The sequence below is a fragment of the Gymnoscopelus braueri genome (assembly GCF_963280865.1).
Source record: "Gymnoscopelus braueri genome assembly, chromosome: 10".
Taxonomy (NCBI): Eukaryota; Metazoa; Chordata; class Actinopteri; order Myctophiformes; family Myctophidae; genus Gymnoscopelus; species Gymnoscopelus braueri.
The window spans coordinates 24,282,104-24,349,576 of record NC_137611.1 but is presented as its reverse complement, the minus strand read 5'-3'; the positions used below and the strand labels follow the sequence as shown (position 1 = coordinate 24,349,576).

The 67,473-nt window shown below is 41.3% G+C and overlaps 3 protein-coding genes across 4 annotated transcripts in view; 1 reads left to right on the top strand and 2 right to left on the bottom strand.

Moving 5' to 3' along the window:
* The first annotated feature begins 7,888 nt into the window (after positions 1–7,888).
* cables1 (Cdk5 and Abl enzyme substrate 1) lies at positions 7,889–30,478 on the top strand. Of its 2 annotated transcripts, XM_080439381.1 has the most exons (10): positions 7,889–8,695; positions 17,646–17,717; positions 17,877–17,969; positions 19,214–19,291; positions 23,963–24,074; positions 25,114–25,276; positions 25,993–26,096; positions 28,165–28,271; positions 28,470–28,677; positions 29,088–30,478. In XM_080439381.1, the coding sequence occupies exons 1-10, from the start codon at positions 8,046–8,048 to the stop codon at positions 29,226–29,228; spliced, it is 1,728 nt and encodes a 575-aa protein (XP_080295507.1). In that variant the 5' UTR covers positions 7,889–8,045; the 3' UTR covers positions 29,229–30,478. The 2 variants fall into 2 exon arrangements, with proteins under 2 accessions (XP_080295507.1, XP_080295508.1); XM_080439382.1 differs by lacking the exon at positions 19,214–19,291.
* A 7,006-nt stretch (positions 30,479–37,484) lies between these two features.
* LOC308093149 (sarcoplasmic/endoplasmic reticulum calcium ATPase 2-like) lies at positions 37,485–40,586 on the bottom strand (the record flags this gene model as incomplete). Its single annotated transcript, XM_080439380.1, has 1 exon — positions 37,485–40,586. One exon carries the CDS (start codon positions 40,584–40,586, stop codon positions 37,485–37,487), a length of 3,102 nt encoding a protein of 1,033 aa, XP_080295506.1.
* Positions 40,587–44,644: 4,058 nt separating this feature from the next.
* Positions 44,645–67,473, bottom strand: part of npc1 (Niemann-Pick disease, type C1) — a 25,222-nt gene continuing 2,393 nt past the window's right edge. Inside the window, exons 2-25 of the mRNA XM_080439373.1 lie at positions 66,466–66,591; positions 66,228–66,334; positions 65,655–65,818; positions 63,980–64,147; positions 63,582–63,831; positions 63,254–63,336; positions 60,190–60,554; positions 59,786–60,015; positions 59,104–59,204; positions 57,643–57,745; positions 57,331–57,520; positions 56,603–56,785; positions 56,369–56,483; positions 56,131–56,258; positions 54,999–55,133; positions 54,736–54,825; positions 54,086–54,276; positions 53,707–53,822; positions 52,983–53,112; positions 52,301–52,486; positions 47,877–48,108; positions 47,651–47,764; positions 47,245–47,407; positions 44,645–46,603 (exon numbers count right to left, since the gene is read on the bottom strand). Of these exons, the coding sequence (XP_080295499.1) occupies positions 46,521–46,603; positions 47,245–47,407; positions 47,651–47,764; positions 47,877–48,108; positions 52,301–52,486; positions 52,983–53,112; positions 53,707–53,822; positions 54,086–54,276; positions 54,736–54,825; positions 54,999–55,133; positions 56,131–56,258; positions 56,369–56,483; positions 56,603–56,785; positions 57,331–57,520; positions 57,643–57,745; positions 59,104–59,204; positions 59,786–60,015; positions 60,190–60,554; positions 63,254–63,336; positions 63,582–63,831; positions 63,980–64,147; positions 65,655–65,818; positions 66,228–66,334; positions 66,466–66,591 (3,753 nt within the window). The 3' untranslated portion in view covers positions 44,645–46,520. The remainder of the gene's footprint in view (positions 46,604–47,244; positions 47,408–47,650; positions 47,765–47,876; positions 48,109–52,300; positions 52,487–52,982; positions 53,113–53,706; positions 53,823–54,085; positions 54,277–54,735; positions 54,826–54,998; positions 55,134–56,130; positions 56,259–56,368; positions 56,484–56,602; positions 56,786–57,330; positions 57,521–57,642; positions 57,746–59,103; positions 59,205–59,785; positions 60,016–60,189; positions 60,555–63,253; positions 63,337–63,581; positions 63,832–63,979; positions 64,148–65,654; positions 65,819–66,227; positions 66,335–66,465; positions 66,592–67,473) is intronic.

Sequence of the window (67,473 nt, the reverse complement as noted above, 5' to 3'; positions counted from 1 at the left end):
ACTCAAAATGAAAAGAAGGCTAATATGCATTTATTTACCCAAAAGTTATTAACAGATAAAACAACTAAACTTGTATGGAAATAAATAAGGCGTCAGGTTCTCCAAGGCCAAAATAATAAACAAATAACGAGGAATTTTATGGTAAATTTGTCTACCGAATCAAACAACACTAAGCTCCACCTCAACTAAAGAAAACAGGAGAAAAAGGGGAAGCAAAACTAGTCAGTACCGGTATCAAGGTGCAGTCAACACAGCATTTCAACAATAGCAGCCCCAACCCAACATCTTCTACCTAAGAAGACCAGACCAAAACACTGAATGTATGCCACTAGCAGCACCAGCGGGAAAAAAACAAAACAAAACAAAACAAATACTGAACATGGCCCTCTACTATTAAGAAGACCTAAGACCAAAACACTGAGGGATGATAGTTCAATCAATACCGCTACGGTAGTACCCGCCAAACACAGAGCCTAGCCTTAAATACTGTGCGATGATGGTTCCATGTATACCACTACAGCAGCTGTACAGTACATTTACTGGAGCCCATAAACGTAAAAATGTCGCACGGTAAGAAGCAGGGGCGAAGTTGCCATTTTCTTCCTGTTTACGAGCCTGGGATCTGGTGAGGACAATGACAGAAAGCACATAAGGATGACATTGACACTTCATCCTTATCTGGACTGCTATCAGGGATATCCACCACTTCAGGACTAGGCAGTCTAGCTTATCCCCAGCTATACCATTTCACACGATGAACTTAACCCCTTGTATAGGGAATTAGTATTGTGCAGCAACATTAATGTACCCGGATATTAACTTTGACTGGACTTCTGCACATGATGAAGTGGGGCAGGTACTGTACGTAACCCATTTCAATGTACCTACTATTGTACAATTGTTAAATTCTTCCAGTGATATCAACTCACCACCACAATGGAAACAAGCCCTCAGGGCTTTTTGTGTTATCCTTTTAGCATTATTGTATAACTGTACCTCTGTTAACTGTTAATAAAGTATTCAATCAATCACATTTGCTGTCTTGTCTGATCTCCACTCTACTGTCAATAAATGCAAAACAAGCTTGAAAAAACACTCAAGAGAGGGGTGTGGCAGACCTGCAAACCTGCAACACAGACAGATATGCTGTAGCTTCTTTTCCAAAAAGAAGCCAGAGAAAAGTCATTGTGAATGTTTAACTGCAGGGTTGTCTGCCTGGGGGTGGGTCTAACTTCATTTAATAGTTCCCTGTTCCTATGAAAAAGCCAATGTTGTCCATTTTAGCCTGTTACAGTGCCTGGTGATATCTCACCACCAGCCCACTCTGTCTGTCTTACCCACAACCCCCTCCAAATGAATACAAATGAGTGTTTTCATTCTGAGCTAGACGACAAAGTATGTTACCAAAAACACTGGTTTCTACTCTTAAAAGGAGCAATCTCATCTCCAAGAAGAATAAATATGGGAAACTCTTGAGGATGCAATCATATGGTGGCCAATTTGCTCTTAATGTCTGTAATTTACTATTTTGTTTATAAAGTGCTCTAGCAGGAGCCGTTATGATAACACTACAAGTAGGACAATTTTTGTTAGAAAACAAGTCATTGGTGCAGGACTGCCTGGTTAGTACACAGTGTATATGCACAGTATATATGTTGCAAGGACCCAAGTTTAAATCTGACTCCCATCATGTCTTACATGTCTCTCCTCTCTCTACCCGTGGTTTCCTGTCTCTCTATACTCATCTATCTAAATAAAGCATAAAATGCCAAATTATAATCTTGGGGAAAAGAACGTTGGTGATATCAAAGATTTTTTGATAATCATTTAAACTTAACTGAAAAAGTTAAATGAAAGTTAGGTGCACTGAAGGGATGCTCTTACAACAGAGGCTAATGCTACAACAATAAAGAGGCTTCAGTTTCTACGTCATCTACATTGACTGTAAGAACTACAAGGGTCACTAAAACATCTGTCCATGCAATTAGAATTGTATTTGTGCAGTTCCACTTTCCTTGATGGCCTATGCCTGATGAACTATAGATTCCAACTTGCTACTTAAAGTGAAGTATGAAAAAAAAAAGAAATAGATATATAAGCAGCCAAATGTTCCCAAACAGTGATTTCCTCATTACAGTGGAATTCTGAACAATGCCAAGAACATGTCAGAATTTAAAGGAGGGTTGAATAACTTACACCCTGCCTGCCCTACAGTCTGACTGAAAGTATTTGCTAATGTGTTTATGGTTGATATTGCTGGACACTTACCTCAGTGTCAATCTCTGACCTTAGGTTTACAGTACATGGTAATGGCGTATAGAGGTATTTTATTTTCAACTTTCTCTCGCTTTCAATCTTAAATAAAAGATGCCAAAAGTCACTGTTATCAAATCTGTGAGCCATTGTTTTATTATGTTGTTATCATCTTTGTTACATATGTTGATATCTTTGTTACTGTACAGTACAGTGCAGGGACATGAGAGTGTATCAGCATGATAACCGGGGACGGGTCTATTTAACATTATATATTTTTTCGAAGAGGCAGACATCACAGAGCCGGCGTTGTCTTGTGTGTCTGCCTATAATCTGAAGGCTGCTTCAGTATAAATCTCTCACACCAAGACCTGGGCTGACCCTCGGAGTTAGCCTTTGTTTGGCAGACGCCTTGCCCCCCTTTAATCTTGTGAAGAGATAAATCCTTTGATGGACCTGGCCTGACTCAGTTGAAAGTGCTGCCCAGCCATCTCCATAGATCACCATAATACGCCATGTTTGATGTTGGGGGGCTGTGGCATGCGGGTGGGCTCCCTTGCGACCTGTAACAGAGTCATCAATCCTCGGCCACAACCGCAGACCCCGCCTCTCCACCCCTCTTGTCCGCCCCCTCCGTACTTTAGCCATGTACCCGACCACAGCCCAGACCCTGCCCTCTTGACCACGAGAGCTATCACACACAACCTGGATAAGCAAGCATATCTGTCAGTCTCAGACACAGAGACGTCAGGCTTTTCACACACACACACACACACACACACACACACACACACACACACACACACACACACACACACACACACACACACACACACACACACACACACACACACACACACACACACACACACACACACACAAACACACACTATTCAATATGACTGTCAAATATTTTTTTTTTGCCATTCTTTCATTGCCGTTACATCATTTATTATCTATCAACTCCTTTTTCCTGTAAAGTCTATATTAACTGTACATGAAATTTACAATCCATGCATTTCCCATAGACCATCAGACATTTTGACAGGTGAACACAGTTTCATTTAGGTGTCACTGTGTGCCAGCATGGACAACTCCTGTACAGATAACTCCATGCTGGCACACACACCGAAATGAGACACACCCACAGTTAATGTTATTACCTTCATCTGCGTTTACCCTTTAAAATGGCTGCTCTGAAAAGGGTCCATTTATCACTGAAAGTAATGATCAGTCAAATCCAGTGAGCACATCGTTGGATTGTATCCAAGTGTCATCCAAATGAGCCTGATTGAACTGAGGTGAACTTCAGGCAGCTCTTTAGATTCCACTGATAAGAACCTTACCCCATTAAGGCAAGCGAGAGCAGAGCGAGAGCTCCACACGGGTCCCTCTCTCACTCTCACTCTTATCTAAATCCTTCATTAACACATGCCTAATCTGAACACAGCAGCTAATTTTGATAGATTTGGTTCTCCACTGGGGCATATGGGAGTACTCAGGGTCCAAAATCAAACAATAACAAATTAAGTCATTAATGCCTACTGAGATAGAAATAACTCATGTTACTTTGATGAATTCACTGCAGATTCTTCATAGGTTGTAAGTCGTTTCCCCCCCCCCCCGTCCATAGGAAATCTAGTTGATGGGGGTCCAACATGGTTCTATACTTGGTCCCCTTCTTTTTCCCCTCTACCAACTCTCTTCACTGAAAATAGCAGATCTACAAGTTCAGAACATGTCAATGCGGTGTTGTGAGTTTGTAGATCTGCTATTTTCACCAAATGTACACCCTAGGGACGCTAGAGTTCATGTGGTTAAAAGTGTTGTCATGTGTGTGTGTGTGTGTGTGTGTGTGTGTGTGTGCGTGTGCGTGTGCGTGTGGTGTCAAGCATGCATGCATAGTGTGTCCCAGCAAGACCAACTATGGCAAGTGACAATAACACCCCTGAAATAGCATAGAAGGCATTTTAATTGCTTTACCCTGCGATGACTCAAAATGTTATTGATACAGTACAAAAAAACTAAAGGGTGAACATTTTCCCAGTACTTCCCCGCTATTAACAAAAACATTACAATCATATCCTTAGTTGGGAGTGTCTGTCATTGACAACTACATGCCATGGAAGTAGTTTTAACACAACAATAGAATAACACCTGAATGCCTGAGCTAAACTTTACAGACTTATTTTATCTCTGGAACAGGCCAATAGCCATCCTTTTTTCCACATTCATCTCTTAAATCTCCTCCTCAGTCTTCTTTCAATCTTCTCCTTTTTTTATTATCAACACCACTTATTACTAGACCGTTGTACGGAACCTCGTCCATTACGCCTCTGCCTGCCATTGTTTCTACCTTACGGGTAATTTATGATGCACTTGACATGTTTTTCTTTAATCAATTTGAAGGTAATAGCAGAGTCATGTGCATCCAGACTCACAATGAGGTGCCGAAGCACTTCATGTGTAGGAAGCTTCACACAAACACAGGAAGCTCAGTGTTTCTCAGTGAGGGCATGAGTCTGAACCGCAGTGCTCCAGAGACTGATGGAGCACTCAGATTAACTGCAGTTAAAGGACCTGCAGTTCCAATACGTTATTGTTGTCCAGACTGAATACTGGAAGGCATCTGGCCTCTGAGTTGTAGGCTGCAATAAAGGGGTTCCCAAACTTTTTCAGCTCGACACCCAAAAGAGAAATGTGGTGTCTCCTCCGGAACCCAAACTTAAGGATTAACCACTTAAGCTCTATTTTTTAAAAATAGGGAAAATAGCCGATCTACAAGCTCAAATGTGAGCTTGTAGAATGGTCGTTTTAATGATTTCTTTAAAGGTGAATTTATTTAATATATTTATTTTTTATTTTTTACATTTATTGGACTTTTACATTTTTTGAAAACATCTGAAATTCTTATGAAATATCAATGAATATGGTTTTAGAAAACTTTAAAATATATATATTTTTTTTCTCTCAACCCATAAAAATGGTTCTGCAACCCAAAGATGGGTCCCAACCCATTGTTTGGGAAACACTTGCAGTGCAACACATCAGCATTAACAGCGTATTTTAGTCATGCACTGCATTCTGCAGTTGGAGGATTGCAGCAGTCTTCACTGCCCTTTGAGTTATTCAAAGAGCAGAAACTAAGTGTGACTCCTGATGATGTCAAGGGGAGCCAGTTCAGTGTAAAGATACAAGGAGGCAAAGTTGTCCTCAGTGCGCTTACATCACTGCACAACAGCTGTAGGTCTTGGAGGATGACTCATTAAACTCATTAGGGAGGCCGTGTCATCAACCATAGGGATTTGAACTTGTCTGAGTCAAAGTATTTTGAGAAGCAAATAGCTACCATAATAGTAACATTGGGGGAAAACACAGAACTGTTGGTCTGTAGGTTCAGCTGCAAACCACCCTAATTTAGCTGTTAAAGTTTATGATGGGTAGCAACTACATAGGCCTACTACTTTAGTTTTGCATATTGTAATGCAAAAATCACTTGTTCACACAATTACTACACCAATCCTTGTGCCTGTAGAAGTCACTATGACTCAACAACAAAGCTGAGTTCTTTGTCACCAGAAGAAAAGTTGAGAGGCAGATTTGTAGTACAGCAGAGACATCCAGTGGTGAAAAAGGGTTCCTCAAACAAGAAAATAAATAAGAGGGATTTACATTAAAGTCAGTGAATCAAGTCTTTGTAAGAACAGTATTTAGTTTGGAAATACAGACAGCAAATTAAGTTGCTCATTTATGTTCTAAGCCACAACGCCAAGTGAAACAAAGTTAATCTAGTCTATAATAAAAAATGCCCAGCATAAACCTACTACTGTTTCTAAATTATGAGGATGCTTTTGAATTAATTTCTGTTGTAGCAACAAAGCCACCTATTATGCTGGTGACAACAGCACTATGGGTTTGAAACTTGGAAGAGACTCGATTGCCTTGCGGCATTGAGAAAGGGATTATTGCTGACATGGATAATAATTTACCAATTTTGTTGTAATAAGATGGTAGATTGTGTTTATATTCATTATTATGTGCAAGAGAGGTATTAAACCCTATTGGCCTTATACGAAGACCTCCCCTTAAAAAAGAGAATACATTAAATCGCAGTTTGTTCTGAAATTAATGTGTGTGTATAATATAAGATCATTATCATTATTATGATATGACTATTATCATTATCATTATTATAAGATATGTCCTCATTTTGAGACCCAACAAAACAGTAGGCTAAGCAAAGGTTCTCAACCTTTTCAGGCCGTGACCCCCCAAAATAATCACATTTGAACTGGGGACAAGGAGCTGAGGCATTACATTTTGTTTGACTCAGTTCCACAGATAATGCCAATAAATATATTGTTTAAAAAATATATATATATATTGTGAAAATAGCTGATCTACAAGCACACAGCTCATTGTGAGCTTGTAGATCGATTTTTTTGGTCTTATATTATTTAACAATTTGGCCAATGTTTGACCAGTTTTTATAGTATAGTTTGTTGATTACTTTTGATGCAGTTATGGTCTTTTTCTTTCCTTTTTTTTTTAGGTATTAAAAGTCCTTCAATTTCACTGTCATCTGGGGACCCCCCAAAAATCACGTGGGGATCCCCCTGGGGGTCCCGACCCACAGGTTTGTAACCACTGGGCTACAGGACAGATGTGAAACATCTGGTGTAGCGTGTAGGAATTAACCGGAGCCACGAGATGGCATGTGTAATCAAATTATGGCGAAAGCGAAACAGAACACAACCCCCATCATGCCGACAGATGGCGCCGTTGTTTAAGACAGGCTGACTTGCATCGTTTATACGGGGGAAGAAAAAACATATATATATATATATATATTTTTTTTTTCAAAACAAACAGCCAGGCCCATTCTGTCAACATCCATTGATCATTGTGCAGCATCTAACAACAGCTGTAAATTATGCATGATGTGAATGTTGCTTTTTTTAATTTAATTTCTTACAAAGCTGAAGTTTCAGTTCCTAATTTTGTGTTCCTTTCCATACAGCAACAACAATGTCCAAAAAATGCTGCAAAAATATACAGCCAATTGCATTGCACAAATTGCACCACAAATACCTGATTTAGACTTAAATGAGTAAATGACATGCATTCAAAAGAACTACGTGTATGCAGGGCCGGATACAGGAATTTTTAATTGGGGGGGCGATAGGAAATAGTGAGGAAATAGTGAGAAAGCATTATTTTACACCTTTGCTATATAAAAATAGCAGATATACAAGCTCATAGCGCGGCACCGAGTGCCGCGCTACGAGCTTGTAGATCTGCTATTTTTGAAATGTTTTGAAAATATGTGCAAATCCTTGAATATATATTGATTTAAAGCAAACAAACTCAAATCTTTGGGGGGCAGTCAGGGCATTTGGGGGGGGCATTGCCTATGCCTATGCCTAGATCCGGCCCTGCGTGTATGTTTTTATGTAATTCTTTGGCATCCCCTGCCACAGAATCGAGGTTTGGGAGGCATGGCCAGGCAGGAAAAGAAAAAAACAACGTATCCCTCAGAGCCTATTGGTCCGATTCTTTTCCTTGCGCTGCCACAATACAGCGCAACCACGTGACCCCCCCTGTTTTTAGCCAGTTTAACGCATGTGCTTTAAAAAGACACAACAGGGCCAACTGACAGTCACACAACCAACACAATCACCATTAACGCATGATTTTTTTTAATGTCGCCACGGTGAAGACCCACACACACACACACACACACACCAGCTCGGGAGGACTAGTCTCTCAAATCAGTGGAAGACAGGCGGACCATGGCGGCGGCTGCCACGAGCAGCAGCAGCAGCACATCCACATCCACGATCCTCCAGATCAAGCAGCATTCCAGCCTCGAGACGCAGCAGACACAGCGGAAACAGCGCATCGACCCGAGGAGGAGACAAGCGGCGCTCTCGTTCCTCAGCAATATCTCCCTGGACGGCCGGCCGGTGCAGGATGATTCGGAGGACAATCAGCACGAGGAGGACGATTCAATTGAGGCCAACAACACCAGGACTAGTACCAGACAGAGCCTGGACAGAGCGGGTGCCGGCGGCGGCGGGGCGGCAGCGGCAGCGGCCGTTGCCACAACGAGTGCCGCCCAGGCGCTCAACCAGGCTCTCCTCGCTAACGCCCGGGCGGCTTTTGGGGCGTCGGGGGGTCCCGCCGCCGCCGCTGCTGCCACCGCCCACCACCTACCTGGTGCAGCAGAACCCCCGGAGGAGGGAGATCATGCGTTCGCCGGGCCTCCCCCCTCAATATTCAGCTCGCCTTTCTCTGCGGTGCCGCCGGCTACTAGAGGGAGGCTGCAGACCTACACTCAGGGAGTCGTACCTGTGCCCTACTCCTCCTCCAGACAGAACGTCTGCTGTCTGGAGGGAGGACAGATCATAGCCAACTCTGCCATTGAACTGCAGAGGTCAAGGTAACAAACTGCTGCTGGGACAAGTTCCCCCCTGCACAGGTCAAGTTTAAAGCCTCGGTTATACTTAGTTGCGTGCCGGTGTCGTGTTATCTAAATAGCAGATCTACAAGCTCACCACGCTCCACGAATGTGGCACGTGGTGAGCTTGTATGTCTTCTATTTACCTGTAGATCTGCTATTTACTGCACGCAGTAAGTGAGCTTGTAGATCTGCTATTTACTGCACGCTGTAAATGAGCTTGTAGACCTGCTATTTACTTGTAGATCTGCTATTACTGCACACAGTAAACAAGCTTGTAGATCTGGTATTTGCATGTAGATCTGCTAATAAATAGCAGATCTACAAGCTCACCACGTGCAACACCAGCATGCAACTAAGTATAACTCATGCTGCATAGTGCTGAATGTAATTAGCTTAAAAGCAATAATATAATGTGATTAATGTTGCAGCACAGTAAAATCCTCAGTGTTAAAGCTGCAATCCCTAAGTTTTATTATGTCCTACTCTGGTCTGTGTGGTCTCCCCAGTGGGAGACAAACAAAATATAAGATGGAATCCCCACTTGGCCAGAGGGTATGTTGCGCTTATGAGCTTGAGGCAGTAGCCTACTATTTAAGTAGTAGGCTACTGCCTCAAGCTCATAAGCGTTGTTGTTGTCAACCAGTAGGTGTCCTACCCGACACCAGGGTCTAACTTTTGCAATGGAAGACTGGGGAGCTAGCTATCACATCCAACCACTGCAGATGTAGCCTAATTATATTGTAATAACATACTCTACTACCATATATTTTAATAACGTTTTATTCATTAAAATACACAACGTTCTGCATTGCACATGGACAAACTAACACTGAGGCATTTACTGTGGGATTTGGGTTTGTTTTGTTTACTAACATTGATGTCCCAAGTTCATCTGCAGGATCTGCATCTGGAAATGATGAATTAAATGTTACTGGTCCTTGACTGTATTGTAGAATAACCAGACTAGGCTGAGTTTTCCAAAAGGATTGTAAAACAGTTTTGAGGCTTCTTGAGGCTATAGGATAGGTGCTCATCAGTTTGTCAAGATTTGCAGATACCCTGTAAAATATTTTTTTCAATTGTCACATTTCCTTGCAAACAATTATCAGACATTAAATTAAGACAAAATGTTAAGCACATGTCCGGCGCAGTACATGTGATAGCAAAATTACTCCTACTATCAAACGGTTTACCACCAGTGAGAACAAAAAACCCATTCATCATGCTTTTGTTTTTTATTATTTCTCACATTGTCTTGGTGACTAAATTAATCAACTTGTGTTCTGTCAGATTTCGGTCAGATTCATTTGACTTTTGCATAGACCGTTGATGAGCTGCCTGAAGACTTCTCAAGAGGAATGACTTCAGCTGTTTGTGTTTGCTTATTTTCGCCATGCAGGTGCACGTGGCCTTGTGACTCAATTGGTCCGTAGAAAGACAAATATGATCACAAGTCTAACAGCTGTGGAGCTGTAACCTAGTTCTTTGTCAGGCAGTTCAGTCAGTGTACCTCGCATTCCAAAATATGCTGCATGTCTCTCTCTCTTCGTCTCTCCCTCACTAATGCTTGGTCTTTGTCTCATAGCCTCACATACTGTGTATAAATACAGTATGTGTATATGTGTATAGTGTATTATAATATACTCTAGCCTGTAATATATTTGTCACTCCAAAACATGGCCCACACCTGCTGTCTCCTTGGTCTCAGTGATGTAAACATCCTGTAACTGTACACCTACACACTACCCAGGCTTGTAGCACCACGACGTGTGGATGTATTTTTTTTATTGTAGCTCTTTGTTTATGCTCCCCATTGGAAGCACAAGGGGAAGCGCTGGGCCACAGCAGGACAACTGTCACTGACAGTCAAACTGTGGCTCTCTCACTGCCAGTACCTGATGACAAATCCTCTCCAATCCAGTCTTCTTTACTGAGGGCCATTCTCTTGTGGGGGCCGTGTCGCTGCCAGACGTCACAGGGACTTATTTTTCTCGATGAGGAGCATTTGAGGAGCATTTACACCGCAAAGTCCTGTGTGTCGGTTTAGCCTAACTCTGAGAGTGTACAAGTACACCCAAGGGTCCATTTGTAGACTCTCGGAGATAAATGAACACTCAGGATTTTACTGTGCTACCCTCCTGACTTCATGGGAATTACATTGACGTAGAATGCCTTCATAGACAATTGCCATACTTGGTGCTAATAATAGTTGCGATAGAGCTTCACATACCATATGGTTTTTGAATGTTACACAGTAGCATTATCGGTATTAATTTATCCATTTGTAACTGAGAGTGTACAAATCTAACCAAATGGGTCCATTGGGTTTGTTCACACTCAGGATTTTACATTTTTAACTACATTTCTTGACCATCAAGAAAGAATGTTGTACCAAAACAAAACGCAATATGATACCATGAATTTCCCACCCTCCCAACCACAAAGTCGCGTTCAGGCCCTCTTTATTTTAAGTCAACCATGCTGTTGTACAGTAAGGTAATACAGCATGCTTTTACTGGTCAAATACTGTCCCCTTGTTTCGGAATGTGCTTGGAGGGGACATCCATCTCTATGCAAGCAGAATTCCAAACTGTGGAAGTAAAAGCAACCTGTTGATGGAGCGCTGCCATATTCCACGGGCACGCCACTGCACAGTGCCCGGTCTGTTTTCCCAGGGCAGCTGGTGGAAACGTGTCCAGAGGTCCCTCGCTGAGAAAGGCAGGATGCCCAGGCTTTCTGAGAAGCTGCCTGGCTCTCTGCAACGGCACTTTCTGTCCTCGGTTTCCTCTCCCAGGGGAATCAGAGACACACTCTTCTTTTCAGGCCTTTCGCCTGCAGTCCTGCTCCCATTCAGGAAGTCTGAAAGCGCTTCCGATGTGCTTCCAAGGGAGACCCTGTTTTGCTTGAAACCATCCTCTTCTGATTCTAATGCACTGAAATAATAGATGGTATCACAGTTCGTTTCCGCTTTCATTTATTATACTGTATTATTATTATACTGTACATATCGTTACTGTTGGGTGTCCAAAATTGTTACTTAGTGTTCCAATGGATCCGATGCAGTTATTACATAGTCACAAGCTCTTGTTAATACTTTTCATTGGTTAGACATAACCACTTTGAAACCTGCCGTCCCTATTTTGGGCATGTTATTGATCACAGGCGAAAATTTTCCAAAATGTTCGCATTTTTTCAAAAGTAGCAAAAATAGCAGATCTACAAGCTCACATCGTGACGCACTGTGAGCTTGTAGATCGGATGTTTTCGCTGCTTTAGTGCGACACGCAGCGACACACTCAATTTTAATTTATGATAAAAACTAAAAGATGAAATAGGGAGATACAAGGTTTCTGCCTGACACATGGTATGTAGGCACAATCTACAGTATTCCCAACTGGCCTCGTCAGACAGCGAGGTGTGTGAATCCCATCTTCAGTTCAAACAATGGCGTTCCAAGTCTCCTCACATTCTTGCTTTGTTAGGTTTGCATCATCGTCAGGAAGCACTAAAAACATGTACTGTATTTTAACAAGGCTGTTTTAGCCTGAGCCAGCAGAATCTGCGGCTGTAAAAAACAGGCTGCGCGGCCCATTATAATGGTCATTTGGAGTTTTGTGGATTTGAGTCACATCCTTTCTGGTCGAGGTTGAATGTTGTCCTGCTGAAGTCATGGTTGGCATAACCACAGGATTATATAAGAATGCTTCGTGTTCCTTTCCGAATCGTGCGATGCCTTGAACTGTCTGTAAGTGGCTTGAGACAGCCAGAGGTTATGTTTAAAAGGACCATAATCAAAACCAGACGGGCAGATACAATGTAGATAAGATCGAGCTGCACACTTCGACTGGGCTCGGGGTTTGCATCGCCTTGTGCTTGTTGCAAAATAGAAGACCACAATGTGACTTGCTCTTGTGTCTCACCCTAAACAACTTGCAGTATGTGGCTATTTTGAGGGTGCAGTCTGTTTCTCTGTTGCCAGGTTCCATGTAGCAGATATATCTGTCGGTTATAAGTTGCACACCACCCAAACCTGTGGGTACTGTAGATGCTTTTTAGTCCTAAAAACAACAGGGGAGAGAATTGAAAATGTGTTGATTCATGGATTCGTTTCTTTTTTTCTTTTTCTTTTTTAACAATAATTGTATTTTTGTTGGCCTGGCTGACAATTGTGAGAAGAACCTAGAACATTGGATTTTCTTTCCACTCAGCAACTTGCCAATGAAACGGAAGACAATGTCCATGGCAAGCTGCCAACAGGGAGTGCGTGTGAAACAGTTTAATCTCCACCTCTGAGTGGTTCACATTCATTCTTTAACTTAGAGAGGCATGGCATGCCTGACAGGCTGAATATCATTAGATTTTTGTTTTGATTTGAAGTGTTTTCATTGGATTCGAAATCGGGGGTATATAATATGGCTATATGGAATTATATAGTACCGTACCTGGAATTTCTGGGGCATGTTCATATTTAAAGGGGAAATGTCTACACTCAGGATTTTGTGGTGAAACGTGTCATGTATTTATGAATATGCATGAATCACTTGAGGCAACAATATTCAACCTGAGAGATGCTTGTTGGTGAGGCTACTATTGAGCTGTTTTGGGCTTCCTTTTGAAGCCTCTGACCAACTCTTCTTAATGTCAGACTGTTGGACTGATCCAACCTCTGATCCAACCTCTGAGCTGGCAGCAAGGCATCAGCCTCCAGTCTCAAGTGTATGAGTGGTCTCGTCTGGTCCGTGTTATTGTTCCTGTGGTTTCTACTGGCCTGGAAAACATTCTTGGCCGAAAACTTTAAAAAAAACACGTCCTGCTGTTGATCGTCTGCAGTGGCTGAATCACAGTCCTAACACTAGCAAACTAGTGGCCCTGGTGAATTGAAAGGCTTGCCCCCCCATGCCAGCAGAGCCTTGTCGAACTGGAAGGTCTGTCCCGCGTGCCAGGTGGGGTGTTTTAATGGTCACTGGACATGAACAACAGCAGTCCAGTGAGGATTTCGATCTTTGCTACGATTTAGAATGTGAAAGTCAGAACTTTAAACTGAAACGGATCGATTGCTGTAATGTTGATCTCCCTTTGACTACCAAACATGCAGACTCAACCATGCCTTCAGCAAACTGCATAACTTGCATGTACATTTTCAGATGAGAGATGCCAAACTGCATTACAATAAAACAATAGCGTGTTTCCCTAAACAGTCATGCTCTCTTTAGATCCATTTGTGGTTTGGCTCAAAAGATGGCAAAAAAAAGATGATCTGTCCGTCTGTCAGTCCAACACTCCCATTCAAGATATCTTGAAAACTACTGTCTGGATTTTGGTGTGCACCTTCATGATCCCCAGAAGATATCTCAAAATGTAATGGGCAGATTGCCATGAAACTTTCTGAGTGCATGCATTGCCCCCTGATAAATTAATCCTAACAATTTAATTGACCCAACATTCTTTCCCCAAGCACCACCCTCAGGCCAAAGTAACAACTTTGCACCAAGATACCTCATAATCTAATTGGAATATTGCAGGATGATCCCTACTGATTTTGGTGATGTCATGGATTTTCCTCTAGCACCACCATTCAGCCAAAATGTCTGAATGTTTTAGTGTTTCAAACGCACTTTTTGATTATTATATGGTAGTTCAATATAAAGCTTTTGCTCTTGTTTATAATAATACTTGTTATACATTGAATATATACACTACTATACCAAGGCTTATCTGACCTACCCTTTAAATTGTACTTTTTCCCACTTTCTTTTTGTCTTCACTGTGTGTGTGTGTGTGTGTGTGTGTGGTGGGTGGGTGGGTGGGTGGGTTTGTTTTGATAATGCAACTCGGGCATCTATTTCAGCATGCTAACTTTCCAGGAAGAAAAATGATGTAGTTTCTATTAGCTTGGAATCCCCATTGATAGTGACGTTTCTGAACTGTCCATAGTCCACCAATGAGACACAGAGTGTGTAGATGGAAAGTGTGCCATCTTATAATGAGCATTAATGAGGACCAATTATATGAAGATAATGTTGAAAATTACTCCTTAAAGACATTTTCAAATATTTCCACAATTTTTGAGATGGGGATTAAGTTACAAGATTACGTGATGGTATATAATGTACCGTACGTTTGTGTCCTGGGGCGAAACCACATTCTTTTAGCTGAAAAGTCAGAGGTTCCAAAACTTTTTCTGCTCGAGACCCAAAAGAGTAATTTTCTAAATCATGAATCCCCTTTCAGCCAACCCATCCATTTCTCAGTGTTGTCACTGATGGGGGTGGGTCCATCTTAAGACAGCCCGTAAATCACATGATCTCTCTTGTCTGACCTCCAGCTAGAGGTTGTTCCATACGCTTCCACTGGGCATTGTTTTACTATTCATTTCACATGCTTGATGTTCTGCCATGCATTTTATGATTATTAAGGCTGTGATGTACATTAGGCCTGGGGTCTTACAAAAAATGTCAGGCCAGGGACCCCTTAGCTGAGAAAGAGATGAAGCAGGGACCCCCACTACATATTGTATAAAATTGTGTTGCAGATTAAACCTTTTTAATAGATTTCATTGATAGTTCATACACTTGTTTGACAGCACTATCATCAGTGTAAATTAATGTTTTTTGTTTGCACATGATCTTTTCAAGTAATATGTTGGATCATGTTAATGTGTATTTTAAGACACCACTTAAAACCTTAATACTGCTCTTTTCTCCCTCCACACCAAACCTCTTAACCTAAAATAGCATTTCTACAACGCGTCTCAGCACTACACTTTGTGAGCTTGTAGATGTGCTATTTTCTGCAAATGTTCCCCCCAGAATAGGGATTCTAGGATTCAAATGGTTAATGTAAAAAAATAAGTATCTATCACACAAACATTTGGTTTTGACTGATTGATTGAATACGTTATTAGACCGAAATGTAAACAGCACGAGGTACAGTCAGACATTTAGGCTAAAAGGATAGCACAGAAAGGTCCAGGGGACTTGTTTCCATTGTCGTCCTATAATAGGTGACCCCCCTGTAGTAACTCTGAGGACCCCCTAGGGGTCCCGGACCTCCTTTTGAAGACCCATGCATTAGGCAAAGTTATGGCCTTCTATGCTCCTTGCTTCAGCAGTGAGATAGCACTGTGTGTAAACATTATCTCATCTCATCTCCTCTGCTGTACAATGTCCACTCAGCCAGTGTTGGTTTACCCCCGGGAGATCCTCAAGGACAGTCATCTTTTGTTAATCTGTCCTCCTGCTCTGTTGATCATTAACTTTAGTCTTGCTGCTTAGGACACACAGCCCGTGGTCTTTACCAGATGGAATTGGCACTGAAGAGTAGATGGCTCTGGTCATCAAGTGACCTTTTATGTTGTACGACAACACATTCAGTGCTGCAACTATCGATTATGTCATTACCGACCAATTGTTGATGACGTTTTTTGAATAATCAAGAAGCACGTGTTTTTATTTTGTATGTATCAAAGAATATTAGATTAGACCTATTTTATTCTTGTTACACAAAAATAGCACAATGCGGGGTTTTCAATATTTCTCTGTAATCGATTAAATCAATTAGTTCTTTAATCTGCAGCCCTAGACACATCTCTCAGTAAGAGTTGGTTGACTTGACACTAATAGAGTTGTCGGTGTAATACTATGCGTTGAGCATTGTTTTGTTTACAACTCAGCGTTGTAAAATGATGTTGTGCACTTGGGTTTTTGCCCGCTAGCAAGACTCTGCAGCAGACTCATGAATTTCTTTATGTCAGAGACACTGTCAGAATGTGTCACAGTTTTGTAATTTGCCAATTCATTTATGGTTCATCACATGTGGTTTGTTCTTTGTTGTACCGCGTGGCTAATACGTTGATTATATTGTTATTGTGGTTCTGAACATGTGATCACAACTTTGTTTGGAATAGTACTATACATGTTGGGTTATTTGTGAAGCTAGTGGCTTACTATGAGGTGGTCTGATAGAAGCTGTCTGTTTCATCATGCAACAGCAAGTTGAAATAAAGGGCATCAGTAAGGTAATGCGTTACATGACGCTTGTGTGTGTCACACACTGAAAATAGCTGATCAACATGCTTGCTCACGATGTGTCACGCTGAGCTTGTAGATTGACCCGTGTGTAACTCAGGCTTTATTCGCCCCAGTGTCTGATTCTGGAAAATTCTCCGTGATCTTGCATAACTTAGGTGCAGTGGTGTTAATTGATGGCAACCATAACTGACCATTACTCTCTGAGACAGTCGTGCCTTGGCTTTGTAAATAAACCACTGATCACAGAGATGGAACACAGGCAATAAAAGACCTACACAGCGTACAGTATTTACTTGTGACCTCCTTACACGCAGTTGTTGAACACAAGAGGGGTTTACTCATTGCCCAACGTGTTCGTCACTGAATCTTAAATGTCAACCATCCATCTTGCATGAATACTTAATGATTTGCTAAAGTACAATGTGAAATATTACGAAGACAAAGAACTTTCTTGCCATTTACCTATTGACCTAAATAAGTTCCTTTCTTACTTGAACATTTTTATTTTCTTTTGGTATACCATAAATACCTCAGTTGTTTCTTCTTCTCTTCATATTGCACTTATCTCAAGTTCAGAAGGAAATTAATGTTTTAGAGATTTGCTGTGATGAGACATTTTAAGCCCTGCTTTAAAGTTCCATGTTTACTATGCCCTATGTGCCCAGCTAAATTGCATCAGAGTTGCATAGTGTTTACCTATGAAGAGTAAATGACATCCTGACAAGCGTAATTGCTAAAGTAGTTTTTACAGTACACTGCAATTGTCTTCAAGCTATATAAAGGACTTATCCTCTTTCTTTTTCCAGTTTATATATTCAGCGGGATAACAGAAAGGCTGATCATCGTTTTGTACGTATACAACATTGTACTAAGAGCTTTGTCTATGTGTTTCTCACCAGACGAAGATTAATCTCTCAGCGTTCATCACTGGAGACTCTAGAGGACATTGAGGAGAATGCCCCACTACGCAGGTACTGTATTCAACAGGATCATCTCTCCATTAGGTTATTCGGCACTCAGCCCTAGAGGCATTTTCTTCACCATGGCTTTTATTATGAACATTAATCCAACTGGCACAGTTCACTCTGCTCTAAATAGTTTTTGTTTGTTTGTTTGGTCCACCTTAACAGATGCAGAACCCTATCAGGTTCACCCCGACCAAAGAGCTACAAGAAGATCCACTTCATAAAGAACATGAGGCAACATGATATGCGCAATGGAAGGTATCAAATCAAACAACGTCATCCCTTGGTCAATATAAGCCCTCTGTGGATAATGGCAGGGTGCCCTCAGTCAATGAAGTGCAGTTTGAATGTTGCTCACATTACAATTTACAAGACAAATCCTATGCCAACAGTGCTAGTCTATTTGTTGCACATGAGTTTTGACTTGCAGTGTAGACAAAGTGTAATTGACTTTTAATTCAAGAGAGACTGCATGTTCACGGGGAATCCTGTGCTTTCATACATACTGTGTCTGGATACAGATGTTTGATTAGTGTCGCAAATCTGGGATAAATACCATAATGGCAATGAACTCATAAGAGCACATGGCCTATCTCACTGTTTCAAATGAGGATGTTTGCGGTTCACTCAGAGATCCCTCACCACAAACAAATCTGACCACATTCGTATTGAATTCAATGATTTTCTTTTTGTAATCTTCGTCAAGTGCTGTTACAGTATGTTTTATCATTGACATTCCTACATTTTCTTTTAATATATACAAATAGTTCAGTGAGCCATTACTTTATGCAGCACAGACATTCTTTTATCTAAGAATACAGTATAGTACTCTGGATCTGACATAACTATCCCTTGCACTGCTTAGGGTTAGCAGCTATGTTGAAACCTGGCTTTGATGTACAGTAAGAGGAAAGACCCATTTTCTATTGTCTTTTTTTTTAGGCAGACCTATTATCCAGTGTCTTACAGTACATGGATTGTTATTCATTTTGTGGTGGTCATGGAGTAGTTGACATAATTAAACTGTGTTTAATGTAGTACTATTGACCCAGATTGAACCTCTAACAGTTGATAATCAGCATGCCTGTTTGGTAGGCTTAAGTGCCATTTGTTGAATTAACTAATTTGATTACATTTGTTTCTGATCGGTTTATTTCTACCTCATGGTACCTCATGTGGTATGAATGCGATGTGGATTTGCCGCGCCATTTAACAATTGCTTGTTGGTTTACTGACGCTGAAACGATTTGTACTTCCTTACCCAGGTGTTCATGCTTTGATGCAAAAAGAATGTCTTTGAGTTTTTTTATGCAAAAAATGCATCATTCTTTTCTCCAAACCACTGTCCACATATGTACTAGCCTACATATCCTATAATTCTGAACACAGACATTCTGAAGTTTCACCACACTCTTTTTAATAATAATTAAGTTTGCTGCTCACTTTCTATACCTGTAGATGTTTTTAGATAATTAGCTTATTTACCATGTTTTGTTTTATAGGATAGTCCTTATCAGTGGCAGAAGATCCTTCTATAGTGTATTTTCTGTCCTGCCCTATCGAGATTGTAGCCAAGCAGGGTATGTATACCACAGCATGCCAAACCGTATCTTTTTCCAGCCTGCGCTCCCTCTTTCCCTTTGTTTCCCCTTTTTTCTGTGGATGTCTCCTTTACCTGTTGATACATTGGGAAGGATTGGTTTTGGTTGATGCATTTTTATCCTCGAGTAGACACAAAAAAGCCAATGGCTGAAACCGCCTCATAAGTTCCAATGAATGTGTATCTTGTGCAACCTTGTAGCCTAATGCTTGTTGCTTGTACAGTATACGTTTTCCATTTTGGCTGAGGTGGCTTTTAGACACGCATCCTTAAAACGTTTTGTTTGTTTTTGTTTTCAACCCATTTTTGTCCATTGCTCCTGCTGCTGGCTTTGCTGTTCCCATTTAAGATACACGTTCTGTGAAGTTCTTGCTATCCTTCCGTCTGCCCCTTGTAGAGCTTTAACTTCAAAATTGCTACCCAATATGCTATTGTCATGTGTTGTGCAATGGTTTAAGCCTGCAAACAATCCATCATGCTGGATGACTGATGTTTCTGTTTGGGGGTTATACAGACATGATGGTTATTCATAATTTTTGTTTATTCCCTGCCTGGGTTTAGAGAGTAAGTTTTTTGGCACAAGAAGAGCAAATGTCTCTGGCTTATCTGTAGAAAGAGCTAAGCTTGCTTCCTTCTTAAAGCAACCCGGGCCCCGTGTTATGGGAACTTAAATTGGTTCACAGAGCCTGCAATCTCCCACCTGGCCTGCATGGAGATGGCTCTGATCTGGCCTTGGTTGATGTAACCTCCCCTCCTCAGAGACCGTAAAGTGCAAACTCCCTCCCGGCCTGCCCTGCATGGACTCTGCATAGCCCTGCTCTGACCTTGCTTTGATGTTTTGGAGGAAATCAGTGAAAGAGAAAGGGGATGGATAAACAGCAGATGATACAATGGACAGAGAGAAAAGCACCTTACTGGTGCTTACTGAAGAGCATAACGGGTTCATTTTCCTAATTTCCTAATTTCCTAAGCCAGTCATACAGTACAGTGCAAAGTGAAGGGTTAATGAACACCTAGTGTTATCCAGTGGGCACACGACGTTTGAATGCCCATTGCTGTTTGATGATACTATACGGTCAGGTTCTTTGGCTGGCTTTGCAAAATGTCATTTTATTAACAGTTGACTTGTTCAAATTCCAGTTTCAAATTGTATTCCAGCAGTTGATAACCAAGTTCCCGGCTATTTAAAGGAACATACTGGTGTCAATACATGTCATTGTTTATTCACAGATTCTTGGCAAACATTGTACATAAACGTAGACAATGTTCCCGTTAATTGCTTTATTTATTTATTATTTTGCATAATATTTTCTCCAAAGTGTTGCTGAACTCACCTGAATGGCTAAACATCATTACACATGGATGTTTTCATAAATCAATCTTCACTCCATGGACTATTTTCAGCTATACTTTTCAAATCAATCAATGTTTCAAAAACATGACAACATAACTTTGACAAACAATAACTGCACAATGATATTTAGCATGTTGGATTAGCATGTTTTAAGTTTCTGCAAATTGATTTTCATATCTTATCAAAATCAATGGAATTCAAAGGCTTCCTCAACAATCAAACAAACCACAGAGATGCTTTGGAAAATGATTGGCCGTAATGTGAAGGATAATGTGAGTCGTAGTCACTCTAGTCAAAGCTAGAGTAGCATGTAATAAAGTAGCATGTTACTGTAATTATATATTTTTGTAATAACGAGTACGAAAGTGTGAGATTTATTGTAAGTTCAGCAAATTTAGACCTATAGTCTCTTACATACAGTACCTTGCTACAACAGGATCATGTTCAAGTAACGGCAAAAAAAGCTAATTGTAGGTAGGCTACCACAAGGGAGTGGTGAGTAAATAGGAAGGTATGTCAATTCAAATGAGTCCTGATTTAATGACACAGTTCAGCCATCATGTACACTTTTAGTTGCCATTATTTAGCAAAGCTGGAAAGTTTTGGGTGACCTCACTTTCCCCTAGTGTGGCCTGTATTGGGCAGCCACAATGCTATAGGAACAAGGCTGTTTTCAGTAAACAGGAAATTAAATATATTTTCTCTGCTGCAGCAAGAGAACATTGTTTTAATGACCACTTATTGTGACCAATTACAATTAATGCAGAAGTAGTAACAAGTAGTATAACTAAAAGCTTTTTTTTCCAGGGAGTATTAAATAAAGTAATTAGTTACTGATGGAATTATTCATGAGTAATATGTAGTATATTACTTTTTAAAAGTAAATTGCTCAACTGGCAAAACTTACCAAATTATTATTTTGGTCCTTAATTAATAGCCACTGCTACCTCTTATTATTCTCTGTCTGACCCCAATTACATGTATTGTTTTAGTGTCGTAGTAACATAGCAGTTCAGTTCAATTGCTAATTAGATCCGGTCTCTAGAGCATTACCTCAGAGTTATGGGAACTGTGAACGACTGAACACTGCTAATTTCACATCTATCTTTTTGGAAACTTAGTCATGTTATTTTGAGTGTTTAAAGCATAGCAGTTCTACAGTAGGCCTAATTTCCTTTGGACAGTTTCAGCTAATATTGTTGACCAAAATAGGTTAATCTTTGAAATCATCTCGATGCTTGATTTAGTCCAAACCTTGGAGCACTGGTCACGTAGATTATAACACTACTAACAGAAACATTCTGAATTCAGCTATTCTGCATGCAGTTTGGCATCGTAAGCAATTCTTTTTATGATTTCCTCTTTGTCGTCCACCGCAATAAGCTGAGCTCCCCGTTTTAATTTTCTGGCTGGCTTCAAAGAAAGCTCTCTTACTAGAAGGCTTTTGGTTTTCTGTTTTTCTCCTTCTTGCCTCCTCTTGGCTGTTCTCTTGAGTCGTCCGCTGTCTGGGGATCTCTCCATGTCCGTCTATCAACAGATTGTTTACCAAATAACACTGTTTTCATTGCAGCAGTTTGACCCCACATGCCATTACAACACTGAGGTTGTCATGCCCTCTTGGTTATTTGATTCATTCTTATATGGGTATCATTTTAAATCTGAAAATGAGACCAGGCAGGGTGGGAAGAATAAGAAGAGCTCCAAAACACATTGTTATTGTTGTCAGTTTTATCTGAAAATTCCAATTTGAGGATTCCATTTATTTATTTATAAAATGACAGGTGGAATTTTACTGTTAAGAATCACCAGGATCATGCTTGAGGTTCAGGATTTTATCTTCTGCATATTATTAGTGTGTTCTGCTTCTTACATTTATTAGTTTGGTTCCTCTGGTAGTACCTTTTATGACTCCCCTGGCAACAGCCGTGGCCAGAGGAATTATGTTTTTCGGTTGTCAGTCTTCACTACATATGAGTCTAGACAGACACGGGTGTGCGGTGGTTGGCATAGGCATACAACCGTGATGCAGTATTTGTAGTTATTTTTAAGTTTTTATAGGTCCATGCTGGTGTCATTGCATATTCACAGCTTTGACCATATACATAAACATAGACCATTATCCTGTATATAACTGGGCCCTTCATGTTTTGGCCTATAACTCTTGAACCGTAGGTCGCACAGTCAAAATCTTTTCCCCCTGGATTCCTTCGATCATGATGCAACTCCCCATGTGTGTGGTAGCTGTTAGCTATAGTAATCTCTTAGTTACACCAACATTGTTTGTGAAGCACTTTGTTTATGTTTATTTATTAAGATGATAAAGATCAGTCACACACTAGACACCAACTTAAATGGACAGAAACTAACTGCTGTCTGGGTGTAGGGAACATTAACGTTTTTAAATTAGCTGTTGTACTGTAGATAGATAGACAACTAAACAACATACATAAACAATCTATCCCAAGTCCTGCGTCTAAGACACGGAGGAGAAGCAGAGACAACCCACTACCCATTCATTTTAGTCAACAAAATAAATAAATATAAGTTAAGTGAATGGGTTGGTGAGGGTCCTACCAGTCCATTATATCAGCCAGTCAGTCAGTATGGCAGGGCATTCAAATTGCGCAAATGACTGATTACCCAGCCTTGTGTCTAAACCAGCAAGGAGGTCATTTAAGTTTTATCACAGTTCTAAAAATGGTGTTGAACACAGCTTAAACATGGCTTAGCCTTGGGCTGTACTGAGGCTATTCAGTTACAGTAAGTACAGCAATATGACAAACCCTTCAGTTGGCATGTGACGGCCTCAGAGTTTGTTGACAACAGCAAACGTGGAACACAGGCACATTTGGCCCTCGCTGACTTGACTCAGCAGCGTCCACGGTTTGCTCTACTGACACAGTTCTACTACAGGCCTGCATATCTCTACTCAGCAAACCATATGACCTGTTGGAAAGCTCTCACATCAGTGTGGTATTTCAAGTATTGGTGACACAGCATCTCAGCTGGAAGAGACTGCTGCCCTGCCGGAGTGAAACCCTACTCTTTCCTTGTCCCCCCCACCTCCCAAGGGCGCACTTGACTTTAATTGCCCAGAAACATGCCAAAAGAGACGAGCAATCACTGGAGCTGTGCCAATGGATGAGTGCAGATCGATACTGGGGCATATCTGATAGGTTGATAGGGAAGTGGCAGTTAGCTGTGGCAGGCAGGAATCAACAGTGGGGTGGAAGGGAACATAATGACGCTGCAGGGTGCATTGTTGCATGAGAGTTGTAAAGGTCTTGTGCCCGACAGGGACATCAAACTGGAAGGAGGAGGAGGGCGCCAGCGTCATCCCTCGGGTGGCGTCAGCGCCAAGGAGATGGTGATTGGGCTGGAAGGAGTGGAGCTGGGAGCTGACGGAAAGGTGAGATACCATCAGAGGTGTGCTGCAGTGCACCGGTAAATCCTCAGTGTTCATTTAACTCTTGAGAGTGAGTGTACAAATCTGTCCATTTGGTTCAATTTGTACAGTCTCAGAGTTAACAGACCCATAAAGGCCCCAACTATCAATCGTTTTGCTCTGGTCCCCTGGAAAACCCATCAAGGACCCCTGGGGGTCCTCAGACCTCATGTTGAGAGCCCACATGTATATGCAGGGAAACATTCACAGCTTGCAAAGCAATGTTTGGATTCACGGTTTTAACACATCAAAACCGGAAACCGTGAAAATATTAGATTTTAGCTATATATACAGTATATAGCACATTGGTTGGCTATTAAAAAATAGCAGAAATACAAGCTCACCGCACGTCACTTCGTGCTGCGCTGCGAGCTTGTAGATCTGCTATTTTATGAAAAATCTTGAAAATGTGTGCAAATCTTTGGATACTATTTTTGGATATAATTATTTTTAAGCGAACATTTTTTACTCAAAATCTTTTGCCTCTGGGGGTCCCTGGAACAAAATGCTTTTTTACAATTTTGGGGGTCCTTGACATGAAAAAGTTTGAGCACCACTGATATAGCAACATACCTTTTTTTCCAGAAAACTGTAAGGATTTAGTAGACATTTGTAGAATCGGCCTCAGGTCTTAATGGGATCATGAGGCTCACTTGTATGTTGCTAGCCTGGCATTGGCCAGACTGATACCGTGGATTCACTCTCACGTTCCTCCCCGGTATCGGTCTGGACTTCGGCCCATAGGGAGCGAGTATGAGAAATCCGAAAATGATTTTGATGCTTTTCAACTGCTGTACGGCAGTACAGTTGAAACGCAGTCACTGATTGGCCCGATCATTTTATGATTTCTCATACTCGCTCCCTATGGGCCCGAAGTCCAGACTGATACCGGGGAGAGGAACGTGAGAGTGAATCCACGTTATCAGTCTGTTCAATGGCAGGCTAGTATGTTGCTGCTTGTTTGCTAACATATCATTGTGTATCTGCACCTGGGTGTCTGCAGACGGTGTCCTACACCCAGTTTCTGTATCCCACTAACGTCCTGGGTGGTCCTGGGCGACGGAACACCATCGACTCCACCTCGTCCTTCTCCCAGTCACGAAACGCCAGTCACCGTAGCCTCAGCTTGGGTCGTGCCAACAGTAATCAGAGCAGCACAGACACAGGTTGCCCCCATAAATCAACTTGTTCTGATAATTGCTTCATTATTATGTAATTGCCTGATTGTAATTATTTGAACTAAGCACAATTATTTTTGCACAATCGTTCGAAAAATCCAGCAAAAAACAGCAGGGAATTATGGGCATATTTTGGGCATTTTGCAACAGTTTTGGCCATAGTATATTATTTATTTGGATAATTGGTATCGGGTCATTATCAGTAATGTTTTGGTATATTTCAGTAATAGGCAGTAAAAGTTATTTGTCATATCTGCCCAGGGCAAGTTTTGTTTGGCCTGAAAAGCAAATCTTTTTAATTTATATTTATGTTCCAATGATCAATGCAAAAACATAACATTAATCGCAATTATTTGTATGACAATAAATCGTCAACTAAAATGTGTTGTGACTGGCCCTAGCCCCCACTAATCACCTTGTTCGGATAATTGCGATTCATGCGGCTATACTTTTAGTACTGTTTGTCTTGCATAACACGTTGTATAGACTGTAGACACTTTGCAATGAAGCAGTATGTTTGCTAGTACCATAGCAAATTAAGTTATTAGCTGCTGTTTCCAATGTGTTTTCCTTCTGTGAAGTACTACGCCCGCGCAGTGCACACTAGAGCTGTGTCGGATTCTGAAAAGAAGATGTTTTGCAGACTCATTTTGCATCTGGCTCATTTGTCTTCTGATCTGTTATTGTGTTCATGGTCTCGTCAGGGAATGATCTGGGGGACTTTCGTGAGTATGACCCCAATCTGCTGGATGACCCCCAGTGGCCTTGTGGGAAGCACAAGAGAGTTCTCATCTTTCCTTCCTACATGGTGAGAGAGCACTCTGCATTTATCATAGTCAGACTCAGAATTATTTATTTTTCCAAGTGTATGTACGCAGACAGTACAAGGAGAGGTTGGTGTCTTGTAAACAACAACACATTCCAAATATTTACACACTAAGTTATGTACAGTTAAGTTTTGGGACACTAACGAAAAAGACATCAATGTTTTCCCATTGAGATTAGAATGGAAAATGTAGTTTTGGTTGAGAAACTCACATCCCTCTGTGAAATTAACAATAACATATTCCATCCCTATCAAGTTCTGAGATGTTTTTATTTTCTATGTATTTATTTCTTCATCATTGTCAGCATATTTGCTGATCTGCTGTCGTTTTCAGTCAATATAGTGAGAACAATTATAGAGAAAAATCTGTCCACCTGAATTATCTTTTGTGTGTGTGTGTGTGTGTGTGTGTGTGTGTGTGTGTGTGTGTGTGTGTGTGTGTGTGTGTGTGTGTGTGTGTGTGTGTGTGTGTGTGTGTGTGTGTGTGTGTGTGTGTGTGTGTGTGTGTGTGTGTGTGTGTGTGTGTGTGTGTGTGTGTGTGTAAAATCCTCCTGAAGTTTATCAACTCTTCTGGGTGAAAGCCACAAGTATATGTCATTATTATGTCGGTCTCTAATCAACCAGATAATTTGTCCAAAGCCTCTTCCTTTCTCTCTCCAATCCACTTCTATCACTTTGGGTCTGTTTAAATATATTCACCATATCACCAACCCACTGGTCAGTAGCTATTTAAGCAGTCCCTCCACCAGCCCATCAATAGCTAGCATCACATTTCTGGCTCTTGCTACTGTGGCCGCTGTACGTACTAATCACTCTCTCATGTTCCGGAAAGGAACGGATGTTTTATTGTGTTCGCAGAGGGGAAAAATACCAGTCTCTCGTCTCATTCTTTACTGGGCTCTGTTTTTGTTACTGTGGAATGGCAAAATACACAGTGAGGGTTGAAATGTTCAGTCAAGGCCAGACAATGTTTTCGCTTCTCTTCCTCCAATTGCGAAACCCCAGCCTCTCCCAACAATAGCTATTGTGTTTACTACAGGATTTGAACCAGTGACTTCTGAACATTTCGCTCTATGACCGTGGTGTTTAGAAGCCATGACTTTCCCTGGCTGGATTTTCAGGCTGTACAAGCAGGAGATAACAGAAGTTTTTTTTTGTTTAGTTTTTTTAGCTTAGCTTACAGTCAGGGAAGTTTCTATGAATCAGAGAAAAATGTTAGCTTCACTTATTTTAAGTGAGTGTAGGAGTGTAGAGATTTTAGCATAGTTTTTTACCCCCTTTGTCCCTTTAGTCTATATGTAGATGTTTGGAATAACATACTTTGGGTAAAATTAATAGATAAACACCTGTTTTGGTGAGGTGTCACATTAGCGATAGTAGACAATTTTCTGTTGTCCAAGGCCAGTACTTTCATACAGTGTATACATTTAGCAATAATGAGGATTATTTCAACTGCATTTGACCAGACTCCTAGACTAGAAAACAATCCCCACTTCTACATGTTTGTGCAATGACATTACATTTTTTATTCTGATATTTACATACAGTATGTCAGTATAGTTACCAGGTAAAAACAGGTACAACATATTTGCACCTTCATAAAATGTACTGTAGGTCAGAATGAAATCAAATAACATTTAAGCAATAAGAACATTATATCAGGTAAGTCGGTGATCACAGAAAAAAAGTATACCACACTAAATTGACTTTCTGATACTTTTCCTGCTGTAGAACAAATATTTTATATAATGTACTGTAGCTGATTCTCGTTGACTTATGGTTGCTGAAGGAATGGAAAAATTAATGGCTTAACCTAGCAATTAGTCAAGTACATTTTTCTGTTTGTCTGGGTGTGTATGTGAGCCAATCGATGTATATGAGCCACCCAATGCAGGAGAGTACAGCATGACACCTGTGTAGTGTTCTTCCTGCCTCAGCTTTCAGATTCACGGTGCACCAGTGGAACCCAACACCTGTGTGTGGGGATCCAGTCACCTTTACTCAGCTCCCAGGGTGTCTCTCTGACACCTTGTCTCGTTTTCCCTTTCAGACCACAGTCATTGAGTACGTCAAACCATCTGACCTCAAGAAGGACATGAACGAGACCTTTAAAGAGAAATTCCCTCACGTCAGGTTGACGCTCAGCAAAATAAGGAGGTATGATTGTCACAAGTTCGTACCATATAGGTGATCTCTGGCAAAATGTCATATCATGTCATGTCCATGGATTAAACTGATTTCAGTCATTTGGATTCCATTCCATGCTTTCAGGGTTTAGTGAATAACCAGGAATTGTTTCACTTAGTTTTGTCTAATCCTAATTCATTTCTTTCATTTGTCTCTCTTGGACCACAGCTTGAAGAGGGAGATTAGGAAGCTTGTACAGTTTGAGTGTGGCTATGAAGAGCCTATTGTGGCCATGGCCTTTGTCTACTTTGAGAAGCTGGTGCTCCAGGGCAAACTCAACAAGCAGAACCGCAAGCTCTGTGCTGGTGCTTGTGTCCTTCTAGCGGCCAAGATCGGTGGAGACCTTAAGAAACACGATGTCAAGCATCTGATAGATGTAAGGTTCTTCAGTAAAAGGTCTAGCCTCAAGGCCTTGCTGAGTAACAGTGAAAACATAAATCTGTAAATACAGGAATCTTGAGTTTTCTGTTAATCTTCAGTTAAATTAATTTCCTTTATTGCCATTCAGGTGCATGGCCATTTTGATTGCAACTCCCTGTCAATGCATTAAAAAAATAGAAAAATGATATAAATGTCAACCTATATACTAATAGCAATTAGTAAAGGTCATAAAGAATCTAGAAAACAAAACATAAAATGGCTGCTGGTTGCTTAATTCTAATCAATTATTTGATGTATTAATATTTTTAGTTAATCTCAAGTGCCCGACAAAATGCCCTGATGTGCTAGATCTAGACATTTACAAAACGAAAGACACTGATGCTCAATCACTCTTCTTCCATGCAGAAACTGGAGGAGCGGTTCAGGGTGAACCGCAGAGAGCTGATAGCCTTTGAGTTCCCGGTTCTGGTGGCACTGGAGTTCAACCTGCACCTGCCAGAGCATGAGGTCATGCCCCACTACAGACGCCTACTGCAGACCTCCTAGCATTAGTGACCCGTCAGGGGGAATGCCACTTCAGGTACTCCTCCTGATCTCCGGGTCTCCACCCTCCTTCCACCCGTCTCTTCCACAGGTCAAGGTAGCCCTTGTTGTCTCTCAACTGTACCTACTCATCACTACAGCCAACATGCTCCCTCCTCTCAGAGAATTGATATTGGCCAAAGTGACGCACATTTCAAACCATATTTTTCAAGTTCCGACTCCGACATTCTTCATCACTGCATATTCTGATGGACGTATGAACGAAAGGGTTCAGCCGTCCGCACTTAAGTTGATTGTTTTTTTCCAGTTTGTGTATTTTTGCATCTCCTATCACTTTTATATCTCTTAGGCCTCTTCTTATCTTTGTGGTTAAGAGGGTTGTACAAATGTTTTTTTTTGTTTGAATACAATGGACTTTTTGTAAGGGAAGCAATCGATGATTGTAAGATTTTTCATCACCTTTTTCATTACAATCCTTATTGTGAACTTTGGCATGGTTGGTTGCCTTCTGACTTTGAAAACAAATTGATCGAAGCCGCAAAGTGGCTGCTTTTGACTGGACTGTTATTTCTCGATTCCTCCCAGTTCCTCCTTTTGCAAGTCATTCTCCAGTTCCTCTTCACTGAAAGTGCACTTTTTGTGGCAGCCATTTTGAAACAAGTAATGTGTTTTGGAAATATCCCTGAAAAATAAGCTTTGTTCATAAACACCACATCAGACAAGAAATCTGATTGGACCTGCATTTAATTTTTTTCTCATTGCTAAATCACTCTTTTCTAGTAAACAATACACTATCCGCATGAGAATTCGTTTTCAAATGCAAACTACAGTACTTGCAAATCTGTTGAGATTTCTTACAGTGTATTCTTTACAGCTTAAGTATTCCTTGTTTTCTACCTGTTGAATGCTTACTCTGGACGTATGGAGACAGTGTGTATTTTCCTTTGCTCTATGTTAGAGTGTATTGCCAGCACGTTTACAGTGCTATACTCGAGGGTGGGGAGGGTTGTTCTGAAGAGCTGATCACAAGAGTAAAATGCCATTCACTAATGATCAGTAGTTGGGAATTTAGAATACAACTTGAATTTCATTCATTCATATTTGAATTCAATATTAATTCAATTGTGTTTTTCTGAAACATCAAAACATTTACAGCTACACCAGTGTGACCAATTACAGTAATTTTCCACTACATTTATGCCTAATGTCTGGCATGTATTTTGACTTGAATTCTTTGTATTACCTTGATTAAAGTTATTGGACTGAATTATTTAGCATAATAAGAGAACCACCTAGTATTGAGAAGCCACAAATCAGGAACATAGGCCTTCTTATAAAATTGTATTCAATGCTGCACAGATGTATTGATTGTAAAAAATAAAAAGAAAGGAAAGAAAGAAAAACAAGTCTTAATGAGAGGAAATGGACTGTTGTGACTTGACGGTTGAGCTACGTTCTGTTCGTAAGCCCAAAGAGTTTGCTGTATGACACATTAAAAAGCTTTGTGAAAGCTCGTGTTCGAACTGATTTCATGTGTATGTAAATAAGCTGCTTTGCTTGTTCAATAAAACAAGATTCTGAAATATGGAGAAAATTGTTTTTTGTAATTGATCATGTCAAAGTAGTCAATGGATGAATCAAATTTCTTTGTCAAATTTGTATTTATTTATTTTCTTTACAGTTGACGTAAGTGTGTGTGTGTATGTGTTGCTATAATTGTGTACAACCAAAATTCCCCCCAAGCCAGTCAGAATTTACCTCTTGTGGAAATTCTTCTGGTCCTCCGGCATCAGATAAAGAATTGTTGTACAATTAGGAAAATTCTTCAGGCTGGGTTGGCATTTAGGGGTTTGTGTGTGTGTGTGTGTGTTTGTGTGTGTGTGTGTGTGTGTAATGAATTTGAAAATGTAATTCAAGATGGGGAAAAGTCATGGACATTTAGTGTTTTATATATATATTTATTTTTATTATTATTGCCCTGGAAATCAGGAAATATCAGGACAATGGTTACTTATTTTGTTGGACAAAATTAAGTAAATTCAGTACTTGAATTTACTATTGGAAAGTCAAGGAAAAGCCTGTTTATTCCACACAGACTATGTTGCTTCCACAGCAAGTGGTCTCATTCATTTCCCTGTCTTTCATTAAAACAGCACTACATACTGTACCTGTATATCTGTTCAACAAACAGAATTTGATGTGACTTAAGGAAGCTTGAAGTACTTGCCAGCACTTGCATTACATGTACTCTGATGCAATCGGAGAGGGTGATTTCACGTAGGGGGGTTTGTGTTTGTGTGGGGGGGGGGGACATGTATCCAATGTAAACAAGGCTGAGAGTCACGCCAGTCTCGTGCTGCCATCAAAACAAACAGACCAGGCCTGAGCGTGGAAACCGCATACATGGCTTAGTCCCTTCCATTGACTGCCTAATTCCCCCCTCGCAGCCTCATAATGGGGGCTATTGATTGGCCTTCCTGAGCCCTGCTCACACATAAGTGACTCTCATTGTGAAAATATGTGTACGATCGTTTGGGGCATGCTCCAGTCTATTGCCCTTCCTTTTAAAAATAACATTTGGCTGAAACGGCAGTTTGCCCCATTCCCCTCACGATACTGTGACTAAGGGCTTTTCCCTGGGTCCAATCCCTCCATCCACCACTATTTATGGCAGTTTGTAAACAAGGAAGTGTTGAGCTCTGAGGCTGCGTGGGTTTAGAGCAGCGCCCTGCTTTGATTTGTTGTTATCTTTTGGGTCTGTTTCTCTGTTACACCACAACATTTCCGGATACACTATGTATACAGTTACAGAGTTTAAGTAGAGCGAGGGATGGGTGTGTGTGACCGACTGTTTAAATCAGCCATCAACCATCCCACAGAGTGCAAGCACAAGTCTAATATGAACCGGTGTATCTATCTGATAGAAAGCTTAACGCCTCCTTGCAATGTTTTTCTGCAGTAACTGCTGTCTGTTAAGCTTCCAACACCACATTGGGTGAGGAGGTGAAAGCACTGCAGGTGGACTTGAAAATGTGATCCTCAGTCCCTGTTTGAGATGGCTATCTAATCCTATTGTTCCACCCTAAGAGTCTGAGTCAGAGACAACCGAGCCCAGAGTAACCAAAAACCAGTGACGCAAAACAAGACACTAAATGCCTCATGTGCTTATTTATTGATGGACTTTTTAAAAACATTCAAGTCCCACTTAGTTTGTTTTCCTTTTCGAGCTGGTGTGGTATTGGAAATGTAAATGTGAACGAATGTGGGAGAAACACGGACAGTAAAAAGTTCCTTTACGAAAGCCTGTGCACGCTGACAAGTTAGTTTTGAAGGGGTGTTGATGCATGACTTTCAGAAGTGCCAATAGTAGGACATACTGTAGGGACATTGGCCTGTGAATGCTAAGAAATGTAGCCTACACTATATGGAGTCATAAGTGAAAAGGTATTCATTTCTGATAGTTGAACAGTATGTACATGCTTTTACCATTTTGCTCCCATCTAGAGGTAAGGTACAATCAGCAGGTGTTAAACTTGCTATAATATGTGTTTGTATGTAGCGAATGGCATTTAGTATTGATTTAGTTGTCAAATGCCAGAAGTGTTTGGAAATTAGTTTTCATTTCCTACATTGCTGTACAGGCCTTCTTCATTTGACCATGTTTAAACACATTTTTGGTAAAGCACCCCGGAACACAGAGGTCTTTGTTGGTTCAGTGCTTGGTGATTTGAGCCCACATGCTCATTTCCACAGGGTTAGAGTTCCAGTTGGTACACTTTTGTCAGTGCTGCTGCTGGAAGCAAAGGAGAAGCATCACACTCAACTTTAATGATCACAATTAGGAGTTTAAATTCCGTAATGGCTTTCTCTTACAGAAGCAAGATCCATGGTACTGTATCTTGGCAATAGTGCGGTATAGTTGAATAGTGCAGTGTACTGTAGTTGTATTATTTCATCTTCTGAATGACTTGCACTCTTGAAATGATATAATGATATGTCATGATATTGATAATAGCTGCTATTTTTAATACTTTTTTGTTTTGTTTTGTTTATTGTTTTCATCAATTTATCAGTGAGATCATTACATCAATAATTGACTAGAAGCTGACCCTCTTTATTTCTCAGTTAAAAACTAGATTTGACAGCTAATGTCTGGAAGACAAGGGGCACTGGTGGTACAATGTGCCATGTGTGCCATATGTGCCAATATGGTGCAACAAGTTTGGAGTACAAAGCCACTGGCATCACACACACTGGGCCTGTGTGGTGACAAAAAGCTTGCTTAATGTCTTGTGAAAAAAGCTTGCTTAATATCCCCATGGTTATAAGTTCAAATCTTACTCAATTTAACCCTTTAAGACCTTGAACGCATCTGTGTCACTTTAGATTTCTTTGGCTATTCAAAAATAGCAGATATACAAGCTCATAGCGCGGCACCGAGTGCCGCGCTACGAGCTTGTAGATCTGCTATTTTTGAAAAATCTTGAAAAAAAAGATTTAGATTTCTTTCCAAAAACGTTTTTCTTTTTAAAGAATCGCCTCAGGTCTTAATGGGTTAAAACTGTTTGAAAGCCAACTTCTGGATGAAAGCTTGAAAAAAATAACATCATGACTTACTGCCAAGGGACATCCTGTGGAGCTTTGGTATTGTAACAGTGGTGCAATGGGGCCTGCTGGGTTTAAGACCACTTGTGCCATTCTGGGCACCTGCCATGATGACATACTATGAATTATACAGTATATAATGTCCCCATACAGGGGGACAGATACGTAGGTCGCTGGGGAGTGTTGCGTTGTTTTGCTTGTCGTCCTCATGGTGGAGCGAAGGGGGGGTCCACGCTTGAATGTTTGCCTTTACCACTATCTTTTTAGTAATCTGGCCTTGGAGGGTGAGGGGGTGAAGTCATACTATGGCATCTCGCCAAAAAAAATACAAAGTCATGCAAGTGCCATATTGTAGCATCCTGGGTTGTGTCGGGTTGTGCCAACTCCGCCGGGCATAATTTCCCAGCATGCATTGGGGCACGCCTACATTAGGCTATGTGTATTACTGTGTGTAATTGTCCTAGTTAATTTAGTGAGGGAAATGGTTTTTCATGTTATTTTGCATTAATGTTGTTTAAGATTCATCAATCCATTTGTCGTTTATTTCATGTATAAATTCGGGCAACATTATGGGTGATAGCAGTACTGTTGTTCCACCAGACCCCCTTTTTGTGTTGCATTTGTTGAATTTGTCTCTGTCGATCTGTCTGTAAGTCTCTGTCTGTTATCGGATGTTAAAGTTACACATTTTAACATGGGCCCAAGGAAGAACTGTTTAAAATCCACACATCCTTCAAGAATTAGTATACCAACAGAAAACTGTATTAACATGTTTGACTTAGGGCAAGCAAGAACTTTTTACAATTAGAATAAGTGTTAAATAGCTCTACTGTATATTCCCTATAGCAATCATTGCTATAAGGCAGTGTTTCTCAACCTTTTTGGGGCCAGTGCCCTCAATCCAATGTCCAGATCCTTCAACGCCCCCACACCCAATTAAAATATAAGTTTTATGGTTTTATTGTGTATTGTGTTATATAATTTAGAAAACATCTCATCGATTTCCAAATGTCCGATTTTACATTAACTCATTCAGTGCCATTGATGTCGCCGAAGTCACGTTTTTATAAGCCCAGGGTGCCAATGACGTCGCCGACGTCATGACATTTTTTTTTCAGAACCCAAGATATCATGATTTGAAGATTTGCTGCTCCATTCACTTCTTGTTTAACATCTTACTGAAAAAGGCTGTATCTCGCTTCCTAAGCACTTTTTTTGGCTCTGGCACTCAGAGCCAAACTGCCAGAAATAAGTCAGGCACTGAGTGAGTTAAACTGGACCGTTAGTATGTGATTATTATTATTTAATTATTAGCATACATCCCAGGGAGAGGAACAAAAGCCTGTTACAATTATAAGTACAATTGTGTGTCAGGCCCTGTCACCCTCTCACAGCACTGAAAGGCAGGGCTGTTATGGCCCTGTCACAGCCCTGTGTAAGTCAGCACCATAGTCAGCACCATAGTCAGAACCATAGTCGGCACCATAGTCAGTAACATAGTCAGCACCATAGTCAGCCCCATAGTCAGTAACATAGCACCATAGTCAGCACCATAGTGACTTACATGTACAGTAGTTACCAGTTCTTTAGTAAACATATAATAAAAAAGGATACAAGATAAAAAAAAAGTTAAATTGGAAGTGATGAAACAAATAAATGAGCAGACAAAATTGGAACTGAACTAACACTAGCAATGATTCCGATCAGAATAGAACTTTTTAACAATAACATTTGAAATCACTTACAGCATATATTTTTTTGTTTGTCTACATTTTTAACCCACGATTTTGTAACCCAGTGCCAATTGCCTATGTAATCCTGGGCGCTACTCTCTCTCCCTCTGCCAACCTGGGGAGAACCCAGAACTGAGCTCATGCTTCCTTCAATGCTTGAGGAGTGAGCAGGCCGCTTCTTATCACCTGACAGGGGGGAGTTTCCCGGGTAGGACGTAGCGAGTGGAAGAAACACGTTATTCCAACCAGTTCCTTTCCCCTCCATTACAGCATCTTTAAGCGGTGTATTCAAACATTACTTCTAAACCTTTCCCATCTCTCATGCCATAAGCTCCATAGAGTTCTACATTCTAAAGGCACAATGGTAAACAGAAATAAATTCAAGGTGTCTGCTGTCACATCTCTCCAACTTCCATCTCTTGTCTATATTTGGGCATGTTTATGATGTCACTAATCTATGACGTGTGTATCTATTCTATGATGTATGACCCCAAATTTGGGCAACGTTTCAGTCCGATCTGACCCGCATTTGACTTCCATTATAATAATTAATTTAGTTAAAAAACTAAAAAGAAAAAATATTTAAAAAAAAGAAAACATTTGTGTAGTTTGGCCTACTTCCTCGACCTACTGGCACCATGCACAATAAATGTGACAGTACAGCAGTTTGTGAGATTAGCCCAGGACAGACAGACACACAGACAAGCACACGGGTGAAAACATAATCTCCCCGCTTGTCTTCAGCCTGGTTAAGTCAACTTTTTATTTATAAAGCACATTTAAAAACAACCAGGTTGACCAAAGTGCTGTACAACATGATAAAAACAACCTAAAACATAAAAAAAAAACATGGTGGAGATAATGAATAATAAAAAAAGAAAAAGAAAAAAAGCATGAAATAGTGGTATGTCTCTGTACAGGTCAATGAACAGTTTTTGCCCACCTTTGACCCAAACTGTCACACACTGCTGCAGAAACACTCATTCATGCCTTTATCACGTACAGATTTGACTACTGCAATAGCCTCCTACTGTATATGGTGCCACAATAAACTACATTATGTACAAAACTATGTTCGTCTTCTCACTAGAACCTACTTCAGAGACCACATCACACAAGTCCTCCATGACCTTCACTCACTGGCTCCCAGTCAAATACGGAATAGATTTCAAAATACTGCTCACAATCTACAAGGCCGTTAACAACCTTGCCCACCCCCTATCTCTCAAACCTCCTCCGCCACCACCATGCCCATTTCAGGTCCGATGAGGCCAACCTGCTGGTGGTCCCCGGGAGGGGAGTTGCTGCTCCCTCCTTATGGAACTCACTCCCAACTCACAAAGCTGCCCCCAATGTCTCCCCTCCTTTAAAACGGCCCTCAAAACCCACCTAATCTAATGCTCCTTTTTATCATCTTTTGTTTTTATTTAATAAAATAATAATCATTGTAAATCGACTTTGAGTACCTTGAAAAGCGCTATATAAATCTGATGTATTATGTAAATTATATGTATATATAATTAATTATATTATTATTATTATTATACCTAAACATGTGTGTTTGTATGAAAAGGGATTATAGATAAATACAAAAAAAAAATACAAAAAATATATATGTTTTTTTGGGGCATTTCTGCTTTATTTCTATAGCGCAGAGCAGTGGAATGACACACAGCAAACAGTCTAGGGGTCAAACCGGAGACAGGCTGCAGAATGCATTTTAGGCCCATGTGGTATACGGCCTAAATATTTGGCTAAATCAGGTCACCAAATAATACTGGAATCTCAACAAAACCCAGAATCTGCTGTTTGTATTGTAGTAAAATGAGATAATTAATTATCCCATATCATTAAAAATACATAATGTAACAGGAAATATTGACAAAGCCTGGCAGTATTCTCGAAGATATGTTCAAGTCAGTCAGGCGTAGATCCAGAGCACCAAAGGGAGAAAAATGGCTACAAAGGGCCAGGAGATTCCGTCCACACGTGCAGACAAGGAGAAGCCTTTGTTGATGGCAGGCTTCTCCAGCTCTTCACCAGGCTCCAGGTAGTTCCTGGCAATGAACTTCAGCATCTCATCCAGAAGAATTACGGGCAGCGAGATCTTCAGCACCATCAGCCACTGGGTCAGGTTCAAAGATGTGATCTGGAAGATGATAGACAGAGGCTCCACATAGAGGATGAGGAAGTGAAGGCCCATTGAGAGGCAGATGGCTCCCAGCAGCCACATGTTTTTCCAGGGAGGCATTCGCAGCAGCGACTGATTCTCTGACACACTGTTGAGGGCATTGCACATCTCAATGGTGACCAGGACAGACAGGGCTATGGTCATTGGAATGGGAGACCGAAACAGAGCACAGTCCACACCGGCAAAATCTGGATTTTCTGGACTACACTGCAGGAAGTGGCTCAGTTGGTAAAAGGTGACTCTGGGACCATCGTCAGCAGCAACAAACCACCAGGCAGCAGCACCAACAGTAGCAGCACCCACATAGCACCCAATGACCATATATCTGAAAAAGAGCCATCCAGAGATGAGGGGCTCACGGGCGTTGCGTGGTGGCTTGTTCATTATGTCCAGATCTGGGGGGTTGAAGCCCAGGGCTGTGGCAGGTAGACCATCAGTCACCAGGTTGACCCACAGCAGCTGAACTGGGATCAAGGCATCAGGGAAACCCAGTGCTGCAGTCAGAAAGATACAGACAACCTCTCCTATATTTGAGGAGATGAGGTATCGGATGAACTGTTTCATGTTGTTGTAGATGGCTCGTCCTTCCTCCACTGCAGCTACGATGGAGGCAAAATTATCATCTGCCAGCACCATCTCAGAGGCAGACTTGGCCACAGCAGTGCCTGAACCCATGGCGATGCCTATCTCTGCTTTCTTCAAGGCAGGAGCATCATTAACTCCATCCCCAGTCATAGCAGTAATCTCATCATAGGACTGTAGGACCTCCACAATCTTTGACTTATGAGAGGGCTCAACACGGGCAAAGCAGCGGCCTTTAACCACAGCTTCCCTTTGTTCAGTGGGTGACAGATCATCAAACTCGCGGCCAGTGAAGGCCATGCTTGAGATGTCATCGTCCTCTCCAAAGATCCCAATTCGTCTGCATATCGCTACAGCCGTACCCTTGTTGTCTCCAGTGATCATGATCACTCTGATGCCTGCCCGGCGACACAGTTTGATAGAGGCTGCCACTTCTGTCCTGGGAGGATCCAGCATGCCCACGCAGCCAACAAATGTTAGATCAGTTTCATATTCAACAAAGCGGGTTGAGTCCTCCAGCACCAGTTCCTCTTTACCCATGGGGTTGTCCTGTGTGGCCATGGCCAAGCAGCGTAGGCTGTCCCTGCCTGTTCCATACTCCCTGATCACTGACATTACCTTTTCCTTAATGACAGGGGTCAGTGGTACCCTGTTCTGACCAACACGTATGTGAGTACACCTGTCAATCACTCCCTCTGGGGCACCCTTAACAAACATCTTGTTGATGGAGGACCATGTTTGATTGGCCTTGTTTGGGGTACAGTACACAGACATGGACTTCCTGTCCCTGGAGAATTCCAGGGTAAACTCCTTTTTCATCTTCTGCTTTATTACAGTGTTACAGGCATTAGCCCTCTCAATCTTGGACAGTTCCTTAACATCCGTGTCAAAGACGTTCATCTTCTCCACCAGACAGGTGAGAGCTGTCTCAGTGGCCTCACCAACCTTCTCATACACACCTTTGGTCTCATTGTAGTCCAGTGAGGAGTCATTGCATTGAGCACAGATAGAGGCCAGCTCCACTAAGGCATCATACTGGGAACACTTCACTGGGTTACCTTCATGGAACACTTCTCCATCAGGGGCATACGTAGAACCAGTTACAGTAAATTCTTTCAGGATGCAGCTATCATCTGTAACCTGGTCAATTATGAACATCCTGCAGACAGACATCTGATTGGTGGTCAGTGTTCCGGTCTTGTCAGAGCAGATGACGGAGGTGCAGCCCAGGGTCTCTACAGAGGGCAAGCTGCGGACGATGGCATGCTTTTTGGCCATGCGACGCGTTCCCAAAGCAAGGCAGGTGGTGATGACAGCAGGCAGACCCTCCGGGATGGCAGCCACAGCCAAAGCCACAGCGATCTTGAAGTAGTAGATGGCCCCGCGTATCCAGGAGCCACCATGGACAGGATCGTTGAAATGGCCGATGTTGATGATCCACACCGCAATGCAGATCAGTGTAATAACCTTAGAAAGCTGCTTTCCAAACTCGTCCAGTTTCTGCTGTAGGGGTGTGCGTTCCTGTTCTGTGGATGCTATCTCATCACAGATCTTTCCTATCTCTGTGTTGACCCCTGTGGCCACCACAACGCCTACAGCTTTGCCTGCTGTGATGTTGGTGCCAGAGAAGAGCATGTTCTTTTTGTCCTGGTTGACGGCACGTGGGTCTGGCACAGGGTCTGTGCGCTTTATCACAGACACCGATTCCCCTGTAAGAATTGATTGGTCAACTCTCAGCGTCGTAGACTTGATAGATGTAAGCCGAATGTCTGCAGGCACTTTATCACCAACAGCCACCTCCACGATGTCCCCAGGCACAATGTCACTTGCTTTGATCCACTGGATACTCTTTTTGTCCTGACGGTACACTTTACCCATCTCTGGCTCATACTCCTTGAGTGCTTCAATAGCATTCTCCGCATTTCGCTCCTGCCAAACTCCTACAATGGCATTCGCTATGAGAATCAGTAGGATAACAAAAGGCTCTACAAACGCTGTGATGGTCTCTCCCTCTTCAAACCACGCCAGCCCAAACGATATGCAGGCAGCAAGGAGGAGGATCCTCACAAGTAAATCTTCAAACTGTTCAATCACCAGTTCCCAGAGAGATTTAACCTCCTCAGGTGGTAATTCGTTAGGTCCGTATTTCTCTCGTTGTTTCTTCACTTGGTCTAACCCCAGACCGGTGCTTTCATTTACGTTAAAAAAGCCATAAACCTCCTCCGCCGTCTTTGTATGTCCATTGTCCATGGTGAAAGGTCACTTGAGGACACCACTCTTTCCTTCCCTCTCTCTTCTCTCTTCCCACCCCTTTTATTCTTTTGACTGTTGGAGAATGACACAACTAGTGAATCCTTTAGGATATCCGGATGACTTACAAGTGAGGATTTAGCTGCTTGAAGGCTACAAAGATAAGCAAACTAGCTGTGATTTAGTTGTTGCTAACCCCCTGCTTGAGTACACACACTAAGAATTATTTCAGACGACATGTGTTTTTAAGTTGCAGGCTGCTGTTCACCCCTCCTGACATCACACCAACTTTTGTCCAAATATGGAGTGTTTGCCCAAATATGGAGCTGACTGACGTCATGTTGATGAAGTCAGAATACTGAATTTGTCCCAAATATGGTAACAGCTCCAGTTACCTCCAAGTACTGACTGCACAGGGAAGCCATGGCGTTCCTCGGGAATATAACAGTATCATGGTCATCTCGGTCGGTCGGTCGGTCGGTCGGTCGGACGGTCGGTCGCACACACACACACACACACACACACACACACACACACACACACACACACACACACACACACACACACACACACACACACACACACACACACACCAATTACTTTTTCATAAGAAAGCATTGTTTAATTTATTAACCTTTTAAGCCAAATTCAAAAAAACAAAACAATCCTGAATAATGTCTTTAGCCTCGGAAATGCAATCAGTGTGAAAGCATTGGTTACACCCTCACTCTCCTAGAGGAACATGTAATCTGCTTTAGCGTGCTATCATTCCATTGTACCACAGAGGTTGCAGAGACCAGCGGTGCATTCGAAACCACATACTGTACTAACACACTACATACTACACAGTATGCTATTTTCAGCCTAGCCTAAAATAGCATACTTTGTAGTATGTCGTACTTAAGTATGTGGTTTCGGACACAACCCAGGTCTATCATTTCATTGTACCACAGACATTACAGAGAGCAGGGTCTAGGTGTTAATACAGTACGTAACACTGTCAGATTAACATTTCATTTTCACACAAACTGAACATGTTTCTGTTTCCACCTGACAGGATTAGGTTAAATTAGACATCAGTCAACCTGACCAAATTATTATTTCAGATCTCCTTTCAGAATCCATTTGAGTGACCTTGCTCGGTTGCACCTGGAAGAACGCTGTGTGGAGTGTTCTTTGTGTGTTCACGTGGATTTCCTCCAGGTGTTTCCATCCACACCAAAAGACATACTCCTTGAACTAAGGCTTAGTGGCTAGTCCCTACAAAGAAAAATCCTGAAAGTTAATTTAATTTGTAGAGACAAATTAACATAGGATGTTACTGTTAATGGCACTGCTGTGGCTGCCAATTGCTAGGGGTAATTTTTTTGGGGGGAGGGGGTTTAAATTAATACTGAAGCTATTGACTTCTTGCTGGAATGGGTTAATGTACTTGGCAAATAAATACAACAGACAGCTGCTTAACATCCATTAATACCTTATTAATATTAGCACCAACTCTTGCATGGGATGTGGAATAGGCTACATCATTGAAACATGGCTATTATCAACAATAGCAGTAGTAGCCTACCCAATATAACCAAAAGCTATTTTATAACTAAACCATTATGTCACTGTGATGCCGCCTTGTGATGCCGCCTTAACCTAAAGTTTTTTTTTTGTTGCCAATTAGTTCAGTGACTCCTACAATTTTCATTTTCAGATTAGTTTCAATCTACAGGTACTCTTCATACTGGGGTTGTCATGGTTACTGATCTGGTTGTCAATGTTACTATTCTGGTGTCTGTGTTCCAGAGTGATTGGAGGGCGGATTGTGTCATCATTGGAGATCTGGCCCACCTGGTTTTCCCTCTATATAAAGAGGGAAAAGCAGGGCCAATTTGAAACATTTGCTCTCACCATGCATCTCACTTGGTGCACTCCAGCCTTTTGATATTGTGTTGGTTTAACTATCGTTTGCACACACGCTTAATAATACACTCATCCACAAGTGATATTCCTTTCTAAAATTTGTGTTAAATAGTCTAACTATATATTCTGATTGTAAGCATTGCTGTAGAGTGTTTGTTCAGTAACAGTCCCTAAACAGAGGCTGGGATACATGTTATCCAATCAGGAGAGATAACTTGCACAGAATACAGATTAAACAAGTGAAATTGGAACTAGGAAATGAGCAGACAAAATTGGAACTGGAAGACTATAAAAAATATAAAATTATGAAATTGAAGCTGATACATGGGAACTCTTTCCTGATTGGCTGAACATTTTCAACCCTCCTGAAAATGTATTTTCTGTTTATTAAAGAGCTGGAGAGACAAACACTGTAACAATGATTACTATCCGTGCTTTAACCTTAAAACAACTTTTTTTTTTAACCAAATAAATCACTTACCCTTGAGTTTGGTTGTATTTTGGTTATTGGTGCCATTTCTAACTCTTAGTTTCTATTATTTCAGAACTTTTAGATTGTATTTCGTTTACTCGGCCAAACACAATGTGGTACTTTATTCCCAGTTAAAATAAAATACTCTACTACAGTGTAAGGGTCTGGATATTACATAATAGTGCCCTCACTATTTTGTCCCCCTGCAAACACAGTTCACCAGCCCTGCCAGTTAAATTAATATTTTAATCTCTGAACCTGATTCAAAGAACAGTCCCAGCTCTCACAGAGATGGATAAATAAGTCATGAGCCTGAGGCTTGTGTGACAACAGAGCTGGACAAAATGTCCAACTTGGGACACATGCTGTAAGCACTAGGCCAGACATCACAAGGCTCTCAAATGGGATCTGAGTGACTGAGCACCCGAAATAAATAAAAGAGTATTCCCATGCACACCTGCCTCCCCAACTTGAACAAGTTACAATAATTACAAATGCTGTGTCTGGTTTCGTTCATTATTACAGTCATATTTCATGCACCTGCAGGGTAGAAATACTGCATGATCGCTCATCTCACAAAATTAGGTCACTCCTGCAAGACTTTCAGGAGAACCAGAGCCACCCACAGCTACAGTAATGGAATCTGGCACCACCTTGTGGGCTACAAGCTCCCTTTTAACCAGTCGTGGAAAGTAACTAAGTATATGTACTTAAGTACTAGTAGGTATTTTTTCACTTTACTGGATTATTTCCAATTTTCAATACTTTTACTTCTACTCCACTACATTTCAGAGGCAAATATTGTACTTTTACCATTTGAAAACTTTAGTTCTGCGTAATGAGTACTTTTACGAAGTATTTTTAAGCCAATATTTATGCACTTTTAATCCATACCTGGTTACCTCAGACCGTCCGATAACAAGAGATTTTTTTCCAAGGGGGGGGGGGGCTCTTGACCACGCTGGGGGTCCCCCCCCAGAACTCAAATAACAGGATTCTCCTGGTGAGAACAGAAGGGTTGGCAGGTCTGTTTTACTCTGTCAATACTTTTGTACTTTTCTCAAGTAAAGTAACTAAGTACATGCACTCAAGTACAATTATTTGAAAACTTTTGTTACCACAGTAGTTACTCTGTAGATTTTGATTACAATTACAAAACATGTGTTAACCACTTCAGCCCCATACACTTTGGCCATTTGAAAATAGCCGATCTACAAGTCACAATGCATCGCGATGCGACACAGATCAGCTATTTTCTAAAGACGTGTATAGCTTTTGAAAACTTGTTGTTCTGTGTAATGTGTATTTACTTTTGGTACTTTTAGGTATATTTTGATGCCAATAGTTTTGTCCTTTTAGTAACATTCGAAATTCAGATGAAGGAGGAGGATGTGCTGAAGTTCCTAGCAGCATCCACCCACCTGGGAGGAACCAACATGGACTTCCAGATGGAGCAGTACATCTATAAGAGAAAAAGCGATGGTGTGTACATCATCAACCTGAGGAAGACTTGGGAGAAGCTGCTGTTGGCTGCCAGGGCCATCGTTGCAATTGAGAAGTAACATTTTTAATAGCGGAATTTACTTGTAGCAGAGTATTTGCGAATACTTCTTCCACCACTGATTAATGGTAGAACTCCCTTTTAACTGATATAAATAAAAAGAACAAATATGGATGCATTAGTATTGGTGATATATATTCCAAACAAAATAAGAAAAACATGACATTTAAAGTGGTGTACCATTTAAAAAAAAAACATAACACCTAGTACAAACAAGGCTAGGTAGAGAACTAAATCATACACATCATTAAAACCGAATTAAAGAAACAAGGTCTCCACAGCCTAGGTTGTTTCTCTCCTTTGTGTAAAATTGTGTGCTTCTGGACAAATGTTTCACCCACAACGATGCACTGCATTGTCAACAAGCATAAGTCATTAATTCTTTCAATTTTATGTTAGCTTTTTTTCTTTTATAGATTGCCCAGTACCAAGCCCAGTACCAGGCTCAACATTGAATGAGGTATGACACATACTTAGAACAAAAAATAAGAATAAACAAATGAAACAATTGCAAAATGGGACAACCAATGTCAAGTATAATTAAAGGTGCAATCTGTAAGTTTCAAATCCAACCTGGGATTCTAATCCGGGTATCCTGCATGGGAGACCAAAGGTCTACTGCTCAAGAAAGAATCCCAAAGGTTTGGCCAAGGGAGAAATCGCACTCATGTGCTTCAGGCATTACTACTCAACACCAGGGTCTAAATGTCTCAATGTTAGAGTAGGGAGACACCTCGCTTTCTTAAAAGTTACACCTAACTTTTATAAATAAGTTACGGATTGCAGCTTTAACAAAGGAATGCTACTGCTCCTTGGCACACACGCATTACGACCTCCTCCAGCAAACATATCACCCCTTTCAAAATCTATTAACACACCATTGCCAACTTATCCAACAGTCACAATTTCAGGCAACATGAGGCCGAGCGTTGACACAAGTGAATCAGGGTATGTAAAGCTGGACGCTCCGCTTGAGAGGAACACATTTACTCTTTTTGTGCCTTGTGACGCAACAAATTCCTTTGCAAGGCATGTCTGAAACGTTTTCTCCGTTGTTTGTAACGTCCCCAGAGGGGGCTTTACAGTAGATTTAATGACACAGTGTTATAGCTTGAACAAAGCTTTCCACAGAGGTATTACAAGATGTAGGATTACACAGTTAGCCCGCTAACATTCTACAATCAGTTTTGTTTTGTAGCTGTAAATGTTTGAACATTAGACCTCATTTAGAGCTCTGTGGCAAACCTTGTAATCCTGATTCTTACCCCCCGCCTTGATCTAAAAAGTGATGGGGTTGTTTCAGTCAGTAACTTCAGCATCCACCATTAGTAACCATTATATTATCACTACCATTATCGTAATTACCGTCATTATTAGTTCAAGTTAAATTAGCGTATACAGTGATACACTCAATCGTGTATTTACCATATCAAATAGTTCTACAAAAGTGCCACATTAGTAAACCGTTTCATAAACATTTTGCTTTACACATTCTATTTTTTCCAGTATACACATAAATTATATACAGTATATATATATATATAAAAAACAACAACAGTCAACTGTTACCCTTTTAAGATTCCTGCAAGAAAATAGCGACTAGCATATGGAGCTGACTGAAAGCTTCCGTCCGTCATCTCGTGTTGAGGGTAGCGTCTCTCCTACTTTCACACGGTCTTATTGCAGTTCCATGGCGAGCTAGGTGGCACTCATGTCAAAGATAGTGTAGTCTGAACTGACCATAGACCTAGAGGGTGATGGTGGTGTAGCTACAGTCTACAGAGGAGGGGAAAATATACCATACAACAATTCTAAGCTTAGACAAGGCCTCTGGTCCTCTCACTCCCAAGTGGTTTCCTGAGTTACATCCGTGCATAGTTGTAGTGGCGATGATGAGTGTGTCAGTAATCACAGAAACTGCTCAAGCTCACTCCCACGTGGTCTTTGCCAGTTCATTGTTAGTTCATTGTTCAACGTCTGAAGTAGCTTGCTAGTAGTTGAGGAGGCGCTCCCTTTCCGTCCCTGCGTAGCGCTTGTTGGCTGCCAACACCTTTGCTTTGTTTGCGGAAGGACCTGCAAAATGATTTAACAACAGTTTGACATCAGAGCCACTTCACCTCATTTCAATTCAATGCACGTGCAGCCACTGTGGCTGCAGAAATCATGTGATTGCATGTGAAAGTGTAACAAGTGCTGAGGTACTAGCTTAGTTTTATTTGACAATAAAAAAAAAACTCATAAAAGTGCATTCCTAAAAATTATCAAGGATAATCACACAGAAAGTGTGACGTATGATAATGTAATGCAGATTCCCTGTGTATTCTTGTGTTGATGTTGTCCAGCTGGTAGTAGTAGATATGACAGGCATGTTATATATCCCATATTCATAAGGCAGCCATTTTGCTCTTACTTCACACTCAGGGGGGTTGGGTTTCCCACGTCAATGGTCTATTGTTTGGTCTCAAATTATATGTACTGTACAAGTACATGTATATTTTAAACACTTGAATCCTAGAGTCCCTATCCTGGTCATGTCATAACTGTCAAAAGTCCAATGAAACTAAGCGAACATAGCCAATCTACGAGATAACAATGCGTCGCGTTGTGAGCTTGTAGATCAGCTATTTTCGGTGGAAAGATTGGAAAAAGGAGGGGGCCTAGTATAGAAGAAGTATATAGGGTTTAAGTTGTTAAAGCCTTGTGATGGTTCTGACCTATATAGCTGAGCAGCACAGGCAGGAAGATGAGTCCATGCGTGGCCCCCAGCAGCACTATTGCAAGGTACATGCGGAAGTAGAAGATCTGGAAGATCTGGGACTTGGACAGGGCCAGAATCAGGATACCACCAAACTTGGTTAATGTGATCCCGCTGAAAACCTGCAAATAAGGCACAGTGCACAGCTCACACAAGGCTCAAAAAGGCGTCATCACTTGCCTTCATGCATGAAAATCCAAAAGTTCTACTTAAAGCTATAGTAACGGCAGGCAGTGCTGTTCCTAAGACAGTATCTAAGTCAGTTACTTGTTGCCAGGGCTTCCACCACTGGTTGTGAGCTTGTAGATCAGCGGCACCACCGAGCAACTACAGTAAGTATAAGTGAGGCTAACAATGAGACTTACTGAGCTGCCCATGTGGGCCAGAGCCTCCTCGGCTCGCTCCACCCTGTTGCTCTTCACGCTAATGGAGAACGCCCGCATGATGTGACTGCAGAACTCCACAGAGATGCCAACACTCTGCAAAAACACAAACACAAACAGGTGACGCGCGGAAAGCTGAACAACAAACAGATCTGCTGCCTCATGCTGGATATTTCACTTGGAGACCAGCTAATCATTGAGCCTTTACCATGACAAGGTTGACCAGGGACACAGCGTTGAGGCTGATGCCAAACAGCCACATGACCCCAAACATGTTGATCAGGATCATGGCGATGGTGACGCTGACGAGCACGCCCGACCACAGCTCGAAGCCCAACAACACTGTGGTCACTACGAAAACGGCCGCTAGCGACACGCTCAGGTTCATGGCCGCGTCGTAGGCGATGGTCAGGTACTGCTCGTAGAAAACGTAGAACACACTATAGAGAGAGAAGAGCAAAGGGAGGATAAGCAGGAGCGACCATGAAGTGACTTGTTTCATACGTTCAGAGCTCAACGTGGGGTCCCAGGAAAGCAGGAAACACAATTTTTAAGACCTTGTTTTGACATTTTTGGGGTCTTACCATAGAGTTATAATACGTATATCTAGAGAGCGGACGGCCTATTCACCTATTAATTTCAATAAAGTTGCTCACCAGCACATGAAGCACCCCGAAGTACCTCTACTTCCTGGATTGGCTCCAATGTAGGAGCCAATAGAACAGCCGCACTAGCGTTTCAGACGATAAGAGCATGCGCAGTAGCGTTCTAAATGCGGAAGTATTGCAATGCCAGATTTGGCCACCAGGCTTCTATGGCTTCAATAATCCTCTGCCCCCATATATCACGAACGCAACATCTAATCATCCCCAAATTGAATTAGCATGTTGAAGGGCCCCTAAAAAGAGCACCCTTCCAAATACAGTTTCACTTCTGCCCATAGGGTACGCCACGAACGTGACCAGTTTACCAGTCGTACAAACTCCATTTCCCCCCACGAAACTTCCTTGTGTCCTGATGGCTGCACCCCATGACTGACAAAGCCCTGGGTAGGCAACATGGCCTGGTGGGGATCTGCACTCTGAGGGGGGTTCTTGTTTGCATTGTTTTGTATGCTTGTATGAGTGTGCTAGTGAGCGAGCATGTGCATGGGTGTGAGTGTGTACAGCTTTTTATTGCATCTTCGTTTTACTGTATGGTTTAGTGCTGCATTTAATGCTGTATTTATCTTATCTTATTGTGCCACTGCTGCTGTTCCACCCTGAACGTCCCCCTTGGGGATTAATAAAGTTTTATTCTATCCCATTTTTTTTTGTCTTTCATTGCCATTCACAACCTCTCACCTAAAGCCTATTTAAAGCAAGCTTGCTAGCAGGACCTACAGGGCATGTACTTATCACGAATATCCAGGAGACCAAGTTAATTATACTGTTAAGGTTATAATAGAGCAAATCTAAACCATCTACTTGACAAGGATGTTTATGTTGAACATTTGCCTCTACTCATCTGGTTGTGCTCTACACTGTAGTGCCATATTACCCTATTCCATCATAAAATATTAAGTTCATTTCTATGTATTGCACCCTGAATTTCCCCCTGGGGGATTAATAAAGTGTTATCCTATCCTGTGTTATCCCATTCATCAGTTAGTGTTGTGCTGTACTGTATGCAGACGTTCTGGAATCTAGGATACAGTGGACTAGTATAAAGTATAAAGTGAATGGTTACGGTCAAACATTTGCTATGGGCTATAAATGTTGTTGTGAACGATGTTATCTACGGCACAATTGCCTCTAGCACCCTTGAACTTTGATTTCAAAACAAACTCAACTGTCATAATATAGTCAAGCATACAAATTAAAAGGGATATTTCACTTTCAAATATGTTTGTAGTCATTTTTTTTTACTTTGATTTCAAAACAAACTCAACTGTCATAATATAGTCAAGCATACAAATTAAAAGGGATATTTCACTTTCAAATATGTTTGTAGTCAAGCACCCTTGAACTTTGATTTCAAAACAAACTCAACTGTCATAATATAGTCAAGCATACAAATTAAAAGGGATATTTCACTTTCAAATATGTTTGTAGTCATTTTTTTGAACTTTGATTTCAAAACAAACTCAACTGTCATAATATAGTCAAGCATACAAATTAAAAGAGATATTTCACTTTCAAATATGTTTGTAGTCATTTTAACGTCTACTTAAGCTTTTATGAGCACGCCAGACAGTTTTTAAGTTGCTTGATTCAGTATTTAGATATTTGTTATTCATTTTATCAGACACGCCCACTTCCTATCCAACCCATTGTAACGTCAAACTCCATTTTAACCATGTTAGATTAATTGAAAACTGACTGATATTGTCCTTCTAATACATGAGGGAGTCATGCTTTTTCAAAGGCTTTTTCCATGTATTTTTTATAATTGTAAAATGAAAAGAATAAAAAAAAAGAATAAAGACGATATCAGTCACCTGAACCAAGGACGTGTTTTCAATGAATCTAACATGGTCAAAATAGAGTTTGAAGTTACAATGGGTTTGTATAGGAAGGGGGTGTGTCTGATAAAATGAATATAAAATATCTAATTACTGCATCAAACAACTTAAAACTGTCTGGGATCAACAAAAGAAATTGCTAAAAAAAAGCCAGAGTAGCAATAAAATGACCCCAAACATGTTTGAAAGTGAAATATCCCTTTAACCTCACATTCCCTAACAGTGAGCGTTCCTTCTGTAATGAATAGAAATCTGACAATTTACAGACAACCCAAAGGTCTTAATTCACATTTTAGGCTAAGGGACCAGTCGAAATTTACATAAGGGGGGGCATGGAGGAAAATAGGGGAGGGTCATGCCTTTCTAATTTTGGTCCAAGGGAGGGTCAGCTAATTTTACTTTGAATCCAAGGGAGGGTCATGCAATTTTGAATTGATAAAATAGTCCGTTTTTTATATACCTTTTTTACAGCAGAACAGTGGTCAATGACCCTTCTCCATTTCAAAGGATACAAAGAATTCAAATCAAGTAACACCTTGTCTATTTAGAATCAATGACGGTCGTTAACAAGCCATCAACGCACAGCGAGTGTGAACGACCCAGTCAAATCTATTCAGCGTCTTAACGATGGTGGTTGAACAATTAAGCAAAACTTCAACAGGCGTTATTGGAGAGATGCATTATAAATAGGCCTACTATAACTGGATATTCATAATCATTTGAAGTAATTCTGTGCATGTGATTAATGTGGATCTATATGGACAGTTGTGTATAGATGCCTAGCTCCACAAGTAAAACCAGAAGCATCAGGCCATAATTGATAGCCTAATTTGTTTTATGTAGGCAACAGTGTAGTTGTAGTCACTGTAGTTGATAATTAAAAGGGCAGAGTGACAAAAGTTTTAAACTACTGGTTACCAAATATTCAACTTTCTTCAATCTGACCAGGATTCAATGGGTTTCCCACATGTAAGATGAGAACACTATCCATTCTGCTACCACTACTACAGATACACTGTGCATTTAGCAAGACTGACTACACTACAGCAATGTTCTAATCAATGTGGAAAGCAAAACATTGGACATATCAGTTTTAAATGTCATGTTGTATTTGATGGGGAGGGTTAGGGGTGTCAAGAATTTCACAATACGATACATGATGTTGGGCATGATATCGATATGATATATTATTAATGTTCTTTTCTCATGTATCATCAACATTGGCCATCATCTTATAAATAACGTTATAAAGCAAGTTAGAAACAATTACAAAGTGCTTTGTACACACAAATAAATACATTTGTGCAAGCTTATGGAGAAGTGAAGTTCTCACTAACTATAAACCCATTGTTTCAGAGGACAGATAGACACTAATATAACAAATATAATATAATATAAGACTGCATAACTATAAATTCCACAAACCTCATATTTTTGTCATCTGGACTTTACCAACCAAGTGCAGCCTAGTTATTTCCAACAGCTAAAAAAAATCTATAATACCAGATACAGTATAATACAATCTTAGATTAGATGTAGGCCTATTTGAGAGTGCAGATGCATGTCACATTAACGAGCGTCAACGAGCATCAGCTGACACACAACACCTCCCCTCTGCAGTGCTTTAAACTGAAAGTGACTGACTGGAGTCTGTTTCATTTCTCTCCAAAATACCTTGAATATGATGGAGGACATGATTAATAATTACTATGATTATGATAAGCTTTACATTTCATATCATACAGTAAAAACTCCTAACTTTCACCGGCAAAAAAAAAGAAAGTGTTTTTTTTTTTATTAAAAAAACAATAAAAAAAATATTACGATACAGTATGACATCATGACAATACCTATCATCACATTTTAATACCACGATAGGCTATATCGTGACACAATATATCGTGACACTTCTAGGCGGGGAGGGTTACTCTTTTTTTTGTAATCACTTGGGGAGGGTCATTGATTATTTTTTTTTGTCAAAGGGAGGGTCATGGCATTTTAGATCAGGGCACATACATTTCCTCCATGCCCCCCCTTATGTAAATTTCGACTGGTCCCTAAGGCATGAAGATTGGAAGCAGATTTCTTGGTTTAAGCATTTTTGTTTGGTCTGATTAAAAAAGGTTTACCTGTAAGGGAAAACCTTGTGGCCCAGAGCCTGCGTTATGTTGTCAGCCAGAACACGGGCCATCTTCAGGGCCTGTATGAAGTCTGATGAGTTCTGCAGGATGGTGTGGTAGGTCATGAAGTAGGTGGCTCCTACACCTGTGTCATTTGGATACAGGTGCACCGCAGAGCTGTAGGCAGCATGGCCACTAGGGGGAAGCACAAAAGCAGAATCTTTTAATCTTCAAAAACTTTAAAATTTCTTTCACATTTTTTTCAAAAATAGTGAAAATACCAGACCTCACAACGTGGTGCGATGCGACACGTTTTGAGCTGTTAGATCAGCTATTTCCACTATTCAATGTACAACAAAGTATATAGGGCTTAAGTGGACAAATAAGGTGAACTGAGAAGGAAGCAGCATAATGTAATTAAAAAATGGTATCACAGGAATCAGAAGTGGTCCTGTCATGTCTCTCTCTTGGTTTAAGACCTGTCAATTGACCACAGCAATTGTGGTTAACTATTGCAGCCGTACTGGATGAAAAAAATGAAGAAAGGAGACTAGCAATTTACCCCAATTTTCCCCCTCCACACACACACATTTTTATTTTAATAATCAATTAAATCGAATTAAATCGAGTTGTTAAATTGTTGCACCCTTACACCTTACACATTAATAATAATTATTTAAACACAAATTACCCTTTTCCACAATTGATGTTGGGGTTGTCGGACAGAAACATGGGTAGGAACCGCAAGAAGTCTTCCCCTTCAGGCCTCTGCTTCCCACTGGCAGTCATGGGTCGACAGTGAAGACACGATGGATCCACCACTGGAAAACACAGCATCACAGAATTTCCACCAGACCAAGCAATAAGATGTGGGCTGAAACTGTTGCTAGAGTTACTGTATGTTTGATAACAGGGATATCTGTTAGTCATCACATTGATTCACAGACTGAATCTCAGGAGACTTAAAAAGTTACTTTGGATAGAAAAGGAAAAAAAGCCCAAAAGCTACAGTACATTGTATTATGTAATTTAGTGGGGGGGGGGGGGGGGGGGGGATATTAAATCAAATATTAAAAGAGCAAAACAAAATCACAGCATTTTTCAGGGCACTAAATCAAGAGGATGCTTCCAATGAGTGCTTGATTTCCTCTGTGAACACTTCACACCTTAAACATAACAGTCCATACTTCCTTCCAAAAAAAAATCACAAGGGAAAGTTTAATAATAGGAATCCAATTTCAACTAAATAGCACAAATGTCAATCATGTGCTACTTGGCTATTTTATTGTAGAAAACAACTTCCTCTTGCTTTTTAAAAACAAGCACGGGTGACATATGGAGTCAGCAGAGAATGACAGAAGGGTTTAAAAGAGGAGAAGAGCATGTGGAATGCGGCGGGTGGGTTAATGGTTTACCTGAGGCGTTGCAGAACGCCCCCGTGGAGTTGAAGTATCGACAGCAGGATGACTGGGGCTTCACCCAGTCAAAGTAGTCATCGAGCCAGGAGGATGGTGTGAAGGCAACAGTAGTGCTGCGAGCAAAATGAAGAGTGAAATTAAAACTCTGAAGTCAGGGCTGCAACAAATTGATACAAAAAAATCCAACTAAAAACATTTTCTACATTTTATCAGCTAAATTGACTAGTCTGATCAACCACTCAAGCCCTACTAACAATTTTGTCTGCAAAATCTCCTCATTTAGTATAGACTGATCTTACATAGTACAAACGGTAACTTTTGTCTTGAACAAATTGTCAGTTGTAACTGAAACGGTTCATAGTTACTCGTTTCTTACTAGTTGCTGATGAGTGAGGAGTAGTAGACCTGCTGGACTAGGGAGTTGTTGTTGCAGCCCACTCCTCCACACACACTGTTCTGACCGTCCAGGCTGGTGTAGTCGATCCCTTCCTCCACAACAAAGTACACCGGAGGGCCAGTGTGGAGGTATGTTGTCAGGTTCTTGAAGTACTGCAACACATAGGAGTCCTAGGCAAACAGAACAGAAAGAGAGGAAGGTAAGTATAGTAGTGAAACACAGGAGTTCTAGGCAAAAGGAACAGAAAGTTTCATTCCACAGAACATCACAGATGTGAAAATAAAATCTGAAATATGTCTAGGAATAGAACTGTATGTATAGTAGTGAAACACAGGAGTTCTAGGCAAAAGGAACAGAAAGTTTCATTTCACAGAACATGACAGATGTGAAAATAAAATCTGAAATATGTCTAGGAATTGAACTGTTTGACATGCAGTAGGACATTCGCGTTCTTCCACTTGGAAGATAACGCTCAATGAAAACCAACTCTAAAATGTTATTCTCAATGTATTTAATTGTTCTCCGTTTGCAGTCTGGCAGTGGCACAATGTTGAAATCATCAACACAACGAGACTTCTCAGGTACAAGGTACGAGGACAACGATCTTGACGAGAACTACACAGACTTACATCCGGCATGGAGAGTTTCTGATCCAGTCCGATCTCTACTTTATTCACCACAGCAATACTGAAGGAGAGCATCCCCACAAACACTGCAACCTAAACAAAGGGAGGAGAGGTTACAGAAACGTTGTAATCTCTACTAAACTACCACAAAACATTTTGAGCAAAATGAGCAGCCCGATTTGGTACTCTGAAGACATAGAAGGCATGTGGGAGAGCTGAACATCATTTATGTTCTTCAGTATGAAAAGCATCATTGGATTACTTACTACTATGGGTCGCACCCACTCCTTGAGGATAAAGGGGGCGTATATCTTCTTGAAGAAGCGGAAGAGGAAGCCATCAGTCTTAGCTTCCTGACCTTCTGGAAGCTTCACACAGCAAATAATATCCAGACGATTCCCCTACAAACACAACACACCACAATACAATTAATTTCAATATTCTATATAGAGCTGAACATTTTTCTATAGCTTGTTTATGGCCCCTAAAACGATGATATATTGAACAATTTTATATAATCACAAAGGTTTTTTTTCTTTTATAGAAACAATGGTTCCCATAATATAGAAGTTAAAAAAAAATTACGCGGCATATCTAGTTAAGAAAAAGGAGTTGTGAGTATACAAATTATGCTGGATTAAGTAGAACTCGATTTTTTCCCCATCTGATAACATAATAGAGCACTTAGAAGTTGGCTATTACAATTTGCAGGCCTTCTAATTCACTTCATCTAATGGGCGCACACCTCAGATACCCTGTAATGGCTCCCGCCTTGTTCTTCCTGTGAGTCATCACCGCCCCCTCAGCACCACAGTCCTAAATGCGAACCCTCTTCTACCATGCCGTTGAAGGCACAAGGGGGCGGGGCTGGCGGGCTAAGTTAGTGCAGTGAGTGGCAGTTGGGGCAAACGCAGTCCCCACCAATATTATTTACGATTCTGTGCCTATCGGTACATAACTCAGACGGCGCTTAGTCGACTAGCAGACCATCGGCCGGTCGTCGCGGGCACTCGCGCCTGGAGGCGCTCGGGCGCGACTCCTCGGCCTCAAGGTCTGCTGAGTCGGCGCGCCTCCGTTATAGTCCAAAACTATACTTTATCGGCGAAAAAAATTGTCTGCGGTTGTTTGAAAAAGTATTGTCCCAAGCGGGAGGCAAACCCAGACTCCCAGAGCTGGTGGATCTGTAATCCAATGATTAGCGAGGTGCGCTACTGAGGCCGGTACTGATATTAGGTATTCGGGTTGTATTAGAATGTGATGTCCTAACTCTTCTATTGTAGAGGAAAGAAGTCCCCGCCCGCGTGCCCGCCCAATAGGGGAAGCCTCGCCCCCCCTTGTGCCTTCAACGGCATGGTAGAAAAGGGTTCGCGTCCTAAATACCACCACATTCATTCTCACCTCCTGTCTGCTGGCGTCCAGGCCCAACAGGCTGACAAAGCAGCTGATCTGCATCAGGAAGTCAATAAAGACGGCCAAGCCGGCAAACAGAGAGAATGTCCTCACCGCCGGCATGTCAGACAGGGCTCCTGCCAAAGTCAGCATACTTCGTTATATAACTTTTATAAAAATAATTATCTTATTTTTCTTATCATCATTATGTGTCAGTTTAAAAACCGGGGGTGTAGTGTGATAGTACCGAGGAAGAAGGCCACAGTCTCAGACAGGGAGGACAGGAGCATGCTGGGGGCTACGTCTCCAAGGATACGACCGATCTGCTGGTGCAGTTCCTCCTGATGCATGCGCTCATCCCTCTGTGTACACACACACACACACACACACACACACACACACACACACATTGATGATGGCCTAAAATTGTCACATTTACAGTACATAACCCAAAGGTTTTGGTGAAGAAATCATTTGTAACCTGGTATGTCTGCACTATGATGAAAATGTTGTCCACGCCCACAGCCAGCACCAAGAAGGGGATGACCTCGATGACGATGAGGGTGAGAGGGATGCCGGCGTAGCTGAAGATGCCCAGAGAGCAGGCCACGGAGCTCAGCACGATCACGATGCCCGCTATCCCCAGAGAAATCTTAGAGTCCACCTAGATTGGGCACAAAGCCAATGAAATCAGTCATACTGTGTATACCAGCTCCAAGAACTCGTCAGGCGTGTCAGGCTGGTTTCACTCCATCGCTGAACATTTCTGAGTTCGTAGGTCATGTTTGAGTAAAGAGTGACGTTTGAATGAATCAACCTTCAATGTTTACACAGCCAAATCCTTGAGTGCTGATTCAAACACATGGACCCTAGCGTCCCTATTCGGGGGTGAACACAAGCTCACCAAAGTATCAAGCTTGTAGATCTTCAGCGAAGAGATTTAGTGTTAAAAAGGAGGGGCCTAGTATACTGTAGACCCCAGGGGGACTCCGGTCAACAAAGCATAAAGGGTTAACTCTGAGAGTGTGCTGTAAAAATGCACCCGTTAGGGTTAAATCAACACTCAGAATTTTGCTGTGTGATTTGGCTAGCAAAGCGCAAACCACCGAAACGACTTTGAACCCATTCCACCATTAGGATGGGACGGTAACACTATGACACACTGAACAAAAATCGAGGACAATTGCAACACTAAGGGGAGAGTCTCACCATCAGTCGCCTGAGGCTTTGGATGTGACCGAGAGCCAGGGAGATGTAGACAAACATTATGATGTAGCTGACTAATATGGTGCTGATGTCACTGGCGCTCTCCCTGTCGATCTCATCCTCTATACTCCTCTCAGAGTTAAACGCTACCGTCAGGTTGGGGTTGTTGTAGCTCTTCAGGTAACGGATGAATCTGAAACACACACATACACACAATAATAACATGAATGCAAAGGAATTTATCTTTGAGCAAAAGTAGCCCTGATAGGGAATAAACAACTTCTGCCCGCTCTCTTATGGATTTTAATGACTCACTCTGTCTCCCATGCCTTTGCTTTGCCCAGCTTGACTGTGTCGTTGTGGTAGTTGTTGACGGGGAACGTGATCACTAGAGCCGTGGCGTTGTTGTAGTTAGTGCCTATGAAGGAGGAACGGGAAAAGTGCCACAGTCAGGCCATGTAATAAACACAGCCGAATAGAAGCCATAATGAAAAGAAAAATAATGTTTCAATGGGTTATTTCAGCCAATGTACTGCATATCCAAACCACGATGATGAATCCCATAAAAGCAGAGGTGTGCTTTAATGTACATTGAAATGCTTCTTGTCTGGCAAATTGGCTGGAAACGGTTCCTGATTATCGATTAGTTTTGAGCATAGACACTACTATGCAGATAACAGCACGTATTCAGAAAACTATTAAAGCCATTTATTCAACCGGGGTGCTCTTTAACACATTCCATGCCAGACGTTAATCTCATAATGTACTCACCAGTGCCAACGTGTTATTGTTGTTTTTTTGTTTTTTTCACGTCGCCATAGACCTTGTTAAAATCCTTAAGACACTGTCTGTATACATCGGCGACATCTCACTGAATCTACCAGTGAAAACCACGTGTCAAACGGAGCTCCATGGTTGTAGTTAGAGCGGTTTACGTTAAACAGTGATATGCGAGGAGAAAAAACTACAAGGAGAAAATTCAGTTTCAGTTTCGTCATTAGAACGAGGGCCGACGCGATCGGCAAAACCGGATCCCAAATAATTATGTTTCCGGTTTTCAAACCAGAACCGGAAATGGATCAAAAAATTCCGAAAGTGCACCTGGGGTGAAATCAATGCGAACCGGCGGTTCGCGTTGATTTCTACGCGATTGGCATGCTGCGGCTTTAAATAGGTTCGCGTAGATCTACGCGATTGGCATTCAATGTGTTAATGTTGGAAAGGTTGGAAGGAAAAATGAAGCTACAAAGCGATGCCCGACACTTGTCGCTGTGTGAAGGGCGTGATGCGCTACAAAAGAAAATGTTGAGCTGGCTTAAACTTTTTCCAGCACTCCAATGACACAATGTGTCAATCAAACATATGTTTTTGTTTCACCATTTCCACTCCCCTTCTCTCTCCCTATAATTCCGTCTCTTTTCCGTAAAACAGAGTAGGAATTATTAAACCCTACCATTTTCATTTACAGAAGATACTGTTGAAGTGTGGCTTAAGGAGCCACACTTCCAACAGCAACTTGGCAGCAATGTAGCTGGCCTGTTTTGTCACCACTAGTGTCAACGGAGCATAAGATTGACCTCTTTGAAAGTATTCATAAATAAAAGACATCCAGTACGGGGTCGATGACCCAAACAGTGACTTCTTGTGTGAGCAGTAAAACATTTAAACTTGGAAAAATATGACAAAAATGATGCAACAATTGGAATTTAGAGAGTACGTTCTGTAGCACATCCTCCGTTAACGTTTCCTTATCCCATTTGTGTGACTTCAGCTCACCGTCGTAACCCCCCAAAGCCAGCCAGGGGAACACAGGGCCTCCAAAGGTGCCCATACAAGGGTCATGAAGGACAGTCATGTCATCAAGGGATGCTGGAGAACTGAAAAGAAGAAGAGACAAAGAGGCCATGAAGTCATGGAGAGATTAGTCATTATCGAACGAGTCATCATCCAATCAACCCCAGTTATGAGTGCAGCTCATTCTGATCTGAGGAAATTAATAATAAGACCATCCATCACTGCAGGTTCTCTGTATATCTCTTTGTGTGACAACAGAGGCGCCAACAAAAATGAGGAAGCATGAATGATTGGCACCATTTCTTGCATCAGAATTTCAGTGTTTACTCAAATACAGCTGTTGAGGTCCAACCTTAAATTCTGACCTTTTCACTTTCATAACAAAATAATTAACTTAGTATGTTGGATTACCTATCTCATGCAATTTTCAAATAGATTTTCATGCCTTCCTGAAACCAATAGTTTCCTCAAAAATAAAAACAAATGTAACGCGCTTTGGAAAACCGTAAGCAGTAATGTCAAGTGAGTTAGATTCAATGTGCTGAGCATACCAGACTGTCCTCCAACCTCTCACAGACTTCTACTCAAATCTGTAGGAAATTTAAACCAGAGGATGAAACTTTATTTTCCTCCAAAATAATACCACAAAGAAACACATTCCCACCTGACACAATAGAGGAAGTGAGTGTGTAAGTCAGCATAGATGATCCACGGGAGATCCCCATTGATGTGGTCCAGCACTTCATGGCTGTTCTGGAAGTAGTTGAGGACACTGAGGATGGTGCAGTTATTGTTGTACGGGGCCAGAGGAGCCAGACAAATATCCTCGAGGGTCACGTTCTGCCCGTCGTACTCGGCCACAAGGCCCTCGATGCCTAGCTGCAAATCCAGCACCTAGTTGTCCAGAAGAACCAAATGAGCAACACAAAACCCAACACAACAATGATAGCTGATCTTAATCATGTAGAACCTTTAAGCATGTATTTGAGAAGACACGCTTATTTTATCCCCCCATAACCGCCCAGCACGCTAAATCGTTTGTGCTCACGATCCCTCTCCGTGGCTCACCTGGTGTAGGACGTCCTTGTCCAAGATGGCTCCAAAAGGCACATCGGATCCCATTTGGGGCTCAAAGGTGAAGGTGCTGTTGAGCGGCGTGGTGATGATGAGCTGCTCGGTTCTGAAGAAGGGCGCGAAGTGGCTGTCAAAGAAGTCCTTCTCTTGGCGTGCTCGGCTATCAGGGGCTGACCAGATTTCAACGGGGTCGGTGGTGATGCGCATGTAGACCAGGCCTGACGAGGCGGCTGCCACCACAACCAGGGTTGACAGTATAACCACCAGGGGCTGCCGCACGCAGTAAGAGCCCCAAGCGGTAAAGAGGAGCCGCAGGGCATTCTCAAAGCGCTCCCCAAGTGTTTCACACCATGTTGCATCTACACAGACAGAGGGAGACACCAGGATTATGTTCAGATCAGAGGGTGCCGAGTGAAAGGGCAATTTAGCTGACCTTTAACCTGAATCCCATCACATTGGGAAATTTTATGTCAAATATTTACATCTGCAAAGTCGCCTTTTAAAGGTCTTAACAGACCAAGCTGCCTTGTCCTAACTATGTTGGGAGATCAGTTTGGGTGATGATGTTTGATCTCTCACAGATAAAACGCAATGCACAGGACGGACAGCCAGTGTCTGTGTGAGAGGAAATAACTTTATACGCCTTTGGCCCTTTGCACCAAAATGACCATGCATATTATGCATTATATACCGGTAAGCGTTTTCAAACATGGAAAACCTGGCAAAAACTAGGCGATTGAATTCTTACTACTACCCACTGCCAGTAGATGTGTAGGCCTATGTCTTAGTTTTTTCTGGTTTGTCATGTTTGACCCAGATCATTATGAGGCACAAAACTTGCTACAGAAGCTAAATCCAAGATTACAAATAAAATCTCATCTCATCAGCTCATTCACCAGAAATGAGTGCATTCCAGAAAATAAGTGCATTTGCGAACAGACTTCTCTCTTGCACACATGACGCACGTACTGTATGCACACACACACACACACACACACAAAATACAAATAGCACAAAATATGATAGATTATCGGGAACAGAGGCTTTGATGGCCCGATTGCCTGACAACACCTTGGTGTTTTTCTCTGCATTTTTTGTTTTTGTTTGTACATATAGTGTTTTTGAACTGTTGGTTGCTACTAGGGTTTAACACCGGGAATCCCGGGATGCGGGAATCCCGGGAATCCCGAGGTTATTTACCGTCCCGGGAACTGACTTCGGTTCCCGGGATCCCGTTTTTTTTTTTTTCTTGTTAGAAATGAATACTAATTAGTAGAAAGGCCTATCTACAGCGCGGAGGAATTACTATTATAATTAGCCAAGTTACTTGCCGCGTTGCCGACCAGGGCAGGGTCCCATCGTCCCGTTGTGAGAACCAATATGGGACGCACTGAATCATGTAACAGTAATGAACAAAATAAAACACAAGTGGCCGTGATGCCCCCCTGCCTGCCCTGCGCATGCTGATTTCACCGTTTCCTCTGCTGTCAAACAGTAGACACCAGTTGACTAGTTGAGATTCAACATCAAGTGAAACGCTGCATAAACAGTGGGTAGGTTTGATTTCGAGCCTATATTCCAGCTTAAAATGCGCGCAAGCCAAGCAATGCTTTTGATAGAGAGAGAGGAGAGACTGGAGAGAGAGAGTGAGAGCAAGAGAGAGCGTGTGCGAGAGAGAGAGAGAGAGAATTAGACCGATGTGGTCCGATTTTTTTATCATCATTAATGTAGCCTACCCTACCTACACTTGCATTTTAGAACGTTCAAACTACCATTTTACTAGAACTACCCAGTAGAACAAGTGAACTGCACAACAGCTGTCTGTCTCATTGATTGTCAGTGGCAGCGCATGCATGTGCACATCAAAATCACACTACAAAACCCGACATTTGATCAACAACAAAATATAGATTAATACATTTGACAACATACAGCCAACATCCCAAAATTCTTAATATCCAGCAAGTAGCCTAATATAAATTAATAACTGCAAACAAATTACAAGTTTAGGCTATCAAATCAATATCCTACAAAAGTAGAGATAAACTGTGACCTCACCGGCGCTCTGATGGACAATAAATAAATAATCCTTTTGCAAATTCTCTTGTCAATAATGATACAAATGGAACGTTTATTTCAGCAGCTAGAGTTTGACATTGTTTGAGTGCGTGTTGGGTGCACAGCGCAGCTCCTCGTTTAAGTTAATTGTCTTCACCCGCTGCTGCGCAACAGGGCAGATCTCCGCCAGGGCACTATATTATATTTATATATTATATTTATATGATTTAAAAAATCTACTTAAGTCATTATTAGTGCAAGTTCATAGGTGGACACAATAGGGACATTTGGGCACCTCAATATAAAATTGGCTATTTAAGTATCTACATATAAATGCATTTTAGTGGGTACTTTTTTTTTTTTTTTACCCTTTAACGGGAATTCCCGGGAAGCCCGGGAAAAGGTCTGAAAATTCCCGGGAATTAAAATTAGCTATTTCCCGGAAAATGTTAAACCCTAGTTGCTACTATATATGTCTATGAATTGAATACCAAGGACCCCAATGGAAACAAGACCGCAAGGACTTTTTTGGACGGACCTTTTAGACAAAGTATTATAAATGTAATTGAGCTGTTTACATTTTTTGCCTAACAAAATATTCAATCAATCAATTCAGGCCCTTAACTCTTTCATTGCCACACTTATTTCAGACTGTGTCGTCCCAGTGCCAGGAAAAAGGTGCATTTTTCCTCTGTTTGTTTTTTAACATTGAAGTGAATGGAGCAGCAATTTTTTGGATAGCGTTATCTCCTAGTTCCTTTGAGATTAAAAAAAAAAAAGAAAAAAAAAAAAAAAAAAGAAAAAAAAAAAAAACAATTAATTATTATTAAAAAAAGAAGAAAAATATATATATATATATATATTTTCGTCATTTCCGTCCGTGGCCATGATAGCCATAGAGCCATCGGACGGGAATTCCCGTTTTTGGCAGTTAAAGAGTTAAGGTTTGACCGCAAAAGTTGCTTTGTGATTACTTAGAGCATACAGTAAATTACTGTACCTTGGTCAGTGTTGTCATTGTTCAGAGACATTGGGTTGTTGCTGTCCAGTATGGGGCCATATTCAGACATGATTGTCCTTTTCCTGTATGCAAGAAAAATATATAAATCGTTTAAACATAAACAGCTAAAGAAAAAAAGAAAGGTGACAACGACGTCAAAATATATTGTCCAACTTTCTTCTTAGTTGTTGTTGTTGAGCCTTGAAAAGTATGCATGGCTCTGTGTGCTATGGGTCCATGCAGGACAAACCATGAACGCACACCATAACCTATAGATTACACACTATAAAAGAGAGAGACACGTCACTGGTATGTCCTGTTTCTTTACCTGTAGCACCAGGCTCCCAGCACAACGGCGATGAAGATGAGGAGGAAAGCCAAATAAGAGATCCACATGATTACAAACATGGCATCGATGCCAAGGATGGTCCAGGGAGGAGGCAGAGGAGGGGGGACTGGCTCGGGGCCGCAGGCCTCGTTGCAGTCCTGACAGGAACAGGAACCTGAGCCATCTTCCAGGCCCTCTGTGCAGGCAAACGTCCTGTTGTTCATGGGAGTGAAGCCAGACACTGGGACATCTGCAACAGCAAAACGTGTCACGGTGATGATGGTAACAGCAGAGATGTATGCGTAATGTCATTCTCAAAGATATTGCTGCAGTCATGTTTGTAGTGATGGCTACATAGGAAAACAAAGTAATCTACTGTAGTACTAAAAGCGATTTACCAGAGAATATGGGGATTATGGAGAAAGGACTCTGGCCGTTGTTGATGTCAAACATGTACTGGATCCAGTTGGTGGCGTTGCAGTCCTTGGCCTCTTTACCACACAGCAGTGACAGGGCCTTGACGTTGGTAGAAGGATTCTCTACGTCCTTACAAGCGTTGTACATGGCTGCGAAATGTAAAGACATCAGACTTAACTTATCTTTGAACCCTGGAACGTCAACAATGCCCCACCCCGACAACCCCATTCCCACTGCAGGTTGCGGTTTAGTTGTGCAACAACAATGCAGTGGTTGGAGGTGTTGTAACTGCTCATTGAGAAAAAATAGACCCTGGTATTGGTTAGGACACCTACTGAGATAATACTTCCTGAAGCTCATATGTGCAACATATCCTCTAGCAAAACTGGGTATATTCTGGTAAAACCAGAAAGATGAGAAATTAAGGAAATGTTTTATGTGCATGTAAGATAAAGAACTAATGGGGCTGATAAAAAAAAACACAACAGGATAAAAGAAAGCAAAACCCCTCTGCATGGTAGGTGTATAAAAGCATGACTTGATAAGCAAGGGGGTCATATGTACAGTTCAAGTTCAATATAAAGCAAGGCTCCATTTGCTAAATATAGGACAATAGCAACCATTAGTCACCCCAGGGTAGCACGAGGGAGCGCATGAGGGTAAGTAAGGAAGTGATGTAGTTTACTAGTCAGCACATTCATCTGACGTGCACAGATAAATGTGTCGAGTAGTAAAGTACAACTTGTTCCCATGTGTCCTGACCATGTCATAGCAATAGCACCTAGCACCTTTCATTACTATTTGGCATTATTGCACTTATAGGGATATTTCACTTTTTTTTTATATTGGGTAATTGTATGGTCTACTCAGGCTTTTGTGAGCCTACCAGACAGTTTTTAAGTTGCTTGATTCAGTATTTAGATATTCGATATTCATTTTATCAGACACATTGTAACTGTAAACTCCATTTTAACCATGTTAGATTCATCAAAAACACCCGTCCTTGGTTCTGGTGACTGATATTGTCCTTCTAATATGTGAGGAGACCGTGTTTTTTCAATTACTTTTTTCATAATGTTTTTATATATTTTTTGGAAAATGAAACAAATTAAATACAATAAACAAATGAAATAAAATAAATGAAAAAAGTAAAAACACGGCCCCCTCACGTATAGGAGGGCAGTATGAGTCACCAGAACCAATGACGAGTGTTTTTGATGAATCTAACATATTAAAAATGGAGTTTGAAGTTATAATGGGTTTGTATAGGAAGGGGGCGTGTCTGATAAAATGAATATCAAATATCTAAATACTGCATCAAGCAACTTAAAAAATGTCTGGTAGGCTCACAAAAGCCTGAGTAGACGATAAAATGACCCAATTTTGGGGGGAAAGTGAAATATCCCTTTAATGCCATGAACCCCAGGGTTCCAATTATGAGCATGTCATAATAAACATAAAATTAGGCACTTGCAACGCAACGTGTATATGCATGTAGATCGGCAATTGGGATCAGAGATTTGGTGTAGAGGGAAAGAAGGAGTGGATCAAGTACAGACCCCCGTGGGACCAATGTCATTGAAGTAGTAGTTTAAGTAGAAAAAGAAAAGGGGAAAAATTACAATACGTGACCAGACCGCCGCTGTACGAACTTACCATTAGCAAATGTCTGTCCAATGTAGTACTGCACTGCTGTCACATCAGACTTGTTAAGTGCGGGTTCTGGGCTAAACTCGGTGGCCATCATGAACTGACTCTGGTGGGGGCTGCAGGTCAGCTCACAGAACAGGTTCATCAGGTTGAAGAAACAGGCAGGGCATCTGCACACAGTAGCAGTGAGATAATCAAGCTGTGTAAAATGTTGTCCTCATTGACCTCTCCAGACTATAAAAGATTTTAAAGTGTGACCATAAATCATTAAATAAAAATGAAGACAGCGAGTCAACAAAAATACGGACAACACTACTTGCCAACATATGTACTAAATCATAAGAAACAGGTTCATGGAAATAATGTCAAAACTTTTTTGACATATTTTTTGGTGCTTGCAAATCAAAGCCTCTCAAAATATAAACCATATACAGTATGGGCACTTGTACAGTACTAAAGATTTTGAATGACATTTCAATTTTTGTATTTATTTAATTTGCTTTTTATCATCATTTTTAAGTGAATGTAGGAGTGTGTCCCCATGTGATCGCTTGGTTAACATTACAGCCATAATCATACCGAGACAGGAACTGAAGAGGCAACTGTAGGCTCCGTTTGAGCGTACTGAGCTGGGTAACATCACAGCACAAGCTTTGGTTTCCATAGACATATCCAGGACACAGCTCCTACATGAAAACCAAACACATCCTCAATGAGCTTCATGAGTGGTAGGCAAATACAGTATAGTGCCACTTGAATATGATTCAGAATTTTGGTTCCAGTGTTGAGAGGGGGGGGGGGGGTGAGGGCTACTTACCGTGAGAAGTTCATTGCCTTCAGCAGGCAGCGCTATGGGCGGACCAGTGTAATTGCAGTTGTACTTCTTCCCTGGAACTTTGGAGTCTCCACACTCACCATACCACACACAATGCTGGGCCTGAACCTGAGACAAAAGGCAACACATTACTGGACAATCATTTCTCTTGTGTGCTTTTGGCTCAAATCCATTTGGCAGTTTCATGTTTTAACTCTGCAGACAGTCTCCATTTCCAACTTCTTATTACAGTGTCATAGTTCAACCAAGATGCTATAATGGACAGAAACACTGAATACAATTATCTAGTTAAGATATGGAGCATAACACCAATTTGCATTTTACATGATTTACAATGTCTGCCCTGGATAGAGCCCAAATACAGCACGCGTTATCATAGCTGAACCACGTGACATGGTATTGTCTGTGCAAAGGACCAAACCAGGGCTACACTTGTGTTTCACCTGGGTTATGCTTAGATGTATGCCGTGTCGCGAACAGAAAATAGACCATCTACAAGCTCACAATGTGCAAGGCATTGTGAGCTTGATAACCGTTTAACCAGATCTATCTTTGGTCATGTTTCATTTCCACCTTTGTTTACAGAACCTGTAGTGTCTATAATTAAAAAGCGTACTTCTGCAAATAATTTTTACTTTTTACTTGATGGCTTGGCATTAATTCTCGAGTCTCAACAGACCTGCGGTATCCAAATATTTGTGCTGAGTGCAGGCTGACTGCATCATGTGCTTAGCAGCTTTTATTGACTGAAGATTCCTTAAAAAAAGGGAAAACTACTCTATAATTTGGCTTTGATACTTGACAAAATTATAAATCTGTACTAGTGTATAATTTGTTGGGGGAAAAATGTTATCCTAACAAAAATAAAACATCTGAATGGGCTGAAGTTTGCTGCTGCAAAAAGAATCTTGCAGCTGGTCTGCAATCTGTCAAACCAGCTCTTCAGTTAGCTGACTATTCAGCTTTAGCCCTCTTGCACGTGTTCCTATT

Coding starts and splice junctions, on each gene's coding strand:
- cables1 (XM_080439381.1), top strand. CDS start 8,046: ATGGCGGCGGCTGCCACGAGCAGCAGCAGCAGCACATCCACATCCACG. Junction 8,696..17,645: donor ATTGAACTGCAGAGGTCAAG/GTAACAAACTGC, acceptor GTTTCTCACCAG/ACGAAGATTAATCTCTCAGC. Junction 19,292..23,962: donor CGAGATTGTAGCCAAGCAGG/GTATGTATACCA, acceptor TGTGCCCGACAG/GGACATCAAACTGGAAGGAG.